At 44.3% G+C, this 72,089-nt stretch overlaps 1 protein-coding gene across 1 annotated transcript; it reads right to left on the reverse strand.

Moving 5' to 3' along the window:
• Nucleotides 1-734: 734 nt before the first annotated feature.
• Nucleotides 735-50,836, reverse strand: PCYT1B (phosphate cytidylyltransferase 1B, choline). The gene is made up of 8 exons (XM_074983378.1): nucleotides 50,651-50,836; nucleotides 37,209-37,308; nucleotides 35,659-35,775; nucleotides 32,873-33,024; nucleotides 29,813-29,891; nucleotides 20,309-20,451; nucleotides 10,024-10,212; nucleotides 735-935 (listed from the first exon to the last, which is right to left on the reverse strand). The coding sequence occupies exons 1-8, from the start codon at nucleotides 50,765-50,767 to the stop codon at nucleotides 735-737; spliced, it is 1,098 nt and encodes a 365-aa protein (XP_074839479.1). The 5' UTR covers nucleotides 50,768-50,836.
• Nucleotides 50,837-72,089: the final 21,253 nt, after the last annotated feature.

Raw genomic sequence — 72,089 nt, forward strand, 5'->3', positions numbered from 1 at the left:
CAGTGGCTTCTGAGGCACTAGGAACGAGGAGTCAGATTTGCTAAAGCCAATGGGATTCACGCTATATTAACAGACCGCGACAAAGGCTTGGTCAGCCAGCCGTCATTAAACCAAATGTGTTCGATGTCTCTCCAGTGCCGACTAGCCAGGTCCCCATTGCAGTGGCCTGGTTGAGTTTTTGCTGGCTTTTTTTTTTTTTTCCCCATTTTGAAAGAGAAAAACACACAGCTCCTGTATTGAAGAAGCTTTTTGCTGCTGTGACAAGTTACCTCATTGCTCTGGTGGGGCTCAGGCTTAGCAGGATGCAGTTAGGGTGACCAGATGGCCAGGGTAAAATCCGGCCACTTTTCTGAAGAGGGGAGGGGAGTTGCCTTTGTAAGACTAAGTCCCTAATATAATCAGGTCATCCTCGCTGTGGCTCATTCAGTCCAGCTCAAAGGCTGACTGTTCCCTTGAACTGCAAATGCCCCCAAGGCTCTTGGCTGGGTCTCATGGCATGAGCAAGTAGCGATTAGTATTTGCTCCAAGGTTTCATGTATCAGTTAGTTGTCCAGGTGTGTCTGAGCCCAAGGAGGATCCGGGACGAGGGGAACTGTTCCTGAGATCTCGTCCCTTGTGATGCCTTTTCTTATAATGCACTCTTTCCTGTCAGAAACAGCTCTATGTGGTTCCTGCCCACCCAGCCCCTGTAGGTTATATGAGTGTTAGTGTCTTCAAAAAACAAAAAAAAATCTTTATTTCTCATCCTCGTCACCTTCGCTCATGCTGCTGATGGAGGCCGAGGCTGCTTTTGGAGAGGAAGGAGGTGAGGCTTTGTTGAACATCCAGGATGAGGGCGGCGATGGAGAGCGGCCGCGTGTTGGGCTGCTGGTTGGACTCTGCCTCGGTGACAAGGCCTGGAGCATTCGGCCGCTTCGCTCCTGAAACATCTGTTTCTGAAAAGCAGTTTGAGAAAAGGTCTGTGTGAGTTGGGCACAACAGTGGGGAGATAGGGCAGTGGGAGTGGGATGGCCCCTGCAAGGCCAGTTGTGGTCTGCATAGGGGGGTGAGAGTCTTTGGCCTTCAGGAAAGGGAGAGGCTTAACATGCATTTCTACTTTGAAATAGGGCCAGCCAAAATGGCGTCGTGGAGGCCTCTGTGGTGTTCCTAGAATCACAGAACACCAGAACTGGAGGGGACCTCAAGAGGTTGAGTCCAGTCCCCTCCACTCATGGCAGGACCAAGCACCATCTAGACCATCCCTGACAGATGCCTATCTAACCTGCTCTTAAATACCTCCAGTGGTGGAGATTCCACAACCTCCCTGGGTAACTTATTCCAGTGTTTAATCATCATGAAAGGAAGCTTTTCCTAATGTCCAACCTAAACCTCCCCTGCTGCCACTTAAGCCCATTGCTCTGTGTCCTATTCTTTGTGGCCAAGGAGAACAATTTTTCTCCTTCCTCCTTATAACCCTCTTTTAGGTACTTGAAGACAGTTATCATGTCTCCTCTCTCTTCTCTTTTCTAAACTAAACAAGCCCAGTTTTTTCAGTCTTCCCTCACAGCTCATGTTCTCTAGACCTTTAACCATTCTTGTTGCTCTTCTCTGGACCTTCTCCAATTTCTCCGCATCTTTCTTGAAAAGGTGGTGCCCAGAACTGGGCACAATACTCCAACTGAGGCCTAATGAGCACTGAGTAGAGCAGAAGAACATCGTCTTGTATCCTGCTTATGACACGCCTATTAACGCATCCCAGAATCATGTTTGCTTTTTTGTCGCACTCATGCCAGGATAAATGCTGACACTTTAGCAGTCAAATGGGTTTGGTACCCAACACACTAGCAGGAATGCAAAAGTGCTGCTGGGTGATTTTTCACTGCCCTCCTCCTTCTGCAGGTCTCTGAGGGGACACTGAAAGCTGAATTCAGTTAGTTGTTCTGTTCCTGGAGGAGCTAGAGAACATTTCATCTCACCCCCACATGGCTGGACGCGGGAGTGGGGTAGGGGCTGTCTAAGCTACTCCTTGTGGAGCTGTGCTGGTAATTCCTTCAATGGCTTGCAGCTAGGCTGTGCTCTTGCACAGAGCAAAGTGTGGATCACCAGTAAATGTGTGCGAGCTAATGCGTGTAACTAATGTGACAAAATGCTATGTAGGCAAGACTGACACTTTTGACAACAGCATTAGCTGTGCTTGGCCAAGCCTGTGCATCCTTTTAGGACTGCACCACAACCACTCAGGTTTTAAAGGAATTACGTCCGGTTTACTCTTCAGAAATATGGTTATTTACACTACGTTAGCTCTCACGTTTCCACCAGACCCATAGCTGCAGTCCGCAGAGGGACCAAGCGAGTGGCTGCTTGCAACTAAAGTTCTAAACAGAGGAATAAGGTCTCATCTGCATGCTAAAGTTGCACCACAGCCGGATAAACTGCTGCAAACTCTTATTTTGGGCTAACAAATCTAAATCAATCTAGTTCACACCAAAAGGGGTGTGTCCACACAGCCCTTTGCTCAGGTTTGATTAAAATGATTTAGAAGCACAATTTAACTTCCTCATGTAGACAAGCCCCAAAGCTTCCTCACCCTACAGCCATGTGTGGTACTAGACTCACAGGCTGTGCCATATTAGAGCAGCTTCCAGTACCAGATATTTCACAGGAAAGTTAAAATAAAACCCAAATCTTAAGACAGCCAGCCAGTTACTCCTCTTCAGAGCCATGGGAAATGAAATCTAGCCTCGTTTGTGTGTGTGTGTGTGTGTGTGTGAGGTTTCTGGGCTGCGTATGTATGATTTGCCCTCAGTCAACTAGATGCAACTCCACATGGCTGTGCTAAGCTTGTGGGTCGCCTTTTGTCACAGGAAGCTGATGTTCTCTCTGTCCAGACTCAGAGCCCGTTTTTGCTCCTAGATGCCAGCGGAATCCCACAGCACCCTCTCAGGGCTGGCTTCCACTGCTGCACAAGGTGGAGATGTGTCCCCTCCTCCTACTCAGTGCTAGAGGTCTGATTCTGTGCGTGCCGCATACTAGCTGGGGATCTACATACCTCACCACAGCACACACAACCCATATAAATACAGACCAGAAACCCTTAACGAACTGAAGTTGGTTGTTATACTCACACTGGTATGGTTTATGCAGAGAACTTCCTCATTCTCCCTGCTACTCAGGGGTAGTCTGCTTTATGTTGCACTACAATACTGAAGTGTGAGATTGCAGGAGAGCTTTTGGTCTGGCTCTATTCCTAGTGTTTTATACATTCACCAGTATTGTGTCTGAGCACCTCTGGGGCTCTCTGAAGAAGAAATAAGTTGCGTATAAAGCTATCTCGATGAAGAAAACTTAAAATGAACGTGTTCATCCTTTGCAATTTTAAAAAACATTTTGACTCTTTCCAGAATTTTTTTATGATTTTAAGTGCATTCCCCAGCCTTTGGTTTGCCTTCTAGAAAAAGGGTGCTTCCACAAAGTGTATTATTTCACAAATAGTAATTATTATAATAGCATACTAATGAAATGCAAATTACTGATCTAGGAATCTAACATGCCTATAACTATTCCTGGACTTATAATATCAACATTCAAAGCAACATCTAACAAACACTGATGTGGCAAATTAGTTTTGACACTAATAGCAAGTGATGTGTTTTTGTTTTGTTTTTTTAAATAACCTTCCAGTTGCCTGGCTGAAGATGATTTTTGCACATACCTCAGTTCACTGTCCAACTTTCTTTATAAGTGCCAGCTCTGATTTCACTCTTCATGGACACTTTTATGGGAACGTGCTCTGAAAATGTCTCTGCATGAAATTGCATCCAGTTTCCTACTCTGCATTTGCTACCCTAAATCAGAGGGCAAACCAACAGTCTTTAGCAGGAGTTTAAGCCCAGTGCTTTTCACTGTGGATTTTATCTGTAGAAATGTGTAATGTGGCAGACAAATTTGTAAAGTATTTTTCACTGGTATCTTTTCTGGCACTTAGAGCAGGGAACTGAGTCGAGGTCCCAAGCCCAAGTTTCCGCTTCAGCTAATGACTCAGAATGAGGCTGAATATAGCGTGGATGCTGCTTACCTTAGCAGAACTCAGCAGTTTTGCTAGTAACCCATATTCCAGCCTCCAGTAAATAAACTATATTGGTAAAAGCACCATTTTGCTGGAATAACTGGATCTGCATTAGGGGCTTTTGCTGGCACAGGTCACCGCTCTTCACACCCCTGACTGATGTACAGAGGGGCCAATGGCTTGTGGAAGAGGCAGGGACAACACCCCTCAGTGCTGCCTGGAATGTGACTCTGCCCATCCCCAGCCTCTGCCCCTTTTCCGCCCCGCCCAAGCTCATACAGTGTGAGGGCCTGTGGTTCTTGCCATCATTGCTGCCACAGTAGCCACAGCAGCAGCTGGGAGCCACGGACCCCTTGTAATCACCAGGCTGGCTCTGGGGCAACTGTTCCCTTTGCCCCTCCACCGACCCTGGTCAGCAGGCCTGCTGAGACACCTGTGACAGCAAAACATTGTAGCAGAAATCTTTGGCACTTTGCCTGACAAGTAAGATGCAGTCCCTGTTCTGAACAGCTTACAGTCTGGTTTCATAAGGACACACTAAATGAAGCTAACAAACATGGGGAATGAGGAAACGGTAGGCCCAGCAGTGCAATAATGTGTCTATTTAGAGTGCTATGCATATGTATGGCTGGTGCCACTCTTTCATTTGTAAAAAAGCCACTGAGATGGCCAAGGAAATGCACCAAAATTGCAAATCAGTTAAGTTGTAAGCATATGTTTGTTGGTGCATTTTATAGGCAGCAACAACAAAAGAAACTATTCAATTTGTTCATAGTCAGTTTTCCTTATGTGCAAATTGTTCCTGCTTCAAATTTCTTTTAAAGTTGTTTTCTTTGCTGTAAAATGAGCATTAGAATACTGACCTCCTTTTCTAAAAGACTTTGACTTCTGTTGCTGACAAGCTCTACGAATGACATAGGTGTTATTATTCTTAAACTTTTAAAGCTAACTGGTTGCACCCATTTGTGCTTCTTTGCAAAGTGGAACTCCTAAATAAATAAAATCATGCATAAATTGCAGCTGTTTGATCGACTTTGAACTGAATGGAGGCTGAATAACTAAATCCTAATGGATCTCTGAACAAGCCCACATTCTCCTGCGGCATTCTGAAGGCTGCTTGCTGATTGTGTGCACTGCTACCCTCAGTTCCTTTGCAGTTTGGTCGACAGGAAGACTGTGCTGGATGGGGTGTACATTTCACTAGCCTCTGCAAAACACTTACATGCATGACATTGCGCATGTGGTTACATTCATTCTAAAAATTATGCATGTAAGAGCTTTGATGGATCAAGGTCTACATGATCCAGGGTATAGAACCCTTTGAGCAACACACAAGGTCACAAATTTGATTAGAAAGGATTTAACATATTAATTCTGGTGTCACTGCAGAACATATTAATTCTGGTGTCACTGCAGATCAAACCTCTCTAGTCCTGCATCCTCAGCAGCTGACTGGTGCTGACCCAAAGAATTTTCCGAACTACAGGTGGTCAATATTGTCTAGCACCACTACCAACACTCCCACTGCTTACTGGGCTCTTAGAAGATATTGAGGGGTAAATTGCAGCTAAATAACATCCCAGAACACTGACAGCCAGGACTGGTGGCTGGAAACCAATTTTAAGGGACCATTGGAAACTTGGCCACCCCTGCTAAGTAAAATGATGTCAGACCACTGGACTAGACAGGGTCAACCTGTACTGAGTGTTTTTACATGACTACTGAGCTTTGCAACTAACTATAAATACTTGGCACAGTAAGAAGAAAGAGCTCTAGGTGTGGCATGGGCTACAGACCAACTCATGGGGCTGGGTGTCAAACCATGGGCTGGCTTGTGCTCCTGATTGTGTCACTGACTTATTGGGTGATTTTGTGTGACTCTGTTAACCCATCTGTGTTTCAGTCTCCCCAGCTGTAAATACGACTAGGACCACCTTTGGGAGGCACCATGAGATCTTAATGGTTCTCAATCCTGCTGGAAAAGTATAACAAGTGGGGTTACGCAGGGGTCTGTGTTAGGACCAGTTCTGTTCAATATCTTCATCAATGATTTAGATATTGGCATAGAAAGTATGCTTATTAAGTTTGCAGATGATACCAAGCTGCAACTGCTTTGGAGGATAGGGTCATAATTCAAAATGATCTGGCTAAATTGGAGAAATGGTCTGAGGTAAACAGGATGAAGTATAATAAGGACAAATGCAAAGTGCTTCACTTAGGAAGGAACAATCAGTTTCATACATACAGAATGGGGAGATGCTATCTAGGAATGACTACAGCAGAAAGGGATGTAGGGGTTATAGTGGACCACAAGCTAAATATGAGTCAACAGTGTGATGCTGTTGCAAAAAAAAGTAAACACGAGTCTGGGATGCATTAACAGATGTGTTGTGAACAAGACATGAGAAGTTGTTTTTCCGCTCTACTCTGCGCTGGTTAGGCCTCAGCTGGAGTATTGTGTCCAGTTCTGGGCACCACAGTTCAAGAAAGATGTGGAAAAATTAGAGAGGGTCCAGAAAAGAGCGACAAGAATGATTAAAGGTATAGAGAATGTGACCTATGAAGAAAGGCTGAAAGAATTGGGCTTGTTTAGTTTGGAAAAGAGAAGATTGAGGGGAGACATGATTGCAGTTTTCAGGTATCTAAAAGGGTGTCATAAGGAGGAGTGAGAAAACTTGTTCTTCTTGGCCTCTGAGGATAGAACAAGAGGCAATGGACTTAAACTGCAGCAAGGGAGGTTTAGGTTGGACATTAGGAAAAAGTTCCTAACTGTCAGGGTGGTCAAACAGTGGAATAAATTGTCAAGGGAGGTTGTGGAATCTCCATCGCTGGATGTGCTTAAGAACAGGTTAGATAGATGTCTATCAGGGATGATTTAGACAGAACTTGGTCCTGCCATTGGAGCAAGGGGCTGGACTTGATGGCCTCTCGAGGTCCCTTCCAGTCCTAGTGTTCTATGATTCTATGATCTCTGGCTGAGAGTGGCTGCATCACTTGGTCACAAAATGAAGTGACTTACAAAAAAGCATCATGGAGCCTTACCTAAAATGTGTACATCTCTGCAGGCATACAGATGAGTCTGATTATTAAGGTGTGAAATAATTTCTCAGTATAAATTTACACCTGATTACAATGCAGCCATTTTTATATTCATTATGCTCTTTTAAAATATTGTCAGATTCAGATTTTTAATGTTTTCCTGATTCTCTACTGCCATTTTCTGGAGTATAAGCTCTCCCTGATATAGGTGCATAATTCCTGTTGTTTGGTGACATTTGATGCGAGACTTATACAGCAGCACACAGAGAACCCAGGAAGTTTTTGGAGAATGTTGGGGATAACTTCTTGGTATAAGCGCTGATGGGACTGACCAGGGGTCACGCACAACTTGACCTGCTGCTCACAAATAGGGAAGAACTAGTTGGAGAAATAGAAGTGGGTGGCAACCTGGGCTGCAGTGACCATGAGTAGGTAGATTTCAGGATCTTGACAAAAGGAAGAAAGGTGAGCAGTAAAATACAGGCCCCTGATTTTGAAAGAGCAGACTTCGACTCCCTGAGACAACTGATGGGCAGGATCCCTTGGGAAATGAAGATGAAGGGGAAAAAAATTCAGGAGAACTGGCAGTATTTTAAAGAAGTCTTACTGAAGGCACAGCAATGTAAATATGGTAGGCAACCAGCTTGGCTTAACAGGGAAATCCTTTGTCAGCTTAAACTCAAAAAGTATGTGTATAAGAAGTAGAAACATGGACAGTTGACTAAGGAGAAATGTAAATACATGGCTGGAGAATGCCAGGGAGTAATCAGGGAAGCAAAAGCACAATTGGAACTGCAGATGGCAAGGGATGTGAAGGGTAACAAGAAGGGTTTCTACAGGCATGCTAACAATAAGAGGATTATCAGGGAAGGTGTGGGGCTCTTACTGCATGAGTGTGGTAGCCTAGTGACAGATGGTGTAAGAAAAGCTAAAGTATTCAATGCTTTTTTTGCCTCAGTCTTCACAGACAAGGACAGCTCCTACACTACGGTATTAGACCAACGCAGTAGGGGAAGGCGGAGGGCAGCCATCAGTGGGGAAGGAACGAGTTAAGAGCTACCTAGAAAAACTAGATGTACACAGATCCATGGGTCTGGATCTAATGAAGACAAGGGTACTGAGGGAATTGGCAGATGTCATTGGCTAATATCTTTGAAGACTCTTGGAGATTGTGAGAGATCCCAGATGACTGGAAAAAGGCAAACGTAGTGCCCATCTTTTAAAAAGGAAATACAGACAATCCAGGGAACTATAGACCGGTCAACCTTACCTCAATCCCTGGGAAAATAATGCGGGGGGCATCCTCAAGGAATCCATTTTGGAGTACTTGGAAGAGGGAAAAATGAGCAAGAGTAGTCAACATGGATTCACCAAGGGCAAGTCGTGCCTGACCAATCTGATTAGCATCTGTGATGAGGTAACAGGCTTTGTGGGCATGGGGAAGTCAGTGGATGTGATATACCTCGACCTCAGCAAAGGTTTCAATGCACTCTCCCACAACATCCATGCCCATAAGTTAAGGAAGTGTAGATTGGATACATGGACTATAAGATGGATAGAAAGCTGGCTTGACAGTCATGCCCAATGGGTAGAGGTCAACAGCTCAGTATCTTGTTAGTGGTTGGTTTCAAGTGGAGTTCCCCCAAGGCTCGGTCCTGGAGCTGGTGGTGTTCAACATCTTTATTAATGACCTGGATGAAGGACTAGATTGCACCCTCATCAAGTTTGTGGATGACACTAAGCTAGGGGCAGAGGTAGATATGCTGGAGGGTAGACATAGGGTCCAGAGTGACATGGATAAATTGGAGGATTGGGCTAAAAGAAATCTAATGAGGTTCAACAAGAAGTGTAGAGTCCTGTACTTGGGAGAGAAGAATCCCAAGCATTGTTACAGGCTGGAGACTGACTGGCTAACGCAGAAGTACAGCAGAAAGGGACCTAGGGGTTACGGTGGATGAATGGCTGGACATGAGTAAACAGCGTGCCCTTGTAGCCAAGAAGGCTAACAGCATATTAGGGTGTATTAGGAGGAGCATTTCAAGCAGAGCTAGAGAAGTGGTTGTTCCCCTCTATTTGGCACCGGTGAGGCCACATCTGGAATATTGTGTCCAGTTTTGGGTTCCCCAGTATAGAAGGGATGTGGATGTGCTAGAGCAGGTTCAGCGAAGGGCAACAAAAATGATTAAGGGGATGGAGTGCATGACCTGTGAGGATAGGCGGAGGGATTTGGGCTTATTCAGTTTGCAGAAGAGAAGACTGAGGGGTGATTTAATAGTAGCCTTCAACTTCCTGAAGGGGAGCTCTAAGGATCATGGAAAGAAACTGTTCTCAGTGGTGACAAATGGCAGAACAAGGAGCAATGGTCTGAAGTTACAGAAGGAGAGGAGTAGGCTGGATATTAGGAAAAACTACTTCGCCAGGCGGGTGGTGAAGCATTGGAATGCGTTTCCTAGAGAGGCGGTGGACTCTCCATCCTTTGAGGTTTTTAAGTCCCGACTTGACAAAGTCCTGGCTGGGATGACGTAGTTGGGGTTGATCCTGCCTGAAGCAAGGTACTGGACTTGACGATGTCCTGAGGGCCCTTTCAGCCCTATGATTCTATGATGGTGGAGCGGGAATAGGCCACAGTGTATAAATGTATGCTCTATTAACATACAGTACTACATTGTTCAATTTTACACTATAATCTATTTGGGCACTACATAATGGTGATGGTGTCTTTTAAAACTACAACTACCGAAACTGGCCTGACAAGACTTTGGAAGCAGGAGATCTTTGCACTGCAGTTCTGGTAGATGTTGTTGGATGAAATGAGTGGATTGGCACTTACCTGCTGGATTGTCTTTCAAAACAGAGTGCAGTAAAAGGCTCTCGTATGGGCTTGTATTAAGAAAAGAGTTAATCAAATGCAGACCGAATTCCTGGACTGAAGAACCTACCCAAGCTCCATCAGGTCCAAACAGCTCTAAGAAGTTGCCGATGAACTCTCTAGACTTCTCTTCCCATTTCTGAATGAGGTCATGGCTCTTCTCTTCCACTTTATTAACAAATTCTTTTGATTTTTCCTCAACATTTTTCACTTTTTCTTTCATTTTGTCTACCTGGTTCTGAAAGCGATACTTCTTCTCCTGTTGGAAAAGTAAAAGTGAGTAGGTTTAAAAAAAAATTAGGTGGATTTGGGGAAAGAAGGTGGCTTGTCTTCAGTGCTTAAATACACTGGACTTTGTCTGACTACAATCATTTATTGTATTTTAATAGGTCCATTTACAGATGTCCTGAAAACATTTATCATTTAGTGCTTATGGTATATTATGTTCCCCAACAGAAAAACAGAGCTCTAGATATAATAAAATAGGGTATTTTGGGGGAAAAAAAGTTGATTTAATATTTGTGCAAGTGAAGACCTAATGCCTTATGCATGTAGCAGGCAATATGCAAGCTTCCTCACACTCTTGCCTGAGCATGCCAATATTGGTCTTCAGCTCTGGGGCTACCCTAGGCTAAGTCTACAGTAGGCAAAGTAAGTCTACCACAGATACACAATTCTAGCTACAGCAATTATGTAGCTATAAATGACGTATCTACCCTTGGTTAACTTGGCCATCTCTACTGGGGAAAGTCTATGGGAGAGTATGTCTTGCATCTCTCTAGGAATACGGGGATCAACTTAATGTGTCCATACTAGACACACAAAATCAAATCCTGGAAGAGTGACCCTGAGTGGGTCACTCTTCCAGGGTAGGGTAGACATAGCCCTAGTCCAAAGTATCACCTGTGAAGAGATCTCTTCAGAAGAGAATCTTCATGGTTGTGGTTTTGTATGATCAGTGGTCCCTTGGTTATACCTGAGGGAATGGCCATCTGACCTTCTAGCCCAGACCAAACAGCTGAGGAGTGGAGGGAAAGAGGAGAAATGCCCAGAGATGGGTGCAGCTCAGCAGGAAATAAGAATGGGCTCTCAGAGCTGCCAAGCTCCGCAGAGTTAGAGCTTTAGTATTTAGCCATCAAGAGCATCTAAACTCCTCAAGAAGCATGGCCAGGCACACACAACATAAATGGCCTGCAGGAGTTAAGCTCTCTTTCTGAAGAGTTAATGAACTTAGTAGGAGCAGGGCTTCAGTCAGTTCATAAACAGGGGGGCAAGTGCACCGCTATGGTCCAGTACACCACACAAGCTATTTTTAGCTGGTACAGCAGCCCAGAAAGACTCCTGCTGGCCAGCCCCAGCCCTGCCTGCTAGGAAAGTCATAACAGATGGAGGAGCGGCCCATGTTTTGCAGCTTTCTTTGCTGCCCCCTCCCACTGGGAAAGGAGAACTCCCAGCCCTGGCCTCCCACGCCGTGCACAAAACACAGCAGGTCTGCCTCAGGTTACGTGGGCTGGGGAGGGGAGAGGAGAGGAGAGAACGAGCATAGGCTTCCTGTGCTGGGGGAATCACAAGAGGGGGAGTGACACACATGCTGAGGCCACGTGCCCACTCTTAGCTCATGTGCCACTTCCGCTCCCATATTGGTAAAACTTCTGTTTATTTGCACCACTGTTCATAACCCACTGTCAGGGGTCTGGGAGTGTCAGCTTCTTGGAATTTGAGTAAATCTGGATTACCCAGTAATTAACTCTTTCATTTTCCTCTAAGGCAAATGTTCTTTAGCTCCATTCTGGTAGTTTAACCTATAACATTTCAGACTGAGACAGAGAAGTAAGAGTGTAAATTTGGCCTCTTATGACGCAAGAGAATCTATTTCCTACACGTAGCCAGAGTCATATTTTTCTGGCTGGTCTTGTTAGCATTGTGTTCAGGTTAGGTGTCAGATGGATTCTATTTTAGCTCATATGTCATCAGAAGAATTGGTAAAGTCTAGTTGTAGAATCTTTATTAGGAGTACAGAAGAACAAATCAGAAAAATATGCAGCTTAGCTTCCAGTTTGAGTTTTCAGGGTTGGGATTCAGAAAACATTGTTTCTTTAAAGCCGGTTAATTAATCAGATATGACCGGGTCAAAATGTCCTAGATTTTTTCAGATGTGGCCATGCAAACAGTTACACCAAAACATGTGAACATTCACACCCCTGCCTTACATGCACCATTACCACATTGCAGAGGCAAACTAGGGTTTGTGCTTCTGGTGCAGTGAGCTGGTCATCTGCATGCATAAATATGCAGTTTGAGCAGGCAGTTATGGCACGTACGCAAATTGGGGCATGCACACACACACACACACTCATACACCGAGCTTTTAAAAAATTAGCACCATGGAACAATGAAAAAGGAGCTCTGCAATTCCATTTTACAGTTGTTTTTAGAGCTCTGTGTGCTTCAAAGCTGACAAGTATGAAAATATGACCATACTTTTACTAAGACATGTAATGGAACCAGCAACTGCATTTTATCTGAAACACAAAGTGTCAGCACTACACAACTGTATCCAACAAAGCAGCAGTTGCCTTGTAGCTCAGAAGGACTAGTCCAAGGGGCTGTCAGGATAACTCCAGCCCCATAAAACCTCTGGTTACGTAGGCAAACAAGCCGTAATTTAGAAACACCGTCATTTTGATTTTCTCCTGGTGCCCTTTTCATTATTTTGAAACACTGGAAGACCATTCAGCACCACTGCAGCTGCACTGGTGTAAGATCTCCCATCTAGCTGCTCTGTGTGAGAGGCGAGAACCTCCCCATAGGCATAATTGGACCACCCCCAATGAACAGCAGTAGCTATGCTGGCAGGAGAACATCGTCTGGTGACATAGCCCTGTTCACGTTGGCACTTCTGTAACTGACGTTGGTCATGGGTGTGTTTTTCTACAGCCCGGACTGATGAAAGCACCAGCGTGGCATTAGTTTCTAAGCGTGTGTGTGTGTGTGGAAAGGGGAGAAATGTGCAATGTTGTACATGACAGTAACACCCTCTGGCAGGCCTGCCGATGGCAGGGGGGTGAGGGAAGTTGCACAGGGGCCCAGCCTTTCAAAAGGGCCCAGAACTCCAACTGCCACCGCTGCAAAGTAGCAGCGGTGGCAGCCAGAGCTCCAGGCCCCTTTGAAATGCAATGGCATTGCTGCTCCAGTCGCCAGCGAGTGGCGGCGGGCGTGCAGCAGTCCAGGCAGCGCTGAGGGCTGACTGCCCTTGGCCCCTCCTCCTCCACTCTTGGCCCCACCCCTTCTAGTGTATGGCGCCATGTCCCCCTCTCACTTTGCCCTGGGGCCTGTGGCAGCTCTTGGTGCTGCTGCCCTCTGACCAATCAGGGAATAGTTTCAGTGAGCTCCAAATCAAATTCACACCCCGTGTGCCTCTGCCTACATGATGGCTGCTGTCTTGGACAGTTACAGCAGGGAACTATGGAGAGGCCCTAGGTCAACAATAGTGATGCATAAGATACCCCACATCCACCTCCAACATGAACGTAGATGCTAGCGATGCTGGACTGAGAATGAAGGGTCAGAGTGATAACATACGAATTCCAAGGATCCTCCAAAACTGGAGTGACCTATAAATCCGGAGTCACTGCCCGAATTAAAGCAGTGAGCCTCTTCATTTGGTGCCCTGTACCGCTCAGTCGGGGGGAGAGAAGAGCCAGTGAGCCAGAATGAAATAAAATATGAAACAAAAGAAAAATGCCTACCCCTGTGTTTCCAGCTCCAGATGAGAGGTATTTATTACAAAGCAAATCTATAGACTGTCTCTGTGATTCATGCTGTCTGACAGACGGGTGAACTGTACCACTAAGCCTGTCATTCCTTGGCTTGAGAAGGGGCCAGATTTACATAGGTACTGAGGCGCCTAAGGAGATAGGTAGGCATCTAGTGGGACCAGTGCTTAATTTGTAATGAAAGAGTTGCCGAGTACCAACCAGTCTTTTTATTTTTTTTTAAACTTTCAAACCTGAAATGGCAAGCCCAGAAGTGCTGCAGCTGTGAACTACCAAGTCAAGAGATACCAGGGCTCTGCCCTAGCACACATTAGCCACGGAGTGGGACTTACCAAAGTGCCTAATCAAGGCTGCATTTACACTACAAGATAAATTCGAATTTAAGGCAGTTAGCTTGATATTACCAGGTGACTGTCTTCACTGAAAATACCATTAGTTTGATTTAGGCTGCACCAATAGCGAAATTAAAAAAATTGCAGTTACCTGACAGGTGTAGTGTTAAGCTCGAATTCAGGAGTTTGAATAAAGGCCAGTGTGGACATGCCACATCCTAAAATTGACTTTATTAGCCTCCAGGGGTGTCCTCTAATCTATCCCACAAAGCTATGTGTGCTGCATCTGGCTGCCAGCTCCCCGCTACTAGCATAAGATCAGCCATGGGGAGGGATGACTCAGTGGTTTCATTGTTGGCTCACCAAATCCAGGGGTGTGAGCTTAATCCTTGAGAGAGCCATTTAGGGATCTGGGGCAAATAGATTAAAAAAGGGAGGGTGGTTGGTCCTGCCAAGAGGGCAGGGAACTGGACTCCATGACATCCCAAGGTCCCTTCCAGCTCTGTGAGATGTGTATCTCCACGTATGGCTACGTCTACATTACCACACTACGTCGAAGTAGCCTATTTCAAAGGAAGAACATCCAAATAGGCTACTTCAATGCGTAATGTCCATTCATCCTCCAGGGCTGGTGCCATCGAAGTTCAACATCGAAGTAGCAACGCAGAACATCAAAAGGAGGCGCCCTGGAAGGAAATGCAGAGCGTCCACACACTGAAGCACTCTCTGTCGAAATAAAGGGCCAGCAAAGACTGTGGACAGGGTCACAGGCTGGACTAGCCCTTCTGGGGCAAGAGCAAACCGCTCCCTTAAAGGACCCCTCCCAGAAACACTCGGCCTGCACAGCACGAGGTCCACAGAGCCAACAAGTGGTTGCAGACCCTGTGCGCACAGCATGGACCCCCAGCTGCAGCAGCAGCAGCAGCAGCAGCAGCAGCCAGAAGCCCTGGGCTAAGGGCTGCTGCACATGGCACCCGCAGAGCCCTGCAGGTGCTGGACAGAGCATCTCTCAACCCTTCAGCTGATGGCCACCTGTTATTTCAATGTAGCGGGATGCAGATCGTCTACACGTGCCCTACTTCGATGTTGACCATCGAAGTAGGGCGCTATTCCCATCTTCGGATAGGAATAGCGATTTTGATGTCTCACCGCCTAACGTCGATTTCAACGTCGAAATAGCGCACAGCGCGTGTAGATGCGATGTGTGCTATTTTGACGGCGTGCCAGATACTTCGAAGTGGCTGGCTAGTGTAGACGCACCCCATGCGTGTATATTGGGCCAGACCATAGGCCCATCAAGTCCAGTATCCTGTCTTACAACAGTGGCCGAGGCCCCAGAAAGAATGAACAGAACAGGTTTTCATCAAGTGATCAACTCCCTGTCACCCATTTCCAGCCTCTTGGAAACGGAGGCACTAGGAACACCATCCTGGCTAATGGCCATTGATGGACTTATCCCCCATGAATTTATCTAGTTGTTTTTAAACTTTACTATAGTCTTGGCCTTCACAACATTCTCTGGCAAGGAGTTCCACAGGTTAACTGTGCATTGTGTGAAAAAATATCTCCTATTTTTTGTTTTAAACCTGCTGCCTATTAATTTCATTTGGCAACTCCCTAGTTCTTCTGCTGTGAGAAGGAGTAAATAACAAGTCCTTATCTATTTTCTCCACACCCATCATGATTGTATGTGCCTCTGTTATAACCCCCACCCCAGTGTAATTTTTCCAAGCTAAAAAGGGCCAGTCTTATTAATCTCTCCTCATATGGCAGATGCTCCATACGCCTAATCATTTTTGTTGCCCTTTTCTGAATCATCTCCAATTTCAACGTCTCTTTTTTGACATGGGGCGACCACATCTGTACATAGTGTTCCAGATGTGGCTGTACCATGGATTTATGTAGTGGTACTACGACATTTTCTGTCTTATTATCTATTCCTTTCTTAATAATTCCCAACATTTTGTTAGCTTTTTTGACTGCAGCTGCACACTGAGTGGATGTCTTCAGAGAGCTATCCAGAATGACTCCAAGATCTCTTTGAGTGGTAACAGCTAAGTCAGACCCCCATAATTTTACATGTATAGCTGGGATTATATTTTCCAGAGTGCCTTACTTTGCATTTATCAACATTGACTTTCACCTGCCATTTGGTTGCCCAATCACCCAATTTATTAAGATCCTTTTGTAGCTCTTCACAGTCTGCTTGGGACTGAACTATTTGGAGTAGTTTTGTGTCATCTGCAAATTTTATCACTGTTTATCCATTTTCCCAGATTATTTGTAAATATGTTGAACAGGACTGGTCCCAGCACAGACTCACTATTTACCTCTCTCCATTCTGAAAACTGACCATTTATTCCTACCCTTTGTTTCCGATCTTTTAACCAGTTACCAGTCCAAGACAGGACCTTATCCCATGACAGTTAACTTTGATTAAGAGCCTGTGGTGAGGGACCTTGTCAAAGGCTTTCTGAAAATCTAAGTACACTACATCCACAGGCTCCCCCCCTGTTCACATGTTTGTTTGACCCTTTCAAAAATTCTAATAGATTGGTGAGGCATGACTTCCCTTTACAAAAGCCATGTTGACTCGTCCCCAACAAATTATGGTCATCAATGTGTCTAACACTTCTGTTCTTTACTAGAGTTTCAACCAGTTTGCCTGGTACTGAAGTCAGACTGACTGGCCTGTAGTTGTCAGGATCACTTGTGGAGCCCTTTTTAAAGATTGGCATCATATTAGCTATCCTCCAGTCAGCTGGAACAGATGCTGATTTAAATGACAGGTTACAAACTATAGTTAGTGGTTCTGCAATTTCACTTTTGAGTTCCTTCAGAACTCTTGGGTGAATACCATCTGGCTCTGGTGACGTAGTACTGTTTAGTTTATCAATTTGTTCCAATACCTCCAATACCTCGATTTGAGACAGCTCATCAGATTTGTTACCTGAAAAGAATTGTTCAGGTTTGGGAATCTCCCTTGCATCCTCAGCTGTGAAGACTGATGCAAAGAAATCATTTAGCTTCTCTGCAATTGCCTTATCATCCTTGAGTGCTCCTTTAGCATCTTGATCTTGATCATTCAGTGGCCCTATTGGTTGTTTAGAAGACTTCCTGCTTCTGATGTACTTAAAATTTTGCTATTACTTTTTGACTCTCTGGCTAGCTGTTCTTTAAATTCTTTTTTTGGCCTTACTAATTATATTTTTACACTTCCCTTGGCAGAGTTTATGTTCCTTTCTATTTTCCTCACTAGGATTTAACTTCCATTTTTTAAAGGATGCATTTTTGTCTCTCACTTTATTGTTTAACCACAGTGGCGTGGAGCCTCTACTATGGTATCTTTAAAAAGTTTCCATGCAGCTTGCAGGGATTTCACTTTAGGTACTGTACCTTTTAATTTCCATTTAACTAACTTCCTCATTTTTTTGCATAATCCCCCTTTCTGAAATTAAATACTACAGTCTTGGGCCTCTGTAGTATTTTCCCAGTCACAGGAATATTAAATTTAGTTCTATTATGGTCACTATTACCAAGCAGTCCAGAAATATTCACCTCTTGGACCAGCTCCTGTGCTCCACTTAAGACTAAGTCCAGAATTGCCTCTCCTCTTGTGGGTTCCAGGACTAGCTGCTCTAAGAAGCAGTTGTCAATAAACTTTACTTCAGCTTCCCATCCTGAGGTGACATGTATCCAGGCTATATGGAGATAGCTGAAATTCCCCATTATTATTGTTTTTTTTATTTTGATAGCCTCCCTAATCTCCCTGAGCATTTCACTGTCACAATGGCAATCCTGGTCAGGTGGTTGGTAATATAACCCAACCATTATATTCTTATTATTCAAGCATGGGATTATTATCCAGAGAGATTCTGTGGAACACTTTGGTTCATTTATGATTTTTACTTCATTTGATTTTACACTTTATTTAATCTATAGTGCCCAGGAGCTGGGAAACTGAGAAGGCTGGTGCACTCGTGGCAGGGGCTAGGCACCCCATGGCTGAGTGGCTCAAGCCACGCAAAGCCAGTACCCCACCACCAGCCTGCTGGAGCTGTGAATGGGGCCAGGCACCCTGCGGTTGGGCTGCTGGAGCCACACAGAGCCAGATGCCCATGGGCAGGCACCCCCGGCCACCTGTGAAGAGGCAGCAGCAGCCAGCGTACTCCAGCAGCTTTTCCACCAGAGGCGGTGAGTGGCAGGGGTTTGGGATTTGTTAAGAGGGTTTTTCTGGGGGGTAGGAGTGTTTTTGTGGTGAAGGGTTGTTTTCAGGATGTTGGTTTTTGGGGGGGAAGCTGAGGTGGAACTGGGGCTGGGGGAGCCTGTGGGGAAGGGGAGTAAGCCCTCACATTTAAGGGATTATGGGGAAGAACAGACAGCCCTACTAGTCCAGTAAATGGAGGCTTTACTGTACTAGCAGGAGCCGGGAAATTGACCAGGGCTGCTGCACTGTCAGTTTCCCAGGTCCCCCAAGCTTCTGGAGTGAGGAAACTGACAGCACTGCTGGTCCTGGCTCAGAATATGGGGCTGAGGGACCTGTGAGATAGGTTCCCACAATGCACTGCTGTAACAGTCGACGTTTGGTGATTTCAGTGTGGAAGCCATGTGTCGAATTTGTTGGGAGCCTGGGGGCAGTGAGGATACTCAAAATCAAATTTAAAAAATGGCATTATAAAATCAATTTTAATAAATTCCAGTGTATCTTGTAGTGCAGACGTAGCCCAAGGTAGGTGCCTAATTTCCATTGCAAGACCCAGGATGTAATCCAACACACACAGTCTGTCCCCATTGTTTAGCAAATATTTAAGGGGGGGTGATGTCCCCTTGAAAGTAACTTGTCTGTCTGAAATGTTTGTTTGCTATTGGAACAAGTAATGCTTTATATTACTGTACACGGAAATTTGGCAAGAGGAAAAAAATCCCGCCTTGCTCATCTGTTCACTTTGATGGCACTTGGCTACAGTTCCCTTTGTTGTTCACGTGGCTCTTTGATGCAGCAGAAAGGAGTCTAATGTATTAAAGAAAAAAACAAGAAAATATACTTGCAATCCCACTAAAAATTGTCAGGGGGACTCAGGGACCGCTGTAAGACATAGCAATACCTGTCACTCATTTTTTCAAAATTGGCTACATCTCTGCTTGGGTGTCTCTTTATGGCCAAGTGTGAAAGGGAGAACTAATAATAAATACAGCTATTCTGTCCAAAATGTACATCTTGTGATCCATTGTTCTTAATTTATGTCCCCTCATTAACTAGCCATTCACAGTGGCTTTCCCAGTCATTAGTGTGAATGAGTGAAGTCCTTCTGGAACCTGGCACAGCACAGCAGAGCATTTCGGCAGTGCCACTTTCACTGGGCTATTCTGCTAAGACTTGAAAGAGAAAAGGAAGGAAGGTAAACTCTGGTTTCCTTCACGTCTTTGCCCTTTTTCTGGACGGCACAGAGTGTTCTGTAGTGAGAAAGCTGCTTAATTTGAACTACCGCATCCCCCCAGATCATGCCCCAGTAATTACTAAGCTTTTATACTGCCTACTTAACTCACTCCATCCTGTTTAGGTTTGTGCCACAAATTATATAACTTGACACGCTGCTCTCTGACCGCTGCTATAACTGTCAAAACAGTGGTTTGTCATAGGTGTCATTTTCCCCTTTGTCTTACACTGTACCCTTTAATCTTACTTTAATGCCACATGCTTTGTGTTCGTGTGCCTGGGTATGAGCAGCAATTGCTTTGTAGAAAAAGAAAATTCAAAAATTCATAACGGTGCTTGTGCTTTCCATGCTTTTTCCTTCTTAATGCTAACACATCACAGCAACGATAAGGGCGCAAAGCCAAATTCTAGGCTGCTTTTTGGATTGACGGAGACCATCTTTCTCATGTGCCTGGAAGCTTTTTTTTAAAGCAGCAGTGCTACTAAATTAGCAGCAGCTTCCTGGCAAGTATGCACTAGTTCAGAAGCACAGTGGGAACTGAGAGCATCAGCTGTACTTTAAAAAGCTAGTTTCCAAGAACAATGCCAAATGCTATGACATGTAAAGTTGATATGGCTGAGTCTTCCTAAAAATAAATCCCAAACCAAGCAGTGTTCTTTAATCCCAGTTAATTTTAACCAATTTCTGCTCTATTCCATCTTCCTTTTCAAAAGCAGGAGTAGCTAATTAGTATCTCTTATCCCCTCCTCCAAGGTTGGGATTCTCACGGAAACTCTGTTAGAAGAAGAAGAGTAGATGTGCTTACTTACATTTATAAAACTGACATTTAGCTCTTTGGCGGTATATCCTCTTTGGAGGTTGCGTCGGGCGTAGACGTCATAGTCTCGTACAATTCTAGTGATAATGTCTGATGTTGAGATACCTTCAGTTCTCTGTGTTGGTACAAACATTCCTGGTGATAGTGGATAACAAAGAGAGATCACAGAGAACAGGGTCATGCCTAGACATCACAGCAGTTAGGCAGGCATGAATGTAGCAGGAAAAGGTCTGTGGTTAAGGTGCCTAACTGGGAGCTGAGAGATGGGCAGTGAAGTTCTGAAGCTAAGAGGACTTTCGCCGGTGACACCAATAGGACCACGCTGTCACACCTGTGGGCTAATCTGAGCTCTGCCACTGATTTCCTGTCTGACCCTGGAGAAGTCATTTAGTTGTCTTGTGCTTCATTTTTCCAGCATGTGAAACTTATGTAATATTTGCCTGCACAGTTGTCCTTTTTCAGTGGCAGGAGAGTGTATTATTGTGTGGTTAAATTGGCTAGTGGTAGCATTACAAGAATTTTAAATGGAAGATGCAAAAGATGGGCAGATTGTTATTCTGCACTGCTATTCGCATTCCATTGAGCTCTTTGACTCTTGTACAGCAGAGAATCTTCATTATGCCAGATGGGGACTACAAAGGAAGTATTGTTGTTTTATTAGTAGGAAAAGGAAGTACAACCAGGGTGCTGAAGAGAGCCACTCCTTACTAGTACTAGCTTATTTCCTCAAAGTATTTGACTAATTTTTAACCATTTGTCATTAAGACCAGCCCATGTGTATTCTTCAATAAAGCCAGAAACAGAAGCAATAATTCTAGTAAGTGTGAATACATCTTCAGTGCAGCAGCCAGTGAGATAATGCACACCAAGCAAAGATTAAAACTCAACTCCCAGAGCCAGTATCAGGCTTACAAATAGAGCTGAGTGTGCTAAGCATTCTGTGCTGCCTACTGGATAATCAGTTTGGATAAAATAATTCTCCTGATCAACCTAGAATAAGGGCAGTGGCTTTGCTAGTTCAGTGTTGACAAAATGACATAGGAAACTGGAGAGATGCTTCCCAATAGCATTTTTACCTATAACATAGCCATTATGTGATATTGGTACTTGGCAGGCGTAACAGCACCCCCAAGACCAATTGGCCGTTTTATGGCAACACAGAGCCATGTTGGTTTGTTGATGAGCATGGAAAATTTCCTGCTGCATCACCATTTTTATCAGGGTTGGGACCTTTTGCTGAAGCAGACTTGTGTTTTTTCCAGGTATTGATTTGTGTATGGAGTGTGTGACAGGGTGCACCAACCCTGCACTAGGGCTGAGAGGATTCATCCCATTCTCTGAGCTGAGGAAACCACACCTCTGGTTGGACAGGCTCCATGAGGATACACATCTCACATAGAGCTGGAAGTGATCTCAGGCGATCATCAAGTCTGGTCCTCTGCCCTCTTGGCAGGGCCAAGAGCCATCCTTCCCCCACTCCCATACCTATTTTGCCCTAGATTCCTAAATGGCCCCAGCAGGCCAATGCTCAAACCACTGAGCTAGCCCTTCCTCTGACTATGGTGTACGTATAAAAGGCAGTAATCCAGCTCAGCCAGGGTGGCTGGCAGGACAGGAAAGACATGTGATGGAATCTCCTGCCAAAGAATCGCTGACATCTTGGCTGGAAAGCTCTGCCTTCCCCCAGAGCCTGCTGGGTACCATAGGGAACCTCAAGAGTATGGCTCTCAGAGGAGTCCAGTGACCCCAATGATCTATGGATGGCAGCCCTAGGACACAGGTTAGGAAGTGACTCAGAGGGGGCAAGGGATTGGTACCACCCCTCTGCTGTTAGGGGCCTAGGGTGGAGCCTAAGTGGGAGGGTAGAGAAGCTAATGTGATTGACTTCAGCCATTGGGCCTCGCTGCCTAAAGTCAAGGGCCACTCTAACTGACTTGGTGACTGACTCTGGCCACTAGGCCTCGCTGACCTGAAAAGCAAGGGCTGCTGCTACTGATCCCGGCCTTTGGGCCATGGGACCCAGAAGACAGACCATAGGAACAGGCATCAGCAATTGGGTTGCGACGTCCCAGATGTGAGGGTGGGACCTTCAGGAGTATAAATATCCCCTCTCCACACCACGTGGGGACAGGAGGTACCACGTCCATGACACAGTGTTACTTATTTAGAGACAATTATCTCAGGAGTCATTTTTTCTCTAATATTAATTGACTGAGGCTGTACAAAAATGTTAGAGCAGTGTCAGCCTGGGATAAATGCTGTCTGTGTGTGGATAAATATAAATATTTTAATTAAGTAAATAAGGCTACTGAATTAAGCAGGCACCAGGCAGGCACCTCCCCTCCATTGTTCATCTCTACCCAAATCAGCTGCCAGAGTCACAAATTACTGTCAATAATGCCAGGAGACATGTGGATGATTAGGCCATGTTTAAACAATAAACCCAAACAAAGCATTAGCAATCAAGGAGGGGGGAAAAGGCAAGCTTTCCCAAGAGCCAGCCAGCAGGTGGAAGAATAGTTATGACCTAAGTAAGCAACAGAGATTTCTGTCAGAGCCTGCAAATAGGTGATAGGGATGGATCACTTGCTGATTACGTGTTCTGTTCATTTTTCTAGGACATCTGGCATCGGCCACTGTAGGAAAACAGGTTACTAAGCTAGATGCACCTGTGGTCTGTCCCAGTGTGGCCGTTCTTATATCCTTACATGTTCAGTTATAGAACCCACTCTTGAGCCTGAGCACAGCTTCCATGCTTTGAAAAGAGAGCAGCCGGAGGTCACTGTTCTCTCCGGCTTCCGCTATAAGAAGAGTGACATAGAGATGGAAGACACTGTAAAACATTTTTAAAGAATGGAGGAGAACCTCAGGGCCTTGTCTGGCTCAGACTTAAACAGACCAAACGGAATTGCAAAGGGAAACCACTTGGAGAGTCAATAAAGCAACCCTGTGCAAACCAGCCAGAAAAGGCTCCAGATCCAACCATTTGTTTTAGTAGTTTATATAGGGTGGCATGAAATTACCATTCTCATCTATAAGTGAAGCACAAGCTAGGAGATGACACAGGCAACTGACACATGAACCTGCAGGTGATACGGAGTTGAGAGTCTGGGTTGGAAACAGTCTTATGAAATAACAGTACTTACTACTTAATTTCTTACAGGGCTATACAAATCTGAACCAATTAATCCTCACAATGCCCTTGGGAGGTAAGTAAGCATTGTTAGCCCAGCTTCACAGGTTCAGGGAGGGACTCAAACTCATGATTTAGTAATGAACACATCTCTTTTCCCCAGGCCTCTCTAAATTCTAATTAATATTTTGCTAAAAATCAGAAAGTCTAAATCATGGTTGCAGTACTTTCCCTAATATGCTTTTCAGAATTGTAGCAAAATTGTAGCTCCTGTGCTGGTCAGTTTCCTAGCTGCTGTCTGTGGCTGTAGCTGAGAGCTTGACTCTGGGCTGCCACTACTGACAGGAGCAGCTGCCACTGTGGGCAGGAGAGGGAAGCTGACCAGTGTTGCTGCTCTGGTCAGTTTCCCCTTTCCGGTGAGCAGCAGGCAGCCCAGAGCCAGGCTTCTCTGCCACTCACAGAAGACAGGAAGTTGACCAGCACTGCTGCTCTGGTCAGTTTCCTGGCTCCCCTGAACTATGTGAAATTTGACTTAGGCAGGATTGGGCAAGAACACAACCTCCATGTGAGTTGGGAGACTACTGTACACAGACTGACTTCAAGGCACCTCCTCCAAACCCTCCCTCCTGTAACCTGTTGTAACAGGGTCAGGATGGCAGACCCTACTTGGAAGGGTGAAAGACAGCTCAGGATGCAGCCTGGGCTAGGGGGAGAAAGAGCTAGTTAAGCTTCCAGGCGGAGGCTATAGGGAGAGGAAACAGTTAATCAATGAAGGCCAGCTGATCTCACGGCCAGAGTGCTGGCAGAGCTTTTAAAAAGCCAGTCTAGTGAGGAGAGGTGGGAAGAGAGTAAGAGAGGAGGCGAACAAGGTAGGGAAGTGGAGGAGGAGAAGAAATAGAGAAGAAATTATTTTATAGACTTAAATAAAGCTATCTTTACTGTAGATGATCAAGAATCATCCTGACCAGCTTTTATCTGCTGTCAATCTCTGTTACCTGTCATATCATTTTGTGTGTGAACCTTCTATCACTGTCCAAGGTAGTTTTGGTGCAAGGATCAAGCACAAAACATCCAACAGAGATCCACAGTGAGGATAAGAGTGGATGGGAAAGGGGAAATCTGCCCTGCTCTTTAAATGTGATATTTAGGCTGGCTGGTTAGTTATTTACTGAATGGTCTTAACTGTCAAACATAAAAAAGTAATATCACTGTCTGGGGCATATGTAGGGCAGATACCCTTACAAAACTGAAAACTAAAATTTAGCATGGTTCAATACAAATATATGGAGATATACCTGTCTTATGGAGCTGGGAGGGGCCTTTGGGGTCATTGAGTTTAGTTGCCTGTGCTCACTGCAGGACCTATTACCATCCCTGGCAGATTATTTTTAAAATCTATTTGTCTAGATGGCTCTCTCAAGGATTGAGCTCACAAGGCTGGGTTTAGTGGGCCAATGGTCAAACCACTGAGCTATCCCTCCCCCCGAAAAACACAGGCCTTGAACCTGTGCAGGGGAACCTTTTTTCATCTATTCCATTTCTACAAATCATCAATTAAAACATGCAGGGATTTTTTCTGAGCCCACTGCATAGTTGCTTTAAAACTATAGAATCCATGTCTATTAAGATTTTTCTCATCTATTACGTATGGCTGTCCCCTTTTCTTCCATTCCCCTCACCTGTGGTAATACTATTCTTCTTCAGCACCAAACCCCCTTTCCAGGGTGCTGAAGACCCAAAATGCTGCAGAAAATTGTCAAGGTTAACAGATCATGTGAAATCTGCATAGGAGCTATACAATCCCTGTGTACAGCACTGCTCTCCAAGGGCTCCCTACATGGCTCTCAGATGGTGGTTAAACATACTACATGAGGACTCTCAAAGCTCCTCATGAAGGAGGTTGGTATCCTGGGCAAACGCTGGAAATCATGATGAAAGGAATAGATAATAAGACCTAAAATATCATATTGCTGCTATATAAAACCAAGGTATATCCACATCTTGAATACTGAATGCAAATGTGGTCTCCTCATGTCAAAAAAGATATATTGAAATTAGAAAAGGTTCAGAAAAGGGCAACAAAAATGAAGAGGGGTTTGGAATGGGTGCTGTGTGAGGAAAGATTAAAAAGACTGGAACTTTTTCAGCTTAGAAGAGAGACGACTAAGGGGGACTATGACAGAGGTCTATGGAAATGTGGTGGGCGTGGAGAAAGTAGATAAGGAAGTCTTATTTACACCTCATAAAATAGGAACTAGGTGGGGGTCATCAAATGAAATTAATAGTCATCAGGTTTAAAACAAAAAAGGAAGTATTTTGTCAAATGCTGTGCAATCAACCTGTGGAACTCTTTCCCAGAGGATGTTGTGAAGACCAAAACTATCACAGGTTTCAAAAAAGAACTAGATAAATTTATGGAGAATAGGTTCATCAATGGCTATTAGCCAGGATGGGTAGGAATGGTGTCTCTACCCTCTGTTTTGTCTGAAGCTGGTTATGGATGACATGGGACAGCTCACTTGGTTACCTGAGGTGTTCATTTCCCCCAGCCACTGTTGGAAGACAGGCTACTGGGCTAGATGGAGCTTTGGCCCGATCCAGTGTGACTGTTCTTCTGAACTGGAGTCACTAGCCGTGTCTACACGTGCACGCTACTTCGAAGTAGCGGCACTAACTTTGAAATAGCGCCCGTCACGGCTACACGCGTCGGGCGCTATTTCGAAGTTAACTTCGACGTTAGGTGGCGAGACGTCGAAGTCGCTATCCTCATCAGGAGATGCGGATAGCGCCCTACTTCGACGTTCAACATCGAAGTAGGGACCGTGTAGTCATTGTGCGTCCCACAACTTCGAAATAGCGGGGTCCGCCATGGCGGCCATCAGCTGAGGGGTAGAGAGACGCTCTCTCTCCAGCCCCTGCGGGGCTCTACGGTCACCGTGGGCAGCAGCCCTTAGCCCAGGGCTTCTGGCTGCTGCTGCTGCAGCTGGGGATCCATGCTGCATGCACAGGGTCTGCAACCAGTTGTCGGCTCTGTGGATCTTGTGTTGTTTAGTGCAACTGTGTCTGGGAGGGGCCCTTTAAGGGAGCGGCTTGCTGTTGAGTCCGCCCTGTGACCCTGTTTGCAGCTGTTCCTGGCACCCTTATTTCGATGTGTGCTACTTTGGCGTGTAGACGTTCCCTCGCAGCGCCTATTTCGATGTGGTGCTGCGCAACGTCGAAGTTGAACATCGACGTTGCCAGCCCTGGAGGACGTGTAGACGTTATTATCTACATCGAAATAAGCTACTTCGATGTAGGCTTCACATGTAGACGTAGCCACTGAGTGATGAAATAACTTGCTTGTCATCACACAGCAGGAAAGCTCAGGGACTAGAACCCAGTCCAGTTGACTTCCTGCCCAGCTATGATGCTCCGCAACCTTGGTGAAGGGATTCCATTTCCGTCTGTCCTTTCAGAGATCCCAGCACATAATTCCTTCCTTCAGTTAGCTATTGAAAGCTCTCATCTGTAACCAACTGGTGTTTTTAAATATGAAATGACTGTCACAGGGCAGGTTGGCCACTGGAGCAGGAGAGTTGGTGTACTTGGGAGACCTTTGGACACAGCACTGATTCCAGCTACAAATAATGGCCACTTAAAAAAAAATGGGAAGGGCTTTTTGTGTTCCGTTTTGCACCAAATGCACCTGAGAAGGGGCTAACTGAGGTCATGGGGAAGAGCACAGCAGGCAATGGAACTGCTAACCTGTTGTGGTGCAGATTAGCCTTTGAAACCTGACCTAGGTCATGTGACAAAATGATGCTTCATTTTCTTGCCAGATCTGTGTATCACAGCTTTGTTGTATAATAATGGACAAGGTAGTGCTGGCTTCATGCAGTAGCCCTAGGCTTACTCCAGCAGGCCTCGCTGTCATCCCTTGCCAAATGCTGATTAATAAATGATAGTGAAATGTTTGATTTCACGTGCTGTTAACCTGCTTGTTTTTGACAATGTGACTGCCTCATGGAATCAGCACATAATTAACTTACTGGTCAGTGTGTGTTGCCCGAATTCTTCTGTTCGCAGTGGTCAGAGGGGGCTAATTTGTCACAGTGCCCAGTTTGACACCTGACGCATTTGCTCAAGCTGTAGCAACTCATGCTTTTGCCTCACTTCAATGTAATAGTTATCAAAGACAGCCCCAGCGTTTCACTTAACACTTGCAAATTACCAGACAGTAGATGTTGAGGCCCTAGGAAATTCTAGAGAGACACACACACATTGATGTAGGCTGGAAAGGCGGGTGGGAACCTCAAGTGCCTGAAACAGTTTGCTCCAGAGCACTGTGGGAAGAAGGTTTAATTGCTTCCCTCTTCAGCATTGTTCATTGTGTTATGATAGCTGCTCATGATAAAGAGGCTTTTGACATCACAATGATTTCAATTTTTCTCACAGGGCCTTATCCAGCTCCCATCAGAGACGAACACAAAGACTCCCATTCATTCCTGAGTTGGGCTGGATCCACTGTCTCTGAATCCACAGATCACACAGCGTTATCATTTGTCTGACAGGGAGGAGACATAGGTGTGAGTGAGCAGACTCAGCAGATACAATGAGTCAGTGTGGGACACAACAGTGACACAAAACAGCCAGGCATTTTAAAGGAAGGATTTTTTTTTAAATGTTTTTTGGGGTATAGAAAAAGAACAAGTTCTTTGCAGAACCAAATTCATTTAGAAGAATGGGTGTATCTGATTTCCCCAGAAGGTGGAATATTCTGCCAATTGTATGACTTCAAGGTGGTGTGTGAACGGGGCAAGAGTGGTTGGTGCCCTTTATCTTTGTTGGCCTTACTGGATTCTGTCAGGGCACGTTAAAGCTGGTAGTAGTCCCGCCAGCAGAAGGCATCTTTGTCATACACCGAATCAGTGCACCTGCCAGCTGCCTTGGCCATATCCAGAGAGTGAGTCCCTGATGTGCCAAAGCCCTGCACAGAGCTGGTGATTTCCAGCCTCTTCATGCCTCAAACCTGAAGACTCCATAGCAGTTCCCATGGCAGGGACTTAGCATCCTCTTCCCCGTTGCATAGGCAGTCTCCTCTGCTGAGCCACGTTCGCTGAAGCCCTGCAGTTAGGGTCTCTGAGCCCTGATGCACAAAGCACACTGCCCATGCTCTAGCTGAAAGACAAGAGTTAGCTAGGTTGTGTTGGTGGCTAGCAGCAGCAGCCTGGAGGTATTAGCCGCCTTTCAGCCCTGTGCAGGCAGGAAGGGACAAGGTCCTTTCAGCTACCTGTGGGGAGGGGCAGGAAGGAGAGAAAGAGAAGAGCTCTGAAAAGACACGGGCCAGGTGATCCCATCCTGCCTCTCCTGCAGCTGACACAAGCTCCCGTCCCTTTCCTCCTGCACAGGGCTGAAAGGCTGCTGCTAGCCACATTCTAGTGGGAACCCTGACTGTAATCTGGGGTGGGGCATGTGACCCTGCATGCCCCTCCCCCCACCACATGTTGCTTCAGGAAGATGCAGTGCTAGGTACCAGGAGAGGCAGGTACATCCTTGTGGCTTGGAGGTTAGAGAGCGGCATGCAGAGAGGGTTGAGTTGGTCAGTCACTGCCCCAAGGTGCTGGAGGTGTAAAGGGGTGTGAGTGTGTGTGAGACTTCTCCCTGTGTGTGTGGAAGGTTGGGGGGGGCGCGTGTTTCACCACTCCCTGTGTGAACCCTAATGCCTTAGAGATAAGGTAAATAACAAGACTCCAGATACACAGAATTCTTTTGAACAGGGGCTGTCAACTGAATGTTAATTGGAATGTGTATGCGATTGATTGCTGTTGAACTCACTTGAATACCACTAATTTTACCAGGTGTTCCATATTCAGTACACAGAAATAGGGTCATCTTATGTAAAGGGGCCTTGGTGTAAAGGAGGATGGTTTAATTGCTATTATTATGCATTTTTCCGTAATACAAATCCCACCTGTGAGTCGCAACAGAGCTGCACCTTAGCCCAGGGAAAACAAGGATTGAACGTGCTGCTATTGGTACGTGGGCTGTAAATGCCTTTTCCAGCATTTCAGTGTTGCTTATGAACCCCACCATAAATCTAACAGTAAACCTGGCAGGACTGTCTCCTGACAAGCAGAATGGCTTCCTGAAGGTTACACCTGGAACTGATTTTAGTTTATCCAGTCAAGGGCATCATGGTAGTTTCATGGTCATGAACTTTTCTGCAGAAGTTAGCAGCACTTTCTTATTGACAAGCACAAGGGAACATGCCTTTATCTCTGTTTTTCCTCCTTCCGCAGGTGTGGTTACAAGGCAGTCACATATGTAGAGGGGCTTTAAATAAAGACTGAAATGGATACAATTAATATAGAGGATTGCCCTTACCTGCCTCCTTTATATGTTTGTACACATCATCCGAGCCAGCAGAGGAGTATGGGATGTCATCATGGGCTACAAAATCAATCTGCAAAAGATACAAGAGAACAAATAATCAGCTGCATGAGTCAGGGAATCTGCCTTGGTTCTGTAAGGGCAAATTCTTTTCTCAACAGCGTCTGCCTGCCCTGGAGCATCCTATCTGGAAGGTACTATTAAAACCTTGCACTGGGGCTGGGGCTGGAATGGAGCACACCATGTGGAATTATGATAGAATTCAGGACTTTTGGCTCCAAAAGCCCAAGTGTAACACAGCCTGGCTTTGTATGTGATGTTCTCCTATTGTGTGCGATGTCCTCCTCTACTGTCACCTACGCTTTAACTCAAGTGCAAGAGAGTTGACTTTTTAAACTGAAGACGCAGGGTTTCTGTTCACAGCTTCCCGTATTTGTGTGTATGGCCACACAAACTGTACTATCAAACTGTAGCATCATCCCAAAGGATTATTTCACTTGATCAGGGCGGGTAGTAAAACATACAAACACCCACGTGCACTTGAACAGGTCGAATGCGTATCCATTAGAGGACAGTGGCACATGTGTGTACTTTTGGCTGATGGCAGCACTCACTGAAATCGTTGGGAAATGTGCACTTGATTCACCAGGAGCAGCAGGAGCAGGACTTTATCAGGAGGTAGGGGCCAGATTTTCAAAGTCCATTTCCCCCTTCTGCACTTAGACTTACTGAGTGCCAGTCAGGGGCATTGTTTCTGGACAACGTAGGGGAAGAGGGACCAGTTGTTGGTGTAGAGAGGATTATATGGGACCAGAGGTGGTGGGGTGGTGGGTGCACAAGGAGTTGAATTCACCTCCCTTGCATCGCCCACTCCCTGCGCTCTCCATCGGTGCTGTACTGCTTCTGTTGAGTGCAAAGGCAGTCCTGCCGCTCCCCTAGAGCAGTGCGTCCCAAAAGCAACGCCATTCTGGGGGAGGGGAGATGCAGGAACAGAGCAAGGACAGGGATTGGGCAGGAGAGGGGGGGCACATGGCCTGTGCCTGCCTGCCTGAGTCCTCACCAGTCTCCACTATATGGGATTGTATTATGTTCTGCCAAATCCAGGTGGTGGGGACCAAACAACAAGCACAAAGAGCTATGAAAAGTTTGAGGAAGGCAAACCAAGGTCAGGGGAAGAGTTGACCCTTTCCCCCCACAGCAAACCATGATGCTGCTGAAGCTGATTCTTCAGTAGCTCTGTGCCACCGGAGGTTCCCCCTGTGCAAATCAGCTCAAGCATGCCAAACAACTTGGCCCAGGTTTTGTCTACGTAAAGACCAAGCCCTGCTCTACCCTGCAGAGTTTGGTCAACCCAAGGCAGCTTACAGCAACCCAGCTCTGTAAGGGTCTATGCTAAAATGTCCTATCAACATAACCCTCCCACTACACTGATTGAATAGCTCCATCCCCACAAGGGGCATTGTCAGTGTCAATGTAGTTAGGTTGATGCTTTGTCAGTGTCAACACCAACTGGCTTACATGGAGTGTTGCTAGTTTTTAAAAGCTCTCCCACGATGCCCCACGATGTCAATTGTGCATGTGCTCCTGGTGAGGATGCATACTGCTGACACAAAGAGCCAAGGGAAGACGCGCACAAGCCAGGTCATTACCGTGGCAGCTGTATGCTGACATAAATTAGATTGACTTAACTTTGTTGTGTAGACATGGCCATATATAGTGTATCACTAAAGTACTCTCTTATAGCTGCCTGGACATTAACAAATGAAGAGTACTCTTATCGGTTAGGCTAACAATAAGTATCTAACCACCATAACTAATTAATGTGGGTGAGGGATGCCACCACGGTCTCTTGTCAGATTTCTTTAATCATAATCATAAGAAAAGGTAACTCTGCCCTGTGCTAATGGAGTTGATTTCACTTGCCATGGCACTCAGAAGGTAACATGCACTTCACTTTTGGTTTAGCCTTGGGCTGAGTAAGCTGTGCAGCTGCCTAACAAGCCCTGTGCAGGGGCTGAGGGTGGATATACAGAGGGCTACTACCTCTGCTCCCTGGCTTCCCTCACCCCAGCTGCAGCAGCTCTGTGCTGGGACCAGGGGAAGAGGCACCTCTTCCCACTCCCGGTGCAGCTGCTTCACGCTGCGAGTGGAGAAGCACACCTCTCCCCCAACCATGATGCCCAACCCATAGCTGCCTCTGCTGGGGGCAGGCCACAGGACTCCCTTCCCTGGCTCTCACCCAGCCTAGCTGGGATGTGCCCCCTCTGCGGGACAGGTGCCTCTCCCTTGGCTGTGCCTGTTGGAGCTGCAGCGGCTTTGGCGAGGTGCTGCTCACCTGCTCTCAAGCTGCAGCAGTGAGAGAGGGCTGAGGGTAGTCCTCTCTCCCTGGGGCAGCCTGCACCCCAAACCCCTCAGCCCCAGCCCTACCCAGAGCCCATACTCTCAGCCAGACACTTCATTCTGCACCCCACCCCAAGCACCACCCCATCACATGCTGTCTGGGTGCACAATTACTTTTGCTGTGTGATCTATTACCTTTGGGGGCGGAGGCACATAACGAAATTTGTTCTGTATATGGGCATGAAAAAATGACAGGGAGCTTTGGCCTTGGTAATTATATTTTAACAGTGTGAAATAACAACTGGCTGCCTCTGAACACAGGAGTACCGGGCAAGTTGTGGGTATTTTTAATCTTGTTATTTCTAACCTATGGGGAGCCTCACAAGATAAATCCCTGACGTACGTTTAGCTCCAAAAGGCCATCAATATGAGAAGAGTGCCCTGTATTGTTGCAGATCAGTGAGTTAAATTTGCATTATTGATATGCTGGTATTTTGATCGGTCTCCAAAAACAGAATACGAGCCCACTTCGACCTAAATCAAAAAGTGAAAACAGAAAGTTGTTTTTTTTTTTAATTTAAAACTGGCAGGTGCTTTGGCTGTTGGGAGTTGAATTACTTAATTTATTCCATCTCCTAGAATCTCATATCCTTCTTATGTGTTCCCAGCAGCTAATGTACAGAGGGAAAGGAAAGGGTCTGGGAAGAATCGTACCTTATGTTTTTCTAGGAACTCTGGTGTGAGTGTCCATGGCGCATCTCTGATGACTTCATCGACGTAGCGACAGTGTCTGAGTGCCTCATACCGCTCACTTTCATTCATTACAGTGAAACCTTTGAATTTGTGGGTCAAATCATCACTGCAAACTAACACAGAAACAATCAACAATACACGTCTGTATTAACTTTGCACAATTAGAGCATCCAGCTGCTAAGCATTCCCTGGTCTATATCCCTGTTTTAAAGTTGTTTCTTGAGTTATATTCCATTTTCAGACAAAATAAAGATGTGCTTCTTTCTGTCTTTGGAATAGAGACAAGAACTGTGTGCTAAATGGCTGGAATGTGCTGCCAAGTTCCAGAAATTGGCCCACACATCTCTAAACAACTGTTGGACAGTTATATTGAAACCAGCAGAAATCAATACCAAACAAGAGCAGCCATAGTGGCTTGAACTATGGGTTTAGTGGATTTCTCAACCTGTGAGACTGAGCTGCATCTGTATTCAAACAGGAAATCCCTGAGGATAAGCCCCATGTGGGACTGTAAGAGGCAGTGTGCTCTGGAGAAATGCGATATAGGATGTGGACTCAGGGGCTACATCTACACATTGGCATTATTTTGAAACAAGCCATTCCAGAACAACTATTCTGAAATAGCTTATTTTAAAATAATACAGTTACATGCAAAAATGCATTTAGAAATAGCACCCAGCTATTTCGAAGTAGCATGTGCACGGTGTAGATATTTGCACTGTTAATTTAAAATAACAGCTGTTATCTCGAAGTAACTTTGCTGTGTGGCATTAGACAGGAAGTTCTATAGTTTAATCCTTGTTTTTAACAGGCTGGGAAATAAGGCCTATATCCCAGGAAAGTTGTGGGGATTAGCTAATGTTTGTGCACCATTCTGAAGGTGTAAAGAACTATACAAGTGCTAAATATTGTTACTGCTGCTGGAAAGGTTGTTGAAGACTCAGAAACGGGACACTCTCCCCTCTGGACCAGCACTGATCTAATGCCCCTGCATGGTGCTAGCGGATGCTCTTATGCTGAGGGTGCCATCTTTTGAATAAGATGTAAAATGGAGGTTTTCACTGCTGTGATCATTAAAGGTTTTTATACATAAGCAGGAGTTAATACTGGTGTCCTGGCCAAGTTCTACCTGAGATAATGATCTCCTCCTCTGGACTTTCAAATGGGTAAGGGAGGCCTTACTTCCTATCAAGCAGTTGTGGTATGCGCTAACAATAAATGTGCCACAGGTCAGTGTGTTTTCAATAGGGAGCGGGATATCTCTCTGTCTGTTTATTTCTATTTATAGTCTATAAATCGCCATAGGGTCTGATTCTCCTGGAGGAGAGGTGCTCTATCAATGTTCTGGACTATCAGAAGGGAGTATTTTTAGTTGATTTCCGGCACAATTAAAATATATATTTCCTTTAATTGTGCCTGTCCCCCAACAATACACACCTGTTAACTACCCAGGGCTTCTTTCCGAGTATCACTTTTCTGTGCCTCTTGATTTGCAAGGTATTGATACAACCTGCTTAATAACTTGCTTAAAAAAATCTTAACTCCAAATAATATTTTCCACAACAACACAGTGACATACGTGACACCAGATTCTGGTGCAGAGCAGATTTTATGTGGGTATTGATAGTTGATAGTTTTCCACATCCACCAAGAGACAGCAAAGGGAGAAACTGATGAAGACAGCTGAAATCTTGATCCCACCCACAAGTGAACAGTGGATGAAATGCTGGCCTTCTTAGTCTTAATGGGAACTTTGGGATTAACTTTACTAGAGCCAAGATTTCACTTCATCGCTCCCTCTGCAGTTTGAGACAAGAGGCCCTAAAAAAAAGCAGCCCTGCTATGCACTCTGACCCGCTTTTCCTCTAATCTCTCTCGTTCAGTTGGGAGCACTTCAGAGAGCTTTCAGGTATTTCCTCCATTACTGAATAGATCTTCCCCTCTATTTCCATGTGAATTAAAATAATTTTAGTATAAAACCAAAATGTGAATAAGAATGCTTTTCCATTTTTGCAGAGATGAGGCAATGACACAAAATAATGTATTATTCATTTGACTGTCTCAAAGAACTCACTTGAATCATACTTTGTTAGTTTGCACAGCAGAGTTTTACTGTAAAATATGTTTTTGAAAAACAAATTTCAAAGCTACACGAACCAATATTCAAAGACGCTGACCCTGCAATGCACATGTGCAAGTATTCACACTACACATGCTTGCACAATCATCCAGTCAGTAAACAAAAATAATACTCTTTGACATATGACAACTTCGGAATCCATTTTACTCATTCACAGAATAACGAATTCAAAAAAGTTCCATGAATAAGTGAAATAGAAATCAAAATCAGCTCATGGATGTTTTGTGAACTAAAAATATGCTAAAATAATTAATTAGGTTATTAGTTATAGATTGTTCCCTCATCTCCATCTTTTTTATAATCCTGAGACTGAAAATAAAAAGGACAAACACTTTCATAGAGACGTTCTGCAGTCAGAACTATGCAGACTTCTCCGTTTTGGGAACTGTGCATATGCAGCTAAGAAGAGAGTTTGACTTGACTGTTACCTTGTTTGACATAATTTTAAGATGGACAAATTTTTAGGTGTAAAACATCACCAAGAGAGGAAATACCATTCAAAGTCAGAGGATGTAAACAACTGTGGCTTAGAACATGGCAACAGTGCAAACTCCTCTACAACTTCAAAAACAGAGGCAAAAATCCAGCTCAATAGACATGATCTTACCTCCTACTAATAAGTAGCTATTGGGGAATAGGGTTTTGGCTTGCATAAGAGCTCTAGCATGCCCGGCGTGGAAGAGGTCAAATATTCCATCTGCATACACTCTAACTGGTCTGTCAGCTGTGGGGAAAGAAACACAACACTGGTTTCTAGCTTTAAACAGAAGTAAACGTGTCTCACAACATTTGTGTCATCTCGCTTTTTTCTTTGCTCCTTCTCTTCTTCTCTTACACAGCTGGGTGTAAACACATGTTGGGTTCCTCTTTCCTCTCCAACTTTCCTCTTCCTTGAGACTCGTCTCCTCGCTCTAATTAACCTTTCTATCTTTCCCATTATTATCGCTTTTTCCCATTTTCCCCTACTACCTGTCTCTTCCTGTTCCCTACTCATCACGCTCTGGCAGTGGGCTGCAGGTAGCCTAAGGAATTACTTCAAAGTGGCATGCCTGGACACTTTGTTCACATCGGACGTCCCTGTACAACTGAAAGACAAACAAATGAGGCTCTGACCTCTTGAACAGCAAAAAATTTGTCAGTGCTCTGGGTAATTGCATCTTCCATGACTCAGCTGAAATGTGTGGGAAACCATGTTTACTGGGAAGATAAGGATATTTCCTGAAAGTGGAGAAACAGGCAGCTTTTTTGGGAGGCCTGTTAAACCATCAGTTGGGATCGTCCACACCATCAGAAAGGTCCATGATCTGGATTATGACCTATCCTAAGGTCCTCTGGCTTGTGACCAGATTAGAGGAGTAGGTCAGTTCTACAGAAGAGGGGAACAGGTAAAACATTTAACACTTATTTGTGCGCTGTGTTGAAGGAGTTAGGAAAATAGTAGATCAACGTTTCTATTTAAATAGGCAGAGGGAAGGACTTGTAATGCAGCCAACCAGGGTTTCCATAAAGGGAAAGGCTCTGGTTCCCCAGAGCTGCAATTACTGTCACTCAGCATGAATTAGCTCATACCCTGCATCAGCTGGAACTGGAGAATGGGTGCCAAACAGCACACTGTTTTTGTGGAGTCAGAAACTACAGTATTGCTGGCACTGCAGGCCTTGACTGTAGTTGTAACATCGGAAAGGAAAAACGTGATTTCGTACCACATCATACAGGTACTCAGGCAGGGTACATATGTGCACTCGTGGTGCTGTCAGAGGAGATATACCCTGTTGTGATGCACAGGCCAAAAAGTGTGTTTCCAAATGAGAGGGAAACACAGATTTTAGCCCAGAAACCGTATGATTTCAGCATGCAAATAACCTCTCTATGATGATCTCTTGCGTTACCTTATGGCCCAACCTCACTGTCCAGAGTGTTCATAACTGTTCAAAAAATTAATCCATCCCTTTTAACAATGATAGCAAAATGTCTAGTCTGTATCGCCTGCAAAACATAAACATCCTTTTGTTACACCTCCCTAATTCTCAGCCAGGGTGCCTGTATGTACCTCCTTCTCTTGTAATAATGAAATAGTGAAAGGCTCTGTCTGCGGGAGCTGTTCTTAATCCTGTCAATGCTCCTATCAGCAAAGGAGTCTAATTAAGCAAGACTCACCTGGAGTTCCCAGGTGGGCCTGAGTGATGGTTAGTTTCTCATGTGGGGCTTGGCACTGACAGCTTATTTCATCTGCAAATGGAGCAGGTGCAGTCAGAGTCTAGAAGGCAATGAAGGAAGAGAGACAGGAAAAACAAAGCAAGAATTACATGAGCAAATATCCAGTTCATTCTTTAAGCCAGAAGTCAAACCTGAATCATCTCACTGCATGTCACTGAGTCCTAAATGTGGCATAATGATGGTTTGTTTCCTCTGTCAAATCGCACATGAGCACACACAAATGACACGAAAAGCACCAGTTAGGCTCTGAGGAGACTGGTATTTTTAAACATCATGAAAACTAAGCCTTGGTTTTAGTCAAAAAGCTCGAGTGTTTTGGAAATGGTTCAGAAAAATAAACACTCTAGCCACACATTAAATTCAGGCCTTTCTGGCTACACACCCCAAGTGTAAGAAGCTTAGTTCTTGGACTGTTAGTCATATGAGCTTTTCCTTTCCTTGGGCTGTGTCTTGTGTAGTGAGGAAATCTGAAACAATCAGCTAGCACAGTAGCTTGTCTGTTGATAGACTCTATCAGGATGGAGTAGGGGGTCCATTTTCCTAACCATCTTTCCTGCAGTTTTCAGACAAAACATCTACTTTTTGTTATGTATCACTTGTGAATGTGGGACAGTTGCACATAAATCAGTTTCCAAATCCTCCAGAGGTAAAATGTTCACATATATATATATATTAGAATTAACTAAAAAACTGGTTAGGCACTAGGGTTTTGGAAGTCACTAACTGACCAAATCTTCACTAACTTTTGAGTGGATTGGGTACAAACTACACTCAATGACGAAAATTAGATACAAACTACTTGTGCTCAGTTTTTCACCAAGCATTGTTTAATTTATTTATAAAAGGCATGTGAAGTCAGGGCTGGAATGAGGTAGGAAATCCCAGTGAAATTCTGACTAATTTATCTGGAATTCCTTTCATTATTATTCTTTTTTGTACTGCAGTAATACTTGGACACCCTGAAATCATAGTCCCATTTTGTTAGATGATCTACAAACATATAATAAGAGACAGTGCCTAAAGCGTTTATACTTGAAAGGTACAAGAAAGACAAAGGATAGGAGAAATGAGCTGATGTCTTCCCTATTTGTAAATAAGACTCTCCTGATGCAATATGAGATTAAATGTTTTCTCCAAAATCACACAGGACGGTATAATCTGGTATCAGATGCCTGGCCCCCTGTGATTTGATATAGGGGAAAAACACCATTTGCTTTTTAGTTTTGAAATCTCCATTATTTAAAAGCATTAATCAGTTAAAATGGTTTCCTTCTTTGTCAAATGCAAATACATCCCAATTAGTCTTTGCCATGGGGTATTAGGGATTTCATGGCAGTGCGTCATCTGTTTTGTTTTGTCCTTCGGAAGAGACTGTATGGTGTATGCTACTTCGTCATAACTGTTATCTGAATGCCCATTATTGGCCAAAGTATTTCTTGCCTTTTATTCACATTTTTTAATACTTAGATGACGTCTACATCGTTTAAGGGGCATTTCACACAGTGTCTCCTTTTAGCAAAAACTGTCTTCTCCTCCTCTCTTTTTTTTTCCTTTCTTGGAATGGCCGTTAGGATTTCTCATTGGTGTTTAACTTTGCTCTTAATTTAGGTCATTCTTGTAAAAAATATTTTTCTTGATGATGGCTCTCTATGCTTGACAGACACTGTGTTTAACTCACAAGAGGACCCTTTGTTTTTTGACCTGACAGGGTGGCTTACTCTGTCCCAGTGGTAGCATAAAGGTGAATTCTAGGATTACTTTGTAGCCTGTCTTAGTCTTGGTTGTGATTTGCCATCAATAACAACTTCATAAAACTCTCATCATTCCTGCAGATTTAAAAAAAAAATCTCCTATATTGCAAGGAAGTAGCCTTACTTTCATTGATGCCTCCATAATGTTAAATACAACTGCCATACACTGATGAGATTAAAAATAAAATATGGGACATCAAACTTTCTGTTTGGGTTCTGTGGAAGGGAATCCTGATCAGCTACCTGCTCGCGTAGCATAGTGTACACTCATTTTCTTTATTTTCTAATCCCTGTCTTTTGGCTTCTGTCGTTGTGATTGTTGAGTGCTAAACTGGCTTTTTAGCTCCAAGCAATGTCAAGTTACACAGCATCCCACACGGGCTGTTTCATGCTGTGATAAAGAGGAAGGCAAGAATGTTAAAACAATAATGGCTGTGGTCTGAGGCCTGCAACCGGTAATCACCTCCTAGCAAGGTATGGGCTGTTTCCTGGGAGATTATTTGAAGAAAATAGGTCTAGTTTGCAGCAAGAGATCTTTCTTTCTTTCTTTCTTTCACTAAACAGAGGAAAACTTTTACTCAGATATGTTTCTTTGCAAGGCTGAGAAGGTTTATCTCTCAGATGCTACTAAAGTCAAGGACATCCTTTTTTAGCCTGTCTTGCTAAAAAGCTTGCCAATTCTTTTCTTAGCATGTGACCTCTCAACCTTCAGACATTACAATGAACAGTAATGAGGGACAAGAGTCTAAAAGCAGGAATATGTCAAGGAGGAGCACGTATAACCCACACACCTTCTGGGTATAGTGTCCTATCCCAGCTAGTGGAACTGAGACCACTTAGAGACAATAATGAGTCTGCTCTACAGCCTGCACTAATAGCCCACTAGCTTTCAGCCCAGGTGATAGAGGCTCATCCACTAAGTTCCAAAGTCCCCAAGTGTCATTCTGCTTGCAGACAACCTGATTCTCTCAGATTCAGAAGTACATACAAATGACGTGTGCATAGATCAAAGAGAATAAGAAGAAGACAAGCAATTGGTAACTGAGGCTGTGTCCATGAATCTAGACTACGAAAAATCCTAGCGACGCTCTGTCACTTTTGGAAATGGAAGTTGGCGGACCAAGTCACTTAGCCCTTGAATGCTGATGGGAGTAAATTGCAATGCACAAAATACCTTTACAAATCTGGGCATAAGTGCCAAATTTAACCCTTGGCTATATATAATACAGGGGTGGGCAAAATGAGCCCCAGGAGCTGGATCCAGCCCATCAAACACTTCTCTCCAGCCCACAGAGCTGATTAGCACAGTGTGCATGCTTACAGCCAGCAGCATGTGTTCTGCTGCCCCTCGCCCCACCTTGTTCCGTCCGCAGCGGAGCTGCTCTTAGGATTCCCCTGCTAACTGCGCAGAGGGAGACGGGGTGGAGGGTGGAGGATAGTGCTGAAATCAGGGTGTTCCCCTGCCCCTGTGCCCCATCTCTGCAGAGCAGTGATCAGAGAGAGGGAGACACACAGCTGAGTTACTCCAGTTTGAAGCATGGATGTTAAGTGACTCACTCAGGAGTGCAGAGCAGGACAGATTTCCCTTAAGGAGACACAGGGTGGCTTCTCTCAGAAACTTACCCAGCAGCAGCCAGCACACACACACACTGTCACCGTCATGCATAGCCAGTCTGTGCCACACACACAGAGTCACTGTCACATACACACTGCAGTGCACACTTAGTCTGTGTCACAAAGTCCGTCTCTCCCACATGAAGTGTTTGTCTTCCATACTCACACACTCTCTCTGTAGCCCCCAGACCCACCCTGTCTGCCCAAGGCCTCACCCCTTCTGGGGGGCCCAGAGCTGGCCTGTGACCAGTATCAATATTTGTGGAGTGGCCCCTCCATGAAAATTGTCACCAACCCCTGCTGCAATCATTGTAACAAGCGTGTGAAATCATCCCAACAACACGGGGGAAATCTCCCCCCTCATATTGTAACCAGCTTTAAAACTGTTTCAGCTAAACTGGCCCCATAGTATAGACCAGGCTCCAGTGACCGGACTGTTTTTATTGAACTGATTTCAAAATTGCCGTAAACCAATTCCACAAAATCGGTGGTTTTGAAATCAAGTGAGTATAGATGGCTTAGGCCACCCAACTCTCTGGCTCCATGTAGTTTTAAAAATGGTTAGAGTTTGTGGGAAAATCTTTCTGGTGCAGGCGTGTCTCTTCTCCCATTATCCAGAATATACCTGTGCACCTACTGGGAGGTGGATCTAGTTTTGCATGCTGTCTTACTGCCAGTCAAATCTGGGTATGGAGGATCTGGCAACATGAGTGACATTTTCTCTGTCCATTCAAATAAGTAATCTCTAAACTGTGGCTCACAAACACAGATCAGACTCATTAGTTTATTTTCACATGAACAAATTTTGCAATAACAAAGGCTGGCTTGCTTGTTATGTTCCACCTTGCAAATATCTCCTGCCATCCATTTGCCAGCACATTATATCTGAAACAGATTACCACACAGATCATCAAAGGTAACAATTTTCCCCCCATTTATCCTCCTATGCTAGTGATGGCAGAGAAACACTGAGCCACCAAAAATGAAAGCAAATGCTATTTTAGTTTCACCCAACAGTGTGGTTAACTGTGCCATGGTGGCATTTATCTGGTTGTAGTTATACAAGAGATGACTTCTGTTTCTGGTGTGGATTCAGTGCCTCACACTTCCAGTGGGAGGTCGCAGAACATAGCCTGGCTCCCTATTTCTCTCGTCCATCTGCCTCATCATGTTTTATGCCTTGATCATTGGAGACTAGCTGATTTACTGCTGAAAAGGATACAGGTGAATGGAGGCAATTTGGAGGCAATCATTTATAGAAAATTTTGGATTTCTTTCCCTCAAAGAGAACAGTTTTTATAAAGGGTTTGTGTTTCCCTCCCCTGAATCTGTGTGCCAGCAAGAAATTCAAACGTCTCCAAAGGACAGAAAGAAAATCTCAGAACTCTTACCAGGAGAAGCCCGTAGTCCAGATCACTTCCTTAAGCTGCTATAATTGAAGACCTATAAATCCAGCTTTATTTTTCTTGCTTTATTTCTCAGGCAAAATTTGCCGAGATTTCTCCAGTTACTCTAAATAAATTTATCCAACACAGTAAAATTGGCAGAGCAATATAATTTGATCTCTGGGCCATAGATTATAAACAAGAGGGCTGTACAACAGTTATTAAAGGCACACTATAAGTATACTTTATGGCTGTGTCTACATGGGCACATAGCTGTGAAATACCCATATTTCAAAGATTACTAATGAGGCGCTGAATTGAATATTCAGCGCCTCATTAGCATTAGGATGCTTCCGGCCGCAGCTACACGGGGGTCCTTTTCGAAAGGACCCACACCTTTCGAAATCCCCTTATTCCGATCAGTGATCGGGATAAGGTGATTTCGAAAGGTGTGGGTCCTTTCGAAAAGGACCCCCGTGTAGCTGTGCAGAGCCATGCGCTTTTGAAAGCAGCGCTTTCAAAGCGCTGTGGCCGGAAGCGTCGTAATGCTAATGAGGCGCTGAGTATTCAATTCAGCACCTCATTAGCAATCTTTGAAATGGCCATTAGCATGGCTATTTCAAAGATTTGTGCCTGTGTAGACGCACCCTACATGATGCTATTACTTGTAACCCCTACAATTTCTATAATGTCCTGAGGCTGGGGTGGGTAACTGCTGAAAGGAGCTCTCTCCCCTTCCATCTAATGAAGAACTGAGACAAAAGACCTAAGGAGCTGACTGTACTGCACGCACACACCTGTTTTGGACATCACAAGCAGTCTGGTAGCAGCTTAGAGACTAACAAATTTATTAGGTTACAAACTTTCATGGGCAAGACCCATTTCTTCAGCTGATTGGAGCAGACAAATAGAAGCCAGGATTTATATAGCGAGGAGGGGAAGGAAAGGAGGGAAAAAGGGTGACTTATCATTAGCAGGACCAGTTGATGAAGCAAATTAAGTTGGATGTGTCCCATTCCTGCGACTATCAAAGGTGGGGAAATTGCCCTTGTAATGCATAAGATAGTTGAGATCTCTGTTAAGGCCTAATTAAAACATATCAAATTTGCCAATGAATTCCAGGTCAGACGTCTTCCTCTGTAATCTTGTGCTAAAATCCTTTTGTGGAAGAATGGCTACTTTTAAATTCATTATTGAGTGTCTGGGGAGGTTAAAGGGCTCCCCTATAGGTTTATGTGTATTCCAGTTCCTGATGTCGGATTTATGTGGTGCAGTGCTTTAAAAAAAAAAAAAAAGGCTGTGCAGACTTTCAGCCCTAAGTTCCAAGGAGATAGATTTCAGAGCTTCAGACCAAGCTGCCATGTCTACAGTGCTGTGTCTAGTACCATAGCGTGAGCCCAGCGCACCTGAATCAATTGATCTGAGCTCTGAGACTCATTCCTGCAGACTTCAAAATGAAATACAGACATGTCTTTAGAGGCATCCAGGGGAGCTGTTTAATTTCTTCAGATTTCTGGTTGAGGATTCAAGCTGGGTTTGTTTTATAATGTTAAGAGGAAACTGAACGCAGCTCTTTATGCTGCCAATACCACTTTGCAGCGTTTCAGTTTGTTTACTTGGTATGTTTGGTAGCAATTGGCATACAGTCTGTTTCATTACACCCCTTTGTTGGGGTGGGTTGGTTTTGTTTGTGTAGGTCTTTCACACAACAACAAGGGAAAAAAAACATACTTGAAAATTCTTTTGTCACCCTAGCTGCATCTACCTTAGGTCTAGGTAATCATAATTTCATTGCACAGGGCATGAAGTTTTTCATGGCCTTGATCAGTGTAGTTAAATGAACCTAACTTGGTTTTGGCAAACCTTTGATTGCAAAGCTGGCTGTGACCATGGTTTCTGTAGATATATTTCTGCCAAATGTGAATAGTACTTAACTCCTTCCAGTGGCTTTTTTTTTCTGCTTTTGTATCTTTATACAGTAAATTCCTTGCCTTTGCTTTTTAGTTGCACTAGCCCATCCACTCATTTTCTTTTAGGCTGTGAAATAGACATTCACAGTAACTGAAAAAAGCATTGTTTGAGGAATAAACACTGTTCGACTGAAACAGAAAGTTCCAAACAGTATCACATGCACACATGTAAGCAAGAAATACAACACACTAGCTGTGTCTACACGTGCACGCTACTTCGAAGTAGCGGCACTAACTTCGACATAGCGCCCGTCGCAGCTACACGCGTCGGGCGCTATTTCAAAGTTAACTTCGACATTAGGCGGCGAGACGTCGAAGTCGCTAACCTCATGAGGGGATCGGAATAGCGCCCTACTTCGACGTTCAACGTCGAAGTAGGGACCGTGTAGACGATCCGCGTCCCGCAACGTCGAAATTGCCGGGTCCTCCATGGCGGCCATCAGCTGGGGGGTTGAGAGATGCTCTCTCTCCAGCCCCTGCGGGGCTCTATGGTCACCGTGGGCAGCAGCCCTTAGCCCAGGGCTTCTGGCTGCTGCTGCGGCAGCTGGGGATCCATGCTGCAGGCACAGGGTCTGCAACCAGTTGTAGGCTCTGCGTATCTTGTGTTGTTTAGTGCAACTGTGTCTGGGAGGGGCCCTTTAAGGGAGCGGCTTGCTGTTGAGTCCGCCCTGTGACCCTGTCTGCAGCTGTGCCTGGCACCCTTATTTCGATGTGTGCTACTTTGGCGTGTAGACGTTCCCTCGCAGCGCCTATTTCGATGTGGTGCCGTGCAACGTCGAAGTTGAACATCAACGTTGCCAGCCCTGGAGGATGTGTAGACGTTATTCATCGAAATAGCCTATTTCGATGTTGGCTTCACGTGTAGATGTAGCCACTGTGTACTATATAAGATTCACACCAATAATCAAATTCTGTGACTCTTGCAATGAAGTCCCAGTAGTTCTGTATATCTGACCAACTGCAACATCTCGTTGCTAAGGGTACAGCATATTCAGATATGAAGCAATCGTGTGACTCATAGTGAAGTGAAAAGCAAATCATAATCTAGTATTTTGTGGTGACATGCTTCAGTGCTTTAAAAGCATAACAAAGAAAGTTATGTGCATACAAATGAAGGCCAGATTTGACATGCTTTTTAAATTGGGGTCCAAAACAGGCAGAATTCAGGGATACTACTTCCATATCCAAATACAGAACAAAACTTGTGTAGGTTAAGATCGCCTACATTTAGTCGTACTGTGCCTCGTTTAAGCTTCTCAGGCACAGCCTTATTACGCAGTCATCTGTTCTAATTCTCCTTTTCCATATCATCTGTATCCCAGCATAAATCCAAAATGAAGAAGAACTGATGGCAGGCTCCCCAAAGCATACCACTGTGTGGAAGAACAAAATTGTGGCTGATTTTGTAACTATAATAAAGCCCTTTATACCTATGTCTACATAACAAACTTGTTTCAAAATAAGCTATTCTAGAAGAGCTATTAAGAAATAGCTTATTTTTAAATAACGCTGCTACACACAAAAATGCATTTTGAAATAGCACTTAACTATTTCAAAATACAATATCTACTCACAATAGAGCCTATTTCAAAATAGAGCTATTGGATGCACTATGGCTTATTTCAAAATAGGCTCTATGCCCTGTCTTAATAGAGCCTATTGTGAAATAGCTATTTCAAAATAGGTGCTATTCCTGGCTGCGTCTACACTAGCAAATTCTTTCAAAAGATTTTTCAAAAGAAGGGCACTCTTTTGAAAGATCCCACGGAGCATCTACACAAAGCATTCTTTTGAAAGTAAATCAAAAGAACGCAGCACTCCTTTGGAATTCGCTCTTCCTTTCCCGTTTCAGGAAGAGCACCCCCTTTTGACAGCTTCTTTTGAAAGAAAATGTGTGTAGATGCTCCGCAGGCTGTTTTCTTCGAAAGAGCAGTCCTGCGGGGCCTGATTTTTTTGATCCCTGGCCTGTTCTTTCAAAAAAGAGGGGGCTGTGTGGAAGCTCTCTTTTGAAAGAGCAGATCACGCTTTTGACCCGCTTTTTTTGTGTGTGGATGCATTCTTTTGAAGGAAGTTCTTTCAGAAGAGATCTTCCGGAAGAGCTTCTTTCAAAAGACCTCTTTAGTGCAGACATAGCCCCTCATAAAATGAGGTTTACCTATTTCAAAATAAGCCAACCACTACTTCAAAATTATTTCAAAATAATGGTTGGCTATGTCTACACTAACCAAAAACTTCGAAATTGCCATGCAAATGGCCACTTCGAAGTTTACTAATGAAGCACAGAAATACATATTCAGCGCCTCATTAGCATGCGGGCGGCCGCAGCGCTTCGAAATTGACGCAGCTCGCCACCACGCGGCTCATCCTGACGGGGCTCCTTTTCGAAAGGACCCTGCCTACTTCGAAGTCCCCTTATTCCCATCTGCTCATAGGAATAAGGGGACTTCGAAGTAGGTGGGGTCCTTTTGAAAAGGAGCCCCATTGGGACGAGCCATGCGGCGGTGAGCTGTGTCAATTTCGAAGCGCCGCAGCCACCCACATGCTAACAATGCGCTGAATGTGTATGTCAGTGCTTCATTAGTAAACTTCAAAATGGCCATTTGCATGGCCATTTTGAAGTTTTTGGCTAGTGTAGACATGGCCATTGTGTTGTGTAGATACTAGAACAGTTATTTCAAAATAGCTAATGTTATTTCAATATGACTTTGCAGCATAGACCTACCCTAAGGTTACTAAGTATAAAACTTAAAATCATATGCATTTGTTGAGGAGTTTTACCCATTCACACAAGCAGAATGTCTGAAATATTTCTAGAGCAGTTAGGTGTGAATCATCCTGAGTCATAGTTTAAATAAAGAGGAAAAATGCCAGAGATCAAAATATTAAAAGTCAAAGCCAATACAGTTTTTAGAAATAGCTTCTTCAAATTTCATACTTAGTCGCATCAAGGGGAATATTTCTACAAACATTATCTCCTAGTTTAAACCATTATTAAATCTCCCTCGAGACTAATAATATATAGCATAATTTCTCATCTACTCTTAAATTAAATGTTAGTGTTTTTCAAAGCTGCTGAATACTTTCACCAGCACAACTGGCATATTTAAAAAAATACCATAAAATTATTAAAGCCCCTAAGTTAAAATTTTCAAAAATTCCTAAGTAACTTTTCCAAAGAAACTGAAGGCACTTAAGAACCCAAGTTTCATTGAAAGTTAATGAGAATTAGGCACCCACGTCAGAAAGATTTTATTCCTACTTATTTTGGAAGGAAGAGACATATAGTTCTGAGCAAAACAAAAACTCCTGCTGCAGTGAAAGTCAAACCATATGGTAGTCCTTAAAGTTTGTTTTCATGTAAGTTTCTATGTGTATTAATTGTTTTTAATTGCAGCACTGTACTTATCAATTGCCATTGCTTCTTTTTGTTGTAGACGCTGTCTGGGATTATTGCCAACTTCACCCATGAGCAAGGGTCATTGCCATTATTTATTGAATATTTAGGTAGTGGTAATTCCCACAGTGTGATAAATGCTTTTCAAACTCGATGCAGACAAAGGCCCTGATCCTGCAAAGGAGCCAAGAGCTCTCCAAAGGGAATTAACTGTGAAATCAAGCCCAAAAACTTCATTGCTAAGCTCTTCCCTGCCCCCAGTTTTCTATATTCCATGTCTTTGCTTCTCAGCTAAACTAAGGCCTTGCCTATGCCATGGATTTTTAGCCACATAGGTCCACTAAGTTAAAATTACAATTTACACTAGTATGGTTTATCCCATTTTCAAACAGTTGGTGCGTCCATAATCAGACCATAACTACAATACTGCTATGTACTGGAGCAGCAACCCTTGTATAGCTACAGCAGTGGTGAAAACCCAAAGTGTAGATGAGATTATAGTGAAATTAATTGTTTCATTGCAGTGGTCTGAGGCTAAGGTCATTAAAGGTGTGTGGTGAATGGAAGAATTAGCTGGCAGGCAAATGCATGGAAATAGGGAACACAGAGTAAGCAAAGATAGAGGGAAGGATGGAGCAGGGAGTAACTACTTCAATGTGAATTTTCTTAATTTTTTTTTAAGTTCAAGAATCCCAGACAGCGTCTGCAAAAAAAAAAAGAAAGTTATGGTAATTTGTATAAAAACAGTGCTACCCATAGGAGAAGCTTATATTTCAATACACATCGAAACTTACCTGAAAACTGACTTCCGTGTCTCCTGCTTTCCTCATTCATGGAAGGACACAGAAGTTTCCGTTAGTCCTACAGTGACACTTCCTGCCAAGATGGCAGCCTCCGTAACATAAAGTCAGATGGACTGACTGACTGAAAAAGAAATATTTACATTGTGACAGATATTAATTAAAATATTTGCTGTTTGGGGGATTCAGATAAGCAATTAAGTTTTCAATTAAAAAGCCAGCAACAGTAAATATCTATTATACAAAATATCCATTTATGGAGCCCTACAATCACCAATTCCATCTGCGAAAATATTTATTGACCTATGGAAAGTTTCATAGAAATTAATGGAAACTTCCTTCAAGTATTTGATCTAATTTGGAATTATATATATTACACAGAGTTAAGTAATAGTTTTTAAAGGAATCCCTGCCTATACAAAGAACTCTGGAAGCCCTGACTTTTAAATTACTCTCACACCATCATCATAATGACCACCCAGCAGCATGATCATTTGCAAATAAGCTCAGCTCACCAATATGACATAAATTTCTGTAACAAATTAAAATACAGCGTAATAGACCCATAGTAAGGTTCGTTTAAGTAGGACTCTCCAGTGGAAAGTCTTGCATCCTGAATTTTCCAAAGATTTTCATTCCAAGTATCTCTATTGTCATTACTGATTAATTAATCTTCATGGAGCTATAAAAAGATCATTGTGAGTTTCTGTTTTATTCTGGTTGCCACCTTTATTTCTGTAGATTCAACTGGAATGACTGATACTGCAAATACCTGCTTAACACAGGCATTTCATTTTTTTATGTGACATGATAGGAGAATTATATTCAAAGAGGTCGTATTATGTGTAAGGAAAAGCTTAACAAGCAGCATTTTTAAACATAATGCAGTACAAATCTATGTACTTAGCTTTCCATTTAAAATAATCAACCAAAGACTTTCCATTTATACATTAACAGCTTTTTTACAAAGCTGTTAGTTAATTATAAGAAGAGCTATTGGATAACGTTAATTTGGGTCAAGTCCAACAACTGTTGCTAGTTGTCAGAACAGCATAATGTTTGAAATACAGTGTTAAATGTAATTGCTCAGGTTGTGATTTAAATCTGGTGGTAAATGATCTCATCTCCAGTGCTAAACTACTACACAAGCCACACAGTGTCACACCCTATTACTAGCCATTTCTCAGGATTTTTTCATATATATTTCATCCTTATCAGTGCCTAGTGATCACACATACAGGGATAGGAAAATGTTAACCATTACCCCGGCCAAGAATACGAAATCTGGCAGTCTTAAATGAAGAACAACAATAAAAGAATTTTGAATTTAAGAAAGATTAGTGATGAAAATACACAGCTCTAGGGCGTTTGCTTTCATGATGCGGTACCCCAAGGGAAGCCTGTGCTTGTTTGACTGTGAAGTGGTCTTGGCCACCTGGATGAGATTTTTGTCACCTTCAGTCCAAGACTAACAACTTGTTTTTTTATCAAACAGCTCCTCTACCACAAAAAAAAGTCCCATTGCTTCATACTGCCCCATCAAACAATGCCCTTTTAATCAATTGGCAAGCTCTCCTCCCACACACACAAAATAAGTGGCATAAGGCATTTACCATAATTTAGAGCCTTAAATCTCCTGGAAGCCTGACTTCCAAAGTTCTTTATGACTTCAGAAAAGCATCAAGTAACCCTGTGTTATTTTGCCTTATTTGTCAAAGAGCAGAATCCTGCCTCATGTAGAGTGACCCTGCAGAACCCTAGGAGGGAAACGGGACAGTGATGGTGGAAGAGGGCTTACTTCAATATATCAGACACAGAAATAAAGGAATGCTCTATTGTATGGGCAAGCAGCTTCTCTGAATGCACTCTGGCCATATATTAATTATTTAAGACATGCAGCTCTTCTTTTAATGCAGCTTTCCCGAGTCACATGTTTTCCATCACCTGAAGTGAAATCATGAAACTGTACAGGGGCAATGTCCTTAAAATCTTTTAGAATCATGGGTGATCTTACCACACTGTTATTTTTTTCTCAGCAGCATCCTTAATTAGCTGTCTTTTATTTGGGGATGTGGCTGTTCTGCTTTTCTATCGTTTTATTTCCCAAAGTCAGCACAAAGACAAAGAGCAGACGAGGATGAAATGAACAGCCTTGTTGTAAACCCAAACCTTTAAAAGGGTAAAGAAAAACGCCTTTTTAAAAATTCCTGACATGTTTTGTATAGGAAGAGACTTGCTATAATAAAATATTAACCTCTTCCTCAGACACAAAAATAGTCTGTGTTTTTTCAAAGCCAGTACAATAGTTCTCCCAGCGCAAAATCTAAACACGATCGACTGAGATGGATTAGCCTGCAGTTGAATTCATATTTACATGTTATGACTTTGAACAATCAAACCCTTTACATTCTAACAAAGCAAAGAGCTTTTGAATGACAAAAATACATGCATCCTTTGTCTTTACTTACCAACCGAGGCTGAGGGCATGTGTGTTCTATCTCCTCCATGGTCTCTGAAAGAAGCTCATTAGAAAGGGCTTTTGGGATACCTGTTTCTGACTCAGCATCGGTGGTGAGCACTGGCATGGCCAGTTAGTATTTTTCTCTGTGATGCCCTCTCTGGTTTTCTGTTCCCAGCCAGTCAATGTTTTCCTTTGTCACATAATTCACTCCCCCATCCCCACCCTCTTCACCTTTCTTCTTTCTCCCTTCCCTTGAGAAATTAAAAGGCTTGCTTTCAAGGAGAAGCAAAGAGGCAAGGCCTCAGTTTATCACTATAACAACCAGCCAGCAACAGAGCAGCTGGTGTGGGATACAGCATTCTCATTTGCATGATGTCTTCTGGTTGGTTACTGTCACCATAGGACCACTCCATCTGAGTTATGTGCTATATTGACATTAGATGATTCATGCAGCACCAGAACTTGTGGGAGGAGGGGGTTATTTAGCACCATAGGACTTTGTTAGTATGAACAAACACAGCTGCACTCTACATATCAGACAACCCCCATTCTCAAGATACAGATGAAAATTCTCTTGAATTATCCCCCCATCTGCCATAGCTAAAGGAGAAATGTACTCTTTTGTTTATGTAACCAAGCGTTAACTAGTATTGTACTCTATTTGATGGAGATTTACAGACAAACACTGAAGACCACATTTTTTGTAAGGGAGGAGTAAGATGCATGTGCAAAATAGTGTGTGCATTTATTGCACACACAGACTCTGTACTTGCAGGAACAATTATAAATTGTTACATACAAATATCAGATACACAAGTACAGCCTCAGTCTAGAGGCTAGGTGATCCCTTAAATGGCTTGGCTGAGGCATTTCCTACACTGCCCATTAAGCAACCAAGCTTTTAATCCTTCACAGGTGCTTACTCACCCCACCTCTCCTGCCAACAAAGTTAACTCTAATGCTTGCAGGAGGTGGAAGGAGCTTTTTTGAGGCAGCAGTACCAACAAACTATTTACATTGCCTGACTTTTAAGTGACACAGCTGTGTGGACACAGCCATGTAACTAAAAGCAGTGTAGTGTAGACATGCCCTGAGACACAATGGTAAGATGATGTGGTCAAGCTCACACTGCTCCTGTGCATGGAGGGGGTTAAGTCTGGGAGTGAGACAACTGTTATGATTCTGCCATTATCCTCCTAAAAGTCAGGGACTAATTGCCTAACCTACATCTGCTTCAATTTTCACTAGAACGTGAGATAATACTCAACTTTTAAAAATACTTAGAGATCTTTTACTTTGTTGCACTATACCAAAGCAAAGTACTATTTTTTAAAATTGAAATCAGAAGGCAAGTAAACAGCTTACTATAGCTAAATCTGTTAACCAAAGATCAATGATATTAACAGCATTCTGTGTTGAAGAGGATGTCTACTATTGATCTGTTGTTTATAGAGAGAGAGTCTTAATTCAGTGGTATATGGCTTTGCTGCTCTGTCTTGACTTGTGTCTTTGTGGTTCTTTGGTGCTGAAAGGACAGCTCCACCAAGTGGAATCTGTACTTGCAGCATCGACTAGTAAAAAATAGATCTGGAAAGGGACTGGCTATCTGTTCATACTAACACTTACCATATTGCACAGTTCTTACTACTGTATTTCCATCATCTTCATTAGTTTTGCCCACTGGTGATTGCACAGTTCTTACTACTGTATTTCCATCATCTTCATTAGTTTTGCCCACTGGTGATTAATTACTAATATAGTTCCAATTTTTGCTATTCTTTGCAGAAGCACAAACAAAGATTGACTACTAATATTTTTACCACCATGTCTTCTAGACCTGGTCATCCAGCCACAGTCACTCATGACAGTAAGCACATACCACTAACATCTGCAATGCTATGTTTTACTATAGGGACTTGGGAGGAGGACTTTGAAGGTAACTTGAAAGCAAAAATCTACTGTCCCTCTCTTTTTGATATTTGGAGGAAAAACAGTCAATTTATGTCTCTTGCACTGTTTCAGACTCAAGTACCTGGCCAAAGTCAAATGATTCAGAATACAAATTCTTACCTGGGTTACATTTCAGACCACCAGATGGACTTAGTACAAAGGGAGAGTGAAAAATCTGATAAGATGTGATGGTCTCGTCATTCATTGAGCTAGTCACAGAGCCTGTAGTAGAATCTTTTAACATGCGTGTTTTCTTCTCCCATTGACTGGATGTATTTTCTTGGCATTCCCAACACCTGTACTTAGGCCACTTATAAGGATGTATGGAACATGATGTTACTGGCATTTATTATCCATTGCAGCAAGACAAGATTGACCTCTTTCTGACATAGACATAGAACCCCTCCCTTCCCCCTAGTGGGTGGAGCCAGTCTCTTGTGCTGGAAGTGGAGGGACAGAACAGAAAATATAATAGACTGGGCCTCCCGCTCAGTTGAGAGACAGCCGGTGAAAGACTCAGATGCTGCCTTCTTGCTACTGGTCCCTGAAACAGGGACTGAATTGTATTACCCCCACCTCTGGTGGAACACCAGGAGGATCAGCCACCTGGCAAACACCCTGAGGAGTTGCTGGAACTGCCAGTTACTGCGTACCCAAAGGTGCCTGAGTGCCTGTGAGGAATGAAGCCTATGACTAGGCAGGGGTAGGAAGTAGCTCAGGGAAACCAGATGTTAGGCCAGGGGTGGCCAATACTTTTTGATGGGGCAGGCACTGCAAGATTTTGGTAAGTGATCAAGTGCAGCACTTTTCTATGGGGGGGATGTGGGGTCTGGTATGGAGGCTGGGCACAGAAGGGAACTCAGAGTAGGAGACTGGGGTGCAGGAGAGGGTGTGAAGTCTCAGACGGAGTTTGGGTCAAGGAGGGGGTGATGACCTGGAGCAGGGTATTTGGCTGCAGGGTCCAGGAGGAGGTATAAGTGCAGGAGAGGATTCTGGGGGAGGGATGCAGGAATTGGGAAGGAGCAGCGACCTGGGGTGTGGGAGAGGAGGATATAAATGATTTGGATGGTCACCTGGTACAGGGGATTGAGGTGCATGGTTTGGGATGGGTATGGGTGCAGGAAATGAATCTAACCTAGAGGCACTTACCTCAGCAGCTCCTGCCCAGCAGCACTCTTGGGCAGTCTTCCCTGCCTGCCAGCAGCTACTGGCTGTTCCATGTGGCTCCCTGTGCTTGGTGGGGGAGAGCTTCTCATGCTTCTCCTGCCCCAGCAAAATCTGTCAATTCATATTGGTTGGAAATGAGCCAGTGGGAGCTGAGAAACGGTGCTGCACTGCCCTCCCACATATTCTCTCAGGTCCCATTGGCTGGTTTCCAGCTAATAGACCAATGAGATTTTGCACAGGGAAGGGGAAGTGAGCATAGCTCTCCCCTTCAGTCCTGGGCTGGATTAAATGGCTTGGTGGGTTGGATCTGGCCCACAGGCTGTATCTCGCCTGCCCCTGAATTGGTCTGACTGTGTTTGCTGATGTTATGGTCAGCATGTTTTGGCGGCATCCTCACTTATTCAGTGGTGGGACTACCTGCCACTGCTACGGCCTTTGGCTGAGACCCAGTGGAGTAGGAGGACTCAGGTCCCCTTTCCCCCTGCTGCAAAGCTCACACCTCAGATAGAAGTTTAGCCACCTTAGACCCCATGGCCTTCATTCGTTTGCTCTCTGCCCCAGCTAGGTAGCTCATCCACGCCTGCATCTGCAATGCCCTAACAAGGGGGCTTGAGCCTAGCTGTTTACTGTCTGCCACAAACTACTTTTGCTATGGCCCAACCAAAGGGCTTGAGCATGGGTATTTAGCATTGCTCAGCCCCACCCAGAGGACTGAGTATGCCTGTATTTGCTGCCTGGCTCATCCAGAGGGCTGGCTATTGACTCTTTACTGATGTACAGTTCTAATCCGCTATCAATCAGCCCTCACGTGGCATAGTGAGGCATAGTGGCCTCCCTCTGACACAAAGAGGGAGAAACTACTCCAAGCCTCTCCTTCACATTTGTAGATTTATTTTCTTCTGTGACAACAAAAAGTCCTGTGGCATCTGATAGATTAACAGATATTTTGGAGCATAAGCTTTTGTGGGCACAGACCTGCTTCGTCAGATGCATGAGTGCTGTATGTACTAGTGGTTTCTTCTGTGGTGTATGTATGCACTTTTTACTAAATGATAGCTGCAGGATGCAGAGGTTAAAAATCTATTTTTTTCCTTTAAAATTTGTTCATTTTATGTGGAAAAGTCTAATAATTGTACATGTGCTTGTACATTTTGTTAATAAAACTAAAATTGCTGTTTTGATACAAAGAAAATTCATATAACATTGTACAAAAAGTATTTGTATTCTACAAACACAAAAAGTGACACGGTATTAGGGATTATGCCTTCAGTCCCAAATATGCCCTCAATCCAAAATATAAGAAAGTAGTTTTACTACAGTGATATATAAATTAAATTGCTAAACTCTAATGAATAAAACAGGAGTGGACAATTTCTTAGGAACTGACTTATTCTTTAGTCATCCTGTACAGCTATTTTAGGGCAAATGATTATGAGTTTTCACTACCTATACACCAGATTTTCTCAGACTTGTTGTACATAGCAGTAATGCTGGGATAACTTTGAGCCGAAGCCTTTGAAATGGAGAGAATATATTAGTTGTCTTGAAAAGTGATAGGCTGAAAAATGTGGATTTCAGTAGCACTTAGTCATAGTGGCTACTTTTAACTTTCATTTAAAATATAATTTCAAGATTTCTTGCTCTGATTCAAGCGTAATAAGGGAAAAAAAGAAATTAAAGCCTACTGATGCCAAGATGAATGATAAGAAAACCATGACTCACAATCATTATTCATAAATAGGCAGGTTTTTTTTTAAATCATATCAGGCATGGCACAGACAGTAGAGAAAAGGAAAAGAGGAACTGTACAAAGAGAAAGTGAGGTGCGGAGGAAGAAGAGGAGATGAGAAAGGCAATGTAAATAGGAGAAGACACAAAAAGAGAGTGCCAGGGAGATAACAGTATTGGGAAAGAAAGGCAAATAAATAAATAAATAAATAAATGGCAAACTCTGAAGAAGGCAAAACGTATTTGAATTTGTGATTTTTTTTTGTTTTTGATGTCACTAAATCCTCTTGCGGAATCTTTTACCTCTTGTAATTAAGTTGCTTACCATTGATTTTCCCTTAATTCAAGACTCACTCAGGGGAAATAATTAAAACTCATGATTAATGAAGCACCACAACCTTTATTTGTTACTCATTTCCTTAAGAAGCAAATGCCATGCTTTTAGGGTAATACTCACCCAGACTTGGAAAGTAAATGCAAGGCCTTCCAGTTCACAGTGCGGGGCTAAGTAAGACAGGGGACTTAGTCAGATTGGCCACATAGAGTGATCCTGTGCAAACTTTTCCAGACATGCCAGCTCTTAAAAGACTAGTGTGGAAGGAGTGGCTGACAGAGCCAGGAGTAACCCCTCCCCATCAGGGAGAATAGAGAGGATGCAGCTGTTCTCCTAGCTCATCAGTTGTACCTATGAGTTGGCACTGTAAACTTCTTCTCCTTTTCGTGCTGCTTAGTTATTTGTGCAAAGTCAATTACTCTAGTATTGTTCAGGGAAGGCTGAATAATATTTATTTAATTTTTAAAGTCCACATATTACATTTTGTCTGTGTCCCAATTTAATAAGTTTACAATAGAGCCCTTTTTTTGGTCATCCTATATGGTAGAATTGAAGAATAATGATTCACTTGTGCAGTAATACTACAGCCTATCCAGACCACACCAATGATGGAAGTATACCAATGCTTTTCATATAGCACAGCTTGGGAAAAACACTCTTAATGAAATCTTTAGCCATTTACCTGAACAGAAACCAAACACATTTTGCCCTTTAATAAAGGCTTTTCTGATGGAAAAGTCTTGTGGAATTTATTTGGGTTTAATCATTAGGGTTCTACAGAAATATGATTGAGTTCTTTAGAAAGTGTTCTAAAATATATAGAACTCAATCTAGCAAGATTTCCTTTCTACAGGCCTTGAGTCACACCGATAGAAGGGAGAAAATTTTCTATGAATTCTCTAGACTTTAATACCCCATAAAAGGTTACCATATTAAATTCTGTTAGACTTTGCTATCAGCATTTCATCCAAAGATCTACATGTGATTTACAAGCGTTATTTAAGCCTCATAAAACACTTTAGAGGAAGGAAATACTTTACGCATTTTATATATTGACAATGGTCCTGATCTCAAAAACCACTTAAGCAATGTACATAAATTTGCTCATGTGAGTAGCCGCATTGACCGCCCAGGGGGCCAGTCTTAGGGCTTATCTCCACTACAGGCTGGGTTGCCGCTGCAGTAATCGATTAGAGCCACCAGTGGTTGCTTTAGCGAGTCTAGTAAAGACCCACTAAATTGACCACTGATCACTCTCACATTGACTCCATTACTCCAGTAGAACAAGATGAGTAAGCAGGAGAGTTTTTTCTATTGACTTCAACAGTGTGGACTCTGTGGTATGCACATATAAGCTATGTCAATTTAAATGATGCTACTAACAAAACTCAGACTGTGTAGCTTAGATCCACTTGTCCTTGTAGTGTAGACCTGCCTGAGAGTAATTAATGCCCCACTCCAAGACAGAATTATGCACATGCTTGCTTTTAAATCACACATTTTAGTACCACACTCAATATGATGCTTTAGTGCAGTGGTTTTCAAAGAGTGTGCCATGATAATTGTCCAAGTCTGCCATGAAATTTAATCAATATCCCCTCTCTGTGGATCTTTGCAGAACCACCGGGGGTGAGAAGCGGAGGGGAATTGATGACCCTGCACCAAAATTTTAGGCAGCTAAAATCATAGACTCATAGAATGTTAAGGCTGGAAGGTACCTCAGGACATCATCAAGTCCAGCACCCTGCCTAAAGCAGGATCAAACCCAGCTAAGTCATCCCAGCCAGGACCTTGTCAAGCCGGGACTTAAAAACCTCTACTGATGGAGATTCCACCATCTCTCTAGGCAAAGCATTCCAGTGCTTCACCACCCTCCTGGTGAAGCAGTTTTTCCTAATATCTAACCTACTCCTCTCCTGTATCTTCGGACCATTACTCCTTGTTCTGCCATCTGTCACCGCTGAGAACAGTTTCTCTCCCTACTCTTTAGAGCTCCCCTTCAGGAAGTTGAAAGCTGCTATTAAATCACCCCTCAGTCTTCTCTTCTGCAAACTAGAAAAGCCCAAATCCCTTAGCCTCTCCTCATAGGTCATGTGCTCCAGCCCCTTAATCATTATCCTTGCCCTTCGCTGAACCCGCTCCAGCACATCCACATCTTTTCTATACTGGGGGACTTAAAACTGGACACAATACTCCAGATGTGACCTCACCAGTGCTGAACAGAGGGGAACAACCACCTCTCTAGATCTGCTCAAAATGTTCCTCCTAATGTACTCCAATATCCCATTAGCCTTCTTTGCTACAAGGGCACATATTTAGCTCATAGCCAGCCTGGCATCCACCACAAAGCCTAGGTCCCTTTCCGCTGTACTGCTGCTTAGTCAGTTCATCCCCAGCCTAAAACGATGCTTGGGAATCTTCTGTCCCAAGTGCAGGGCTCTACACTTGTCCTTGTTGAATCACATCAGATTTCTTTTGGCCCAGTCCTCCAACTTATCCAGGTCACTCTGGATCCTATATCTACCCCCCAGTGCACCTATCTTTTCCCCTAGCTTAGTGTCATCTGCAAACTTTCTGAGGGTGCAACCCAGTCCCTGATTCAGGTCACTAATAAAGATGTTGAACAACACTGGCTCCAGAAACAAGCCGTGGGGCACTCCACTTGAAACCAACCACCATCCAGATGCTGAGCCATTGACCACTACCCATTGGGCCCAACCAAAGAGTCTGTATTTTACTATTCATATTTCTTTCTTTTGTCAGGATCCTGAAGTCAATCACCTCATGGATGCTGCAGTCCAGGTGGCCACCCACTTCTATTTCTTCTACTAGTTCTTCCCTCTTTGGCTGTGTCTACACGTGCCCCAAACTTGGAAATGGCCACGCAAATGGCCATTTCCAAGTTTACTAATGAAGCGCTGAAATGCATATTCAGCGCTTCATTAGCATGCGGGCGGCAGCGGCGCTTCGAAATTGACGCTCCTTGCCGCCGCGCATTTCGTCCAGACGGGGCTCCTTTTCGAAAGAACCCCACCTACTTCGAAGTCCCCTTATTCCCATCAGCTCATGGGAATAAGGGGACTTCGAAGTAGGCGGGGTCCTTTCGAAAAGGAGCCCCGTCTGGACGCACCGCGCAGCGGCAATCCGCAGCAATTTCAAAGCGCCGCTGCCGCCTGCATGCTAATGAAGCGCTGAATATGCATTTCAGTGCTTCATTAGTAAACTTCGAAATGGCCGTTTGTGTGGCCATTTCGAAGTTTGGGGCACGTGTAGACACGGCCTTTGTGAGCAGCAAGTCAAGTTGCACATGGCTCCTTCCTTCAGCACTTGTACCAGGAAGTTATCCCCAACATTTTCCAAAAACTTCCTGGATTGTCTGTGTGCTGCTGTATTGGTCTCCCAACAAATGTCTGGGTGGTTAAAGTCTCCCATGAGAACCAGGGCCTGGGATCTGGAAGCTTCACTTAGCTGTCTGAAGAAATCCTCATCTATCTCATCTCCCTGATCTGGCAGTCTATAACAGACACCAACTACAACATCAGCTCTGTTGCTTCCACCTCTAAGCTTAACTCAAAGATGCTAAACTGGCTTTTCTCTCTTGCTATACTGGAGCTCTGAGCAATCATACTACTCCCTTACATAGAGCGCAACTCCTCCTCCTTTTCTCCCCTGCCTGTCCTTCCTAAACAGTTTATACCCTTCCATGAGCTTGTTCCAGTTATAGGAGTCATTCCACCAAGTCTACATTGTTCCATCTACCTCAAACTTCTTTGACTGTGTCAGGACCTCTAATTTTTCCTGTTTGTTACCCAGGCCTTTGGCATTTGTGAACAAACACCTTAGAGAAGTGGCTGTTTGGCCCACTTTCTCCTCTTCATCCAGAAATCCTACTTTGTTGTTCCCTACTCCTACCCCACTTACCTCAGGGCTTGTGTCACTGTCCCCTGATGAACCTAGTTTAAAGCCCTCCTCACTAGGCTTGCAAGGCTGCCTGCAAAGATGCTCTTTCCTCTCTTCGTTAGGTGGATCCCATCTCTTCCTAGCAATCCTCGTTCAAGAAATAGAATCCCAGGGTCAACGAAACCAAATCTTACTCTGCGACATCATCTACGCAACCATGTATTTACCTCAGTGATTCGACAGTTCCTACCTGGACCCTTTCCTTCCACAGGGAGGATGGACGAGAACACCACTTGTGCTCCATATTCCAAATGCTGCTTCCTTGTCTAAGTGATCTGGCAGGAATCCCACTCTCCCACCACGCTGTGGAAAGGAGGAAGGGAGGGAGGATGGGAGCCTGTTGGAGCTGGGACATGGTTTAAATGCCGTGTCCCAGCTCCAACAAGATGGTGGAGAGGGAAGTCTGATCTCTGGAGTTGCCTCCGTGGAACTTGCCCACCTTTTTGCACACTGGCAGGCCCAGGTTTCCCACTGGCCCAGGTTTCCTGCTAACCCTGTAAGATGCTGTTTATTCTACTTTGCATTTTGTTCTGATCCATTGAATTTCATTTATTTAGTGGTTTAATTTTTTAATAAAAATTATACTTTTGTAAATACAGTAAATCCTCAATTTGAATGACCCCTGATATAATGGACTTCGGAAATAACGGACGCGGTCTGCCAGCTCCCCCCCCTCACTACATAAATGCTGGAGACTCATCAGAGCCACCGCTGGGGTTGGAGGAGATGCCAGAGTGGCTGGGGCCACCAGGGCTGAGGCCATAGGGGTCAGAACAGCTAGGGAGGGCTGCGGTGGGGCACAGGAGCTCTCCTCCTGCAGCCCCGCATGTGTGGAGCATGTCGGCGCCTGGTTGCTGCTGCCTGCAATGGTGCTGAGCAACGCTATGGTGTCGGTGGATGCTTCCAGTTGGCAAACTGGGTGTGACCACGCTCTATCTTAGAGTGGGTGGCTCGGAGACAGGGGCTGGAGGAGCTGCAGCACTGAGAGAAGCAGAAGATGGAAGGAGCGAGGCCGGCATTCCACTCCTCTTCTGGTAATTGGGAGAGGGAGATGGAGGTGTGAGGGGAAGAATGGGGCAGGAGGTGGGAGGGGAAGACGAGAGGGCAGAGGACAGGGGTGAGTGATGGGCTGGGAAGGTCAGTGCATCATCATACAGTAGAACCATTCAGATATAAAGGACTTTTGGCATTAACAGAAACCCCTTCCCCCCCCCGCCCCGTTAGTCTGTTGAACTGAGGGTTTACTATATTGTTACAAATATGAAATTCATGATGTCAAAAGGTGAAGTTCAGACACCTGAACTGAATGCTGCATGTGAAACAGATTCAGGGCTATGGTTAGTTAGAAATAGTTGAGTTGAGCATATTCTGAAAATGTTTGTGTTCACTGTTGAAAATGGTGTATACTGCGGTAAATTTGAAACATTAATGCATTTGATCCTTGGTTAGCTTGTTGTACGCACTACTGTGTTGCAAATCTCTCAAGGAAGACTGTAACCATAGTAAATGTAAATAAATGTGACGTTTATGAGGAATCGATCCAGCTGAGAAAAGTCGGTGTGCCATGGAATTGTCTCATTGAATTGTGCCGTGTTACTGAAAAGGTTGGGAACCAGTGCTTTAGTGAAAGGGTCCTGAGTGATTTGCTTGTGTTCACAAGACAATCCTACACCCTGAACAAAGATGGCATTTTCATGACTTTAAAATATTCTCACCTAAATGCAGAAAAGTCAGAAAATTCCAAGTTAACTCACATCTTGAGAGAAGAAGGGTGGCATAGCAATCTTCTATGAGTTAATGAGTTTTGTTTGTTATAACCTGTACAACATTTCTAATGGAGATTTTGTAGTACGTATATTTTGGGTTCATGTTTTATACAGTAAAACAGGTCTCGCCTTGCCTCTTGTGGGTGTCTGGATGCGGGTGTCTACGCTCACACCAAAGTTCCATAAGGCGTGATCAAAATGTACAGTGTTAAGGTCCAGCACAGATTCTCAGGCAAGGTTTAGGAAGACCCTGAGTCCCGCAATCCTGTCAGAGGGTGTTCCGCCTTGCCCCGTCCCCAGTGACTTGTGCCACTTAGGCCTTATGCTGTGGTTCAGGCCCAGGTTTCCACAACTCCACAGTCTGGGAAGTCACATTCCGTGAGCGTGCATGAGCAGCTGAAATGCCCTGTTTTCCCACAGTGGAAGCACACCAGTGGTTTCCTTCTGATGCCTGACTGATCCTGTCTACTTGGGTTGCCTGCAAGATGACCTGGGCCCAGATGTGGGAGAGGAAACCCCCATCTGGTATGGTGCTCTGGTGCTGGGACCAGAGGGACGTCCCTTATCTTTGGATTGGGCCTTTTAAGTAGCCCTTTTTGAGCTCACATCAAACCCTCAGAGGCCTGGGTCAGTCAGCCGTCTGGCTGCTGTCAGGTGGTTCTGCCAGCCCTGGCAGTGAGAGGAAAATCCTTAATTAGCTGGACTGTGGCTGTAAGAGCATTTTGGTTGTGCTGCCAAGGCCACGTCTGCATTGAGAGGAGCAAAATTATGGAATCAACCACTTCTGATGTTGTATATGCCTTAAGGCATAGCAAATGTGTGGCCTAGCCCCATAGACACTGGGCTATCACTTGGGGTTGGACTCCTGGAGAGAAAGGTCTACACAAAACCTTTGCCGATAGGTCTCTGGGAGTGCCCCCAAGTGGTTGAATATGGCAGCCTTCGCTCTCCAACAGTCTGCCACTTCAGCATCATCCAGTGATCAAGCCTGAGCTTCCCCAGACAGGAAAGGTGCCAGCCAGGGGGGCCTGGTGGTTCTTTTCCACCCAGTGGCCATGTCTCCACTCTTGAATGTAACCAAATAGGCCTCTGGATCATTGTGTAGATCCATTTTGGCCAGGGATATTCCCAGGCTGGGATCCACATGAGCAGAGGGAGTCGGAGATGTGAGTCACTGCAATGCTGTTGTGTAAAACTGCTGCTGCCACCACTGCTGGAGCTGAGGCACTTCTAGGACATCCTGCTGCTGCTCGTCAGCTTTTTGGGCCTCTTGCTGTGCTTCCACCAGTGTCCTCTGAGTCTCTGCTGCACTGTGCTACTGCTGAGCCAGCAGCCTCATTTGTTCCTTCATGGTCCTTGTTCACAGAGCGGGTCTGACCCAAATGGATCCTCGCTTCTGGTACCACCGTAATGGGGCTTTCCTTGATTCTTGCAGGTGCCCTCATCTGGGGGCGGGATGCAGGTGTTTCCCCCCGCCCACATTCAATAAAGTCTTTGGCTACTTAGCCTTCAGGTATGTCACATTCTATATACAATACTAAGTCCCTCAATTACTCAGCCACCTGCTGAATCATAGTCCATATCAACGTAGATAACAATGAACTGTTGATATCAGTCTTCCAGCTGAGCCACATTCCATGGAGATATAAACTCCTTCTGGGGTATACTGTGAGCAGAGCCCATCTCAGCTCCCTTTTTATAGTGACTCTCAATAGAGTCCTTGTCCTTCTTGTTGGCAGTGTGGGTCAGCTTTCACACAGAACTCTATGAGATAGATCTCTCCCTAAGGAAGTCTCCAGCCACACTGAGCTGGCTGTGGTGCTGCAGCTCCTTTTTATGGGCTTTCCTGGCCCCTGATTGGCCAGTTCCCTTGGCTTCCACTCTAGCCTCCTGGGAGGACTTCTCTATTCTCTGGATGATGCAGCAAGGCCACACGTCTCAGCCTTCTCTGCCCTGCCACATACACTCACTTTCATGGCTTTTTAGAATATGAATCTACTCAGGAAAATGACTAATGTAAAAACAGCACCTGCCTACTCAACATACTTGCTTCTGAGTCATATCTGCTGGCTTTAGTGACAAAATAAATATTTTTTATGGTATTTTATTCCTGTTAGTCCTGTACAGCCACCCCATCTGGGACACTGAGTTATATTCTATTTCTTTTTTTTTTAAATCAGAAATGGCATTGATTAATTTGCAGTCATTTGCACCAGCACAATCCCACTGGATTCACTGCATATGACAAAATATGTAATACAGGTTGAATCTCTAGTCTGGCACTATCTGGTCCAGCAGCATGTATGGGCTTGCATGATTTTAGTTAGCTAGAAGTCTACTTGTTGTGGATAGGCCAAGTTTCCTGTGTCCCATTACTCTGTCCAGGCCACTCACTGCCTCAGGCTGGAACCTCAGCTGAAGCATATGCAGAGCCCCAGAACCTGCAGCAGGGATCCAGGCCAGCAGGAGAGAGTCTGGTGGCCAAGATCCCAGGACCAGCATTAGTGCCTCCAAGCCACGGCTGAACTCATGTGGCCTTGCAAATCCTCTAGTCTGGCACTGGTCAGGTCCTGAGGGTGCCAAACTAGAGAGGTTCAGTCTATATATATATAAATAAAGTTTGTTTATTTTCCAGTGTTCCCATTTATCTGAAAACATTTTGAATGCACAGTTGAATTTGGTATGGAGAGAAGGTGCAAAGTTTCTAATACTTAATTTACTTCTAATTACACACATTTATAGGCATAGATGCCCTGTACAAATATAGTTCTCTCAAGGTGAATTATCACAAAGTCAAATTCCTGAAAACAGGGGGTTTTCACAGTGTGCCTGATAAACATTTTACATGAAGAACTCTGCTGAGGTTGGGCCTTGTGTGCTCTGTGGCTTCTGCAGGCCAAATTCATCACACACACCTGGGACTTTTGGCTTCCTCTCTATTCCCACCCATTCTGCACACACACAAGCTCTTGTGCCATTTTCCAATTCCCCTATATCTAAGTGACTCAGTACTACCCCCGCCCTTTCCTCATGCCATGTGTTCTGTGTGTCCCCTTTTGCCCTATACTGGGAGATCTGTGTTCCCCGATTCTTCCCTTTATCTCCCCTATGCAACTTTCTCCAATGTACCAAGTTCCTCAGTTTCCCCTTGCTAAGGGTTACTTGTGGGACCCCATTTCTCATTTTCCTCAGTTTCCTCCATTCCCTTTTCCCCCTACACCAAGGATTCCCAGTCTACCCCTGCCAGTGTTTTGTGTATGTCACCCATTACTCCTTCCCCCATATGCATGCTCCTCATTCTTCCATCCCCCAGGGCTCCGTGCACACATACTTCCACTCAGATGAAGGTCTCCTAATTTCCCCCCCATCCAGTCAGGACCTCTGTGTCCCCCATTTACCCTATTGTAGAGTCCTACATTTTACCCATGCCAAGGGTTCTGCCCACATCACCAATTTCCCTAACCCCGCCCCCCCATATTAGGATCCATGGCCAGCTTAATTCTTCTGACAGCCTGGGGTTACTAGATTTTGTGGGGCCTCATAGGCTGGGGCGGGGGGTTGGGCAACATTAGGGGATCAGTGTGTGTGAAGAGGCTGTGGGTGGCAATGGGAGAGGGGTGCAGTGCAGGTGAGGGTGAAGACTGTGGGGTGTGGGCTCTGGGTTTGGGCTGTGGATGAGGCATTTGGGGTGCCGGTGGCTCCAGGCTTCAGTCGAGGGGTTTTGGAGTGTGGGAGTGTGCTCAAGGTGGAAGGTTGGAGTGGGGGGGGAGGGTTCAGGGCCTGGGCAGGGGTTTGCATTCAGGAGTGGGCTCAGTGTTGAGATGTGGAGTCTGGAAGAGAGCTAGGGACTTTGGGTGCAGGAGAGGGTTGGGGGTGCAGGGTCTGGGGGACAGAGTGTGAGAAGGGCCTGGGACAGGTGGTTGGGGTGCAAGTGCATATTTGAGGCAGCTCCTGTTTGGTGAGGAGGGCAGGATAGATGGCTATGCATGGCCATCACTTGCTTTCAGGCATCACCCTTGCAATTCCCACTGGCCAGCAATCGGGTGGAGCCTGAAGGCAAAGGCTGCAGTCAGACAGAGCTTCCCAGTATGGTGCTCATTGCAATGACACGGCTCCGAGGGCATGGGGAGGAAGAAATGGCACCATGTGGACCCACTTTCTCACACACACACACCTGTCACCAGGCAAAGCCAGCCTGGAACACAGCACACAGCAGCTTTAGTGGCTGTAGCCCAGGTCCTCAGGCTAAAGGAACCCACCCCCACCCTTGCCCCAAGGCCCTGGGCTGCAGTCCTTAAAGCCCCTTTCTTAATCCATTTCTGCCAGTGTCCCACAAACTCCCTCCATCATGCTTGGGAGTATCTACTTATCCCTGTTCCCACTTCTCCTGAGAGGGGCTGGGTTTTATAAGCATGTTTTGGTAAACTAATTTAGAAAAAAAAAATCCAGTTGATGAACAATGATAGTGGATTTCCTTCCAGGAGGATAGCAATTTGTATCTTACACTTGCACTTTTGTCAAATACATAAATAGCCGACCAAATCGTGTTAAGACCAAGTAGACCTACTATTTCTATCATTAGCTGAGTGGCTGGTTTCAATCTCTGTGCTAATTTTAACAAGCAGGTTTCCAATTATCTGGTTGTCGAGGAAGGACGGATTGCCAACGAAACATTTCTGCAGTTAGACTCATCTGTTGAATGCAGAAGCATTTAAATTACTCCAACTCGCTGTTGATAGGCTCTTTTCTCTCTAAAACTGAAGACATGGGTGCCAATAATACATACATGTACAAGTGCCCATATAGCTTCATGGTTGTAAATGAGATCAGAGTTTGGCCCCAAGTTAATACTAGAACAGCACACTAGAAATTTACAACACAGCATTTCAATGTTTCTAAAACAAGAGCTCTTAGAAGGAGTTATATCTGAGCTTTTATCTCCCTATCAAGTTTGAAGAACAATTTCTTACTCATGTCCAAATTCTATTTCTTGTTCCTTCAAAACATTGCTAAGATCCATCCTTTTCTCCATATCTCTTCACTAACAGCTCAGGTCCAGGCCCTCATTATGTCTTCTCTTTATGACTATCCCCTGCTCCTCTCTGGTTTCCCTGACATGCCTATCAGCCTCTTCAAATCTATACAGAACGCTTTTGCAAAGATTGGCTTTCTTATCCACATTATCATTTTCTTGAGTGCCCATTTTCAGTCTGACTTCTGCCTTCTCCTCCCCATCTCAAGTTCAAGCTTCTTGAGCCTACCTTCAAAGCTCTGCCCCTTCACAACTTGTCCATCCCTACTTATCCCCAGTCCTGTTCAGAATCACCCCTAAACACCAGTCCTCTTTGCTCCACCGGTGATGTAAGTCTTTAGTTGGCCAGTTCTCAGATTTTCACATGAACTCTCCAAGGCCTTTGTCTAACCCAAACTACAGACTTGGAACACACTTTCTGGGTGCCTCGGAAAGGATCCTATCCTTGCTCCAATCAAGTTCCTCTCCTGAAGGGCAGTCTTGGTTGTGATTTTGACATAAAACTTGCTTACTTACTGCTATAACTTGGAGAAATAATTGATGAATAGGTAAAAAGGCAGATTGCTGCAGTTTGAATATAAATGGTTGACCAGAATATTACATAAGCATATATGGAAAAAATACCCTTCTTTGTGGTGATTCAGTCAGTTAACTGAAGAATAACATGTTTTGGAAACAAACACAGACCCTAGGTAGGTGATATATGGGGGAGGGGAGCCTTTCACATAACGATTCTTTACCTGAAATCTGTTTCGTCTGTTCTGATTTTAAACGTGTATTCTTCTAAAAAAATCCTTGAAGTGTTTCATTTTTAAGGGCCACAATTTAAATAGGTCACATTTCAATACAGTATAAATAGCACAATTTGATAAGTCACTCCTGGAGTGTGGATTAGTTACAAAAGGCCAAATTCATCTCTGGTATAAACCCTTTTGATAATATCATTACTACAAGACTGAATTCAGACTGACATATAGAGAAATAAAATATATGTGTGTGCATATGTATGCATTCATTAAAATACTTTGTTAAAGTGACAAAATAATGGCTAGACATTTCTGAACAAAATATGACAATGAAATTTGCTAACATGGTTATAATTTATGATCTGCTCACATTTTATTACTGTATTACACTCACATTTTCAACAGACTGTTACGTATATGCATGTAAACTTGGTGTACAATTCCATAACCAGGAAATATTATTTTAACTATTTATCTCACAGTGAAACTGCACTTTATTAAGATCAATTATGTATTACAACAACTAGACAAAGATGATGAAAATATCTCTTATTAATGATTTTATCTGCTTTCCTTAAGGCTGTAATCTAATTCCCAATTTGTATTATATTTGTTCTGTACATTTGTTACATTTTGCAGAAAAAAACATGAAAAAAGTCTAAATCACCTTTTGTTGAGAATTGGATGCATAGGTGTCCTGAGTTTCCTCCTTCGTCCTGTGTTTTTCGCAGCCTACCATCTTTCTTAACTTGTTTCCCTCACACTTTTCTTTGCAGCTTTCACACTTTCCTTAAGAGAATCTTGAGTTACTTTGAGCACACAATGAATTTTCCACTTCTTGTACTTAAAACAAAGGTCATGTCAAATTGTTCAAGAGAGTTTAAAGATCAGCTCCAATTAATTTGCTGTGATAAGTCCATTGAGCATATGAAGACCCATGTCTGACTGGCTGTTTTATTTTCTGAAGCCTGCAGTCCCTTTTTCTGCAACACTTGTTATGCTTGGGAAACAAATTCATTGCTGTTTTATCAGAGCCGAATGTAGAACTGGTCCAGCGTTAGTGAAAAGGACATTGTTTAATCTGTACTGTTCCACAGTAGAGCTTTAGCAACAATTTGTTAAATTAACTGTGTCATTGTGCACCAGCTCAAATGTTGGTACTGCCTGATTGACAGATATTCTTCTGCTTGTATGACTGATGACAAAGAAATGGATTTAATTTCCCTAAACTAAAAAAAAGTGACCAGCTATTCCACAATAGTTTATTTCAAAATAAAACAGCCACATACAAGAATGCATTTCAAAATAGCACATCCAGACACACACTGCCTATTTTGAAATAAAGTAATTGGATGGCATTCTAGCTTATTTTAAAATAGCTCTATTTGGTATCTTAACAGTGCCTATTTCAGAATAGGAGTTATTCCTCCTGCAATGAGGTTTACAAAATTTGAAATAATGCACCTGCAATTTCAAATTTATTTTGAAATATCATGTGCATAGTGTAGATGCTTGCAAAGTTATTTTGAAATAAGAGCTGTTATTTTGAAACAACTTTGCTGTGCGGTTGTAGCTTAAATGAACAAAAACTGTTTACATATTTACAGTTTACATATTTTATGCTGAATTGATCAGAGGGTAGAATTTATGGGAAGGGGCAGAAGGATGGACAAAACTGATGTCAGGGTTGAACAGATCAGGATCCTGGAGGAACACAACTGATATGACAGGAGAGCCAAGATATGGGCAGAACTGGTGTGACATGTTAATGTGGTATGCAGTGTTCCCGTAGCCATGGTGGTCCCAGTTTATTAGAGACAGACAAGGCGGGTGAAGTAATATCTTGTCTGGGACCAATGTCTGATGGTGAGAGAGACAAACTTTTGAGCTGACACAGAGCTCTTCCTAAAGCTCAGAAAGCTTTTCTTTCTTACCAGAAGAAGCAGGTCTGATAAAAGACTTGTCATGCTAATGTTGGATTAGAATGGATACGGGGAAAGGACTGGCCTGTGTTTGCAGACACGGGAGTGAGAATTCCAACAGTAAGAGCTAAAATCACCATACTCAAGACATTTGGGAGGATTATCATCAATCTGAAGAAGTGGGTCTTACAAAAGCTCATGATTTAATACATTTGTTAGTCTTAAATGCGTTACAGGACTTCTTGTTATTTGTCATACACACACTGAGGCCAGAGTCTTGGGAGTAGGTCATATCCATCTTGACTGAATTAACCTCATTAGCACTGGTCCTCCCTCTAATAGTTAATGTAATACACCCATCTTTACCTGCTGAACTGAAGTTTCCACTTCATACAACCGACAAAGTGGGTTCCAGCCTATGAAAGCTTCTTCCCAAATAAATCTGTTAGTTTTTAAGGAGCCACAGGACTCATTGTTTTTGCTGAAACAAATACCTTAAGACTACAAAAATTGACGCCCAAATAAACCAGTCTTGAAGGTGCAACAGGATTCCTCAGTATCCAGTTTAGCCACTGAAGTGATTAAGAAGTTCCAGCTTCTGCTGATTAGGAGTCCTGTAGCTTTTTTTGAGTTCAAGGTAACGGGCCATAAAAGACCCAGCCCCTTTACACCGTGGGGATCCAACAGGAGCTGGAATGCCTTTTCTACCTGTTGATGTGGCAACATGCAATTCTACATAGAGGAGCAGAAGTGCTAGTGGGAGAAAAACTCCTGCATCTGCTGACCAATATTTCTCTGTAAGCCTCACTCCCAGAAACCTAGGAGGGGAAGTTAGCAAAATGGGTCAAATTCATTCTTTGTGTAACTCACTGATTTTAATTGCCTTATGGCAGGTGCTTTGTTCAAATGGCCCAACCTGTTCTGTTGGGTCCTTTGCTGTGGACATTTGGGGTGGATGGAGCCTTCATTTTCCAGCTATACAGAAAGCGAGCAGGCTGGGAAGTGTTTTACTATTTCTTTCTCTTCCCCCTGCCCTCCTTTCTTCACTTCCTTACACAGGTGCTGGAGCAGACCAGTGAGACAGCTACTGACTGTGACCATGAGTGAAGACAGGCTGCTGAGGGACAAGTTCAGTGTCCACCTCTGGTGTCCTCCCTGACAGACTCTGCTTTTCTAAAGCATCACTTGGACTCTCACCAAGGAGGCTCATGGCTGGGAACTCAATCACTTCTCTCCCCACTGCCTCTGCAGCCTTGCTTCCCTCTCAGGTGACAGATGAGACCATCGTCAGGACTTCAACAGACTACAGCCAGACAAAAGGATGTGAGACAACCAACATGACTGAGGATGAGGAGGGCCCATATCGGGGACTAATTAGAACCAGAATGAGGGAGCAGGGACATCCACTGAGGGAATGATGGGAGACAATGATGGACCACATCAAGGAAAGCATTGGCTTCATGGCCTGATGGACTGAGTTAAACTGGACTGAGCTATGCATTTTTTTTTTAATCTTAGGACATATCCTCAAGGGGGCAAATTCCTGCAATTAATGTATCTACTTAATGTTGGCAGACTGGCTTAAATGTAATCTTCCCACCACATGTATCTGGGGCAAGGTGCTAGGGTACAATGTACAATAGTCCCTTGGGATATGCAAGGGTTGAATTCCACACAACCCCTGCGTATCCTGAATTTTGGCTAATTTTAGGGGGTTGGGGCTTGGGCAGTGGTTTGGGGCTGAGGGGTTAAGCCTGGGGTGGGTTAGGGCTGTGGGGAGCAGGATGGTAGATTTCAGCCAGGGCATATGGGGGTTACAGCTGCAGCTGTGGAGGCTGGAGCAGGGTCTGCAGGGGTGGTGGGCAGGGGGCTGGAGCCCGATCCCCATGTGCTCTGCTGGGGGTTGGAGCCTGAGCCTGGTGCAGAGCTGTAGTGTGCAGGGGCTGGAAACCCCCCATGCAGGTTGGGGCTGAGCTGGGGCCATGGTGGCAGGGGGGCCGAACCTGGGGTGGCAAGGGGGTTTTAGCCCCCGTAGCTGTCTGCAGCAGCGGGCAACTAGGGGAGCTAAAACCCTTCTCCCTACTGTCTCAGAGCAGCACCCCGTCAGCTTGACAGCTGCACTGCCCTGGGAAGCAGGGGGGGGAGGTTTTAGCTTGCTTGGCTGCTTGCAGGGACAGGTAGCTAGGCAAGCTAAAAGCTTTTCTCCTACCTTCCCAGAGTGGTGCCTAGCACCGCCCTGGGAAGCAGGGGAAAGGGGCTTTTAGGTTGCCTAGCTGCCTGCTTCTGTGAGTTTTGCGCAACCTGAGGGCACGTAAAGCCAGGGTTTGCTACACAATTGTTAACCAAGTTCAGTGCCTGTTAGTGCTGCAGCCCACCTCTGTGCCCCGGTTGACTAACGAGTTTTATATTTGACCCTATTCCTTTTGGCTCTTCGTTGGTTGTAAACATTTGCTCTATAAAACTCATTAATCCATATGCACATTTATTGTTCTCTGTAGCACTCTTGCGCCCGCCAGGCCTAATCACGGGCCAGTAGTAGAGGGGCACTGGGCCAAAATGGCTTTTGTCCTTAGCAGCCAGCCCGAGTTTACAGATAGCAATTTATTTCCCCAGAGCAATTTATTTCCCCAGCCAAAAACATGACACATCCCTGTAGCCCGCTCCCCCGGCTACAAGAGGCCTCATCCTGTTCCCCTGGAACTCAGTGGCTGTGCACCCCCATGGCTGAGCCCGCCTGTCCAAGAAGAGCAAATAAGTCTGGTCCTAATGTGCGGTCAGGGTGCAGCAATGGCCTCCCCCCATCAAACACCCGCCCGTGCCTCTCTCCTCCAGAGCGAGAGC

Source organism: Carettochelys insculpta, chromosome 1 (assembly GCF_033958435.1).
Source record: "Carettochelys insculpta isolate YL-2023 chromosome 1, ASM3395843v1, whole genome shotgun sequence".
Taxonomy (NCBI): domain Eukaryota; kingdom Metazoa; phylum Chordata; order Testudines; family Carettochelyidae; genus Carettochelys; species Carettochelys insculpta.

Coding starts and splice junctions, on each gene's coding strand:
- PCYT1B (XM_074983378.1), bottom strand. CDS start 50,767: ATGCCAGTGCTCACCACCGATGCTGAGTCAGAAACAGGTATCCCAAAA. Junction 33,025..35,658: donor TAGCTACTTATTAGTAGGAG/GTAAGATCATGT, acceptor TTTCTGTGTTAG/TTTGCAGTGATGATTTGACC. Junction 29,892..32,872: donor AGTTCCTAGAAAAACATAAG/GTACGATTCTTC, acceptor TATCTTTTGCAG/ATTGATTTTGTAGCCCATGA.